This window comes from Salvia splendens, chromosome 17, assembly GCF_004379255.2.
Source record: "Salvia splendens isolate huo1 chromosome 17, SspV2, whole genome shotgun sequence".
In the NCBI taxonomy this organism is placed as follows: Eukaryota; Viridiplantae; Streptophyta; class Magnoliopsida; order Lamiales; family Lamiaceae; genus Salvia; species Salvia splendens.
Genome location: NC_056048.1, coordinates 25,715,148 through 25,786,881, shown reverse-complemented (window position 1 = coordinate 25,786,881; position 71,734 = coordinate 25,715,148). Strand labels below are relative to the sequence as shown.

Genomic DNA, 71,734 nt, shown 5'->3' with positions numbered 1-71,734 from the left:
TAGCCATATCAACAAGGTTTTCGAAAGTTTTTGCACAAAATCATCATTGGCAACTCCTCCATCATGTCTCACACTCGTTCAAATTTCAATTTTTCTCAACCCTACTATCATCCTAGCCAAGGGAGATAATTCAACACAAAAGGAAACAAGAAAAACAAACCTAAAAAGAAAAACAAAGACACAAACACAAGTGGGACAAGGAAACAAAACCACATAAGTTTACATGCCCACATATCATCATCAAATATCATCAAAAGAATAGGGGTACAGGCCGGGGTATCATCATCAAATAAAGAGGGAGAGAGGTAAAAGAGGGAATCCACTAGACACCCCCCCAAACTTATTCCAAGCAAAGCTAGGATAAGTTTGAAAGAGAGTGGATCTCCCATGGACCTTCACTGCGGAGGATGCTGCCACTGGCCACGGAATTCATCGAATCGGGCATTAATGTTGGCCCATTGTGCATTGTTGAAATCAGTGAATTGGGTCCAGTTGGTTTCGAACTGGTCCCATCGCGCTTCATTCTGGACCCAATATTCCTGCTGACGCAACTCCATCCGTGTCAACCTCTCATTGATCGAGCCGTAGTCCTCCTCTTGTCGCTCTTGTCGGCTTCGTGTCCTCTGAGTGCTTGTCCCGGCTTCATCTCCCCCTTGGTAGGTCGGTTGATCCTCACCTTCCTCCTCATTTTCTTCTTCATTCTGCTCGTCCCCCATCTCGATCTCGGGAAAGCCCATGTGGGGCGCTTCATCAACACTCGAGCTCGGGCTCACATCCCTAAATTGCAAGTTCCGCGGATTCACCGCCGAGACTTGTTCGTGGACCGCAGCCTTCATCTTCCAGTTTTCCTTGTGGAAAGGACCGTTCACATAGGTGTTGACGGTGTCCGGGAGGGGGTAATGATCTGCTGCCCTCTGTATCAAATATATCTGCCCTCGTTGGTCCACTCCGACCAGCCTTGTTCTTCTCAGAAAGCCGAAGTCCATCAAGTTGTCACCAATGTCGGCGACCAAGCCCCTCGTCGACACTCCCAGATGGAGTGCAATAGCTGACACAACCGCACCGACACAGAGTGTGCCGGTTTTCTTCTTCGAAGCCCTCTCAAGATGTTTGATCATGAAGTGGCCCAAATTCAACGGAGCCTCCTTGTGCAAAATAGTCCATAACAGGAAGAGCTCGTCTCTCTGCACACTCCCATGCTCATGACGAGCGAAGGGGTAACATACACACGCCTTCTGGAGTAAGCGCAAGGCTGGGTTCCTAATGAGAGAACCCTTTGCCCTGTTGGCGGCGAAGTTGTCATCAACGGTAGTGATGGCCTTCCAGAAGTCATTCGCATTGTGACTGAAGTTAAACGGCTCTCTATACACCTCCCCTGAAAATCCAAAGATCTCCTTGAATTGTGCCATCGTCACTGTGTACTCAGCATTCCTTATACGAAACTTGATGGCAACTATCTCCCTCCTGTTCATGATTACCTCAAGGGTAGACAAGAACTCCAGTGTAAGCCTCTGATAGGAGGGGTTCCTCTGTGCCATGAAGAGCCCATTTAGTTGCCCCTCTTCACATAGCTCATTGAAGCACTGCTCAATGCCCAACCGTCGGATTGTGATAGGGCATGGATATCTAGCTACCCGGTAGGGTAGTTGTGAGAGTTCGGCCCATTTCTTCTTCTCTTCGGCATTCAAATTAACTCCAGAGTGGTTGGGCGCCATCGTTCACTACCTAAAAATTGAGAGTATTAGATCAATTCGACAAGAAACCACAAAGATGCATTAATGCAGACACTCTCCCCCAAACATACTCTATACTAAAAGAACTTCTCATTCATACATTTATCAAGACTAGAATCAACCCCCCATTGTGTCACACAATGTCTCTTCCACAACAATAAACCTCAATCATGCTTAACTCAAACATTCCACCAACATGCATCACTTATCTAATATTGCATCTATGTAGACATCAACAAATCAAAGCATGCTAGTTCCCCACACTCAATAACCACAAACCCATGAAGGAAATTGCACAATTCATGCTCAAAGCAACCATTCAAACCAAATTCATCCTCTAACTAGCAATTAGTCAAGAAATCTCCAAACAAACGAAAGACATGCTAGTTTCCAACCCTCGATTCACCAATAATCATCTAAACACCGAGCATAAGTAAGAGAAGAATGAAAAAAAAATCATACCTTTCGGGCTTAGAGTGATAGAAAACGGATTTCTCTCCTTTTTGCTTGTTCTTGAGTAAATCAACCGATTAATCGGTTCAACCCTTGAATTAGATGGATTGGGAGGATGGTATGTGTGTGAAATCAGTGTAAGTGAAAGATTTGAAGGTGGAGGGGCGAGAGAGAGTAGAGAGGAACGAGAGAGAAATGGGGGTAGGGTTTTGAAAGTGTAAAAACTGACCTGGTTTGCGTCTTTAAATCGCGCGAAGAAATCGCCCGGTCGGGCGATTTGCATTTTGAAAATCGCCCGGTCGGGCGAACTTTCTGGACAATCCCGATTTCATCAAACGCCCGGTCGGGCGATTCGTATTTTGTACATCGCCCGGTCGGGCAAACTTTCTGGACAATCTTGATTTCTGTAAACGCCCGGTCGGGCGATTTGCACTTTGCAAAACGCCCGGTCGGGCGAACTTTCTGGATTCCGAGTCCATTTCGCCATTTCTCCAGTTTTTTGTCCGCTTTTCACCCATCAAAGCCTATCTCCTGTTCCACTTAAAACACACAAAACACACCAAAAACAAGAACAAAATAAAAACACACCAAAAACACAAAAGCTATAAATTTTACCTACTAGGGGTTGCCTCCCCCATAGCGCAATTGTTTAACGTCATTTGCCCGACGCTTTGCAAGCTCCACTACTCAATCAAGGCAACCACAAAGACCTCGTCTTGTTGCTCCTTGGTAAAGAACCTCTTGAGATTTTGACCATTTGCCTTGAACGTGCTTCCATCGGGTCCTTTGAGCTCCATTGTGCCATTGCTCATGACCTCCTTGATAGTGAAGGGTCCCGACCACTTAGATTTTAGCTTGCCCGGAAAGAGTCTCAACTTGTGGTTGAAAAGCAACACGGCATCCCCCTTGTGGAATTCACGCCTCTCAATCATCTTGTCGTGATACGTCTTCATCCTCTCCTTGTAGATTGAGGAATTAGCATAAGCTTCATTCCTAAATTCATCAAGTAAATTGAGGTGAAGCTTCCTTTCCTTGCCGGCCTTGGTGAAGTCCATGTTCATTTGCCTCACCGCCCAATATGATGAGTGCTTCAATTCAACCGGGAGATGGCATGATTTCCCAAAGACCAATTGATAAGGTGACATCCCGATTGGCGTCTTGTAAGCCGTCCTATACGCCCATAGAGCATCGTCAAGCTTGAGAGCCCAATCTCTACGGTTAGCATTGACACTCTTTTGCAATATTTGTTTGATCTCTCTATTGGCCAACTCGGTTTGACCATTAGCTTGTGGATGATAAGGAGTTGTCACCCGATGCTTCACTCCATGCCTTGCTAAGACCGCCTCTAGCCACCTATTGCGAAAATGAGACCCTCCATCACTTATGATAGCCCGAGGTGCGCCGAATCGCGTGAATATGTTCTTTTGAACGAATTTAATCACCACCTTTGAATCATTAGTTTGGGTAGGAATGGCTTCCACCCACCTTGATACATAGTCAACGGCTAGTAGAATGTATTGGAACCCACTAGATGGAGGAAAGGGCCCCATGAAGTCAATGCCCCACACATCAAACAACTCGACTTCAACAATTGTCGTCAATGGCATCTCCTTCTTCTTAGAAACACCCCCCATTCTCTGGCACTCGTTGCATCTTCTCACGTAGTCCTGGCAGTCTTTGGTGATGGTTGGCCAAAATAGACCACTTTGGAGCACTTTCATAGCAGTCCGGTTAGCTCCAAAATGCCCCCCACTAGGTGCGGTGTGGCAATGCATAATAACGGACTCCCACTCCTCTTGAGGGACACATCTTCTAATCACCATGTCGGCACATCTTCTAAAAAGACAAGGCTCGTCCCAAAAATAGAACTTCACGTCGTGGAAGAACTTCTTCTTTTGATAGTCCTCAAGTCCTTCGGGAATCACCTTAGCAACAAGATAGTTCACAATATTGGCATACCATGCCACTTGACCCTTGGCCACATAAAACAAATGCTCATCCGGGAATTCTTCATTGATGACCAACTTCAATTTTTCCTCTTCACTAGCATGCTCCAATCTTGAAAGATGATCCGCCACCACATTCTCACACCCTTTTCTATCTCGGATTTCCAAATCAAATTCTTGAAGGAGCAAGATCCACCTTATAAGCCTTGGTTTTGCATCTTGCTTAACAAATAGATGGCGGATGGCGGCATGGTCAGTAAAGACAATAGTTTTGGCCCCAATAAGGTAAGGGCGGAACTTGTCAAAAGAGTAGACCACCGCAAGCATTTCCTTCTCGGTAGTGGTGTAGTTAGCTTGAGCCGAATCCAATGTCCTACTAGCATAATATATCACCCGGAATATCTTGTCTCTCTTTTGTCCCAAAGCCGAGCCTACCGCCACATCACTTGCATCACACATGATCTCGAAAGGTTGAGACCAATCGGGGGAGATCAAGATTGGGGCACTCACCAACGCCGCCTTGAGCTTCTCAAATGCCTGCGCACATTCAAGAGTGAAATCAAATTTTACATCTTTAGCTAGCAAATGGCAAAGGGGTCTAGCAATATGTGAAAAATCTTTGATGAAACGCCTATAAAACCCCGCATGGCCTAGGAAGCTCCTCACGGCCTTCTCACTACAAGGATGCGGCAATTGCTCAATGGCAACTATCTTGGCTCTATCCACTTCAAGTCCCCCGGCTGAAATTTTGTGTCCCAACACGATCCCATCACGGACCATAAAATGACATTTCTCCCAATTGAGTACTAGATTGGTCTCCTCACATCTCTGCAAAACTTTGGTTAGATTATCCAAGCAACTATCAAATGTCATACCAAAAACAGAGAAGTCATCCATGAAAACCTCCATAATATTCTCAACCATATCATGAAAAATGGACATCATACATCTTTGAAAAGTAGCCGGGGCATTACAAAGCCCAAAAGACATTCTCCTAAATGCATAGACACCATAAGGACACACAAAAGCCGTCTTATGTTGATCCTCGGGAGCTATCAAAATTTGGTTATATCCCGAATAACCGTCGAGAAAACAATAATACTCATGTCCGGCTAACCTATCCAACATTTGATCAATAAATGGAAGGGGGAAGTGATCTTTCCTAGTGGCCAAATTTAAAGCGCGATAATCAATGCAAACTCTCCACCCGGACACCACTCTAGTAGCTATCAACTCATCATTTTTCCCTTTCACCACAGTGGTGCCCCCCTTTTTAGACACCACTTGAGTAGGACTCACCCACTCACTGTCGGATATAGCATATATCATACCGGCATCTAACCATTTCAACACTTCTTTTCTAACCACATCTTGCATAATAGGGTTTAGTCGCCTTTGGTTTTGTACCTTAGGCTTATACCCCTCGTCTAAATGAATTCTATGCATGCAAACGGTTGGGCTTATTCCCTTAATGTCCGATATGGACCACCCAATGGCTCTCTTATGCTTCCTAAGAACTCTCAACAATTTATCCAACTCGAAACTAGAGAGAGAAGATGATACAATTACCGGAAAAGTGTCATTCCCTCCAAGAAAGGCATATCGCAAGTGTAGTGGAAGTGGCTTCAACTCAAGCTTCTTGTTTTCCCCATCTTTATTGCTATCTTCACTTCCACTCCTAAGAGGTAGAAATTGTGGACGAAGTGATCTAGGGATTTCTTTAGCCGAGTCCAAAGCACCTACAAATTCCAACAACTCGGGGTTAGCATCCAAAATATCAAAAGAATGAGAAGAATACATGGAATGAGAAATGCATCTCTCTAATTGATCATCCAAGTAAGAGGCCGGTGCCACTCCTCCAACACACTCATCCATCACGGTCACAACATTGCAATGTTGTAGGCTTCCTCCCGGTTCCACATCATGCCTCTTTAAGGCCTCATATATCGAAAATGTCACGCTCTCATCATTGAGGCGAAGTGTAAGTTCCCCTTTTGAAACATCGATCATGGCCTTCCCGGTGGCAAGGAACGGTCTTCCCAAAATAAGAGGTACAATTCTATCCTCTTCCATGTCCAACACCACGAAGTCAACGGGGAATATGAACTCATTCACCCTCACCAATATATCTTCTGCTATGCCCGAGGGATATGCCACCGATCTATCCGCCATTTGCAAAGTAATGCTAGTCGATCTCAATTTACCAATATTCAACTTGTTGAAGAAGGACAATGGCATAAGATTAATGCTAGCCCCTAGATCGCACAAGGCATTCCCCACAAAGCAATTTCCAATAGTGCACTCAATAGTGAAGCTTCCCGGATCTTGCATTTTGGCCGGCAACTTCCTTTGAATAATTACACTGCAACTCTCCGTCAAGTTGACCGTCTCATAGTGCCCCCATTTCCTTTTTTGTGATACCACATCCTTGAGGAACTTTGCATAACTTGGCATTTGTTGAAGTGCTTCAACAAGAGGGATGTTAATTTGAACTTTCCTAAAGATATCCAAAAATCTTGAAAATTGTTCATCCTTCTTTTTCTTTTGCATCATTTGAGGGAAAGGAAGTTTAACTTCCGTGGGCTTAGGAGGAACTATTGTCTTGGCTTGATCTTTTGGTGGGCTCTTCGTTGATGCCTCCACTTCTATTGTCTCTTCTTCTTCGGGTTGCACAATAGCTTCCTTTTCGGGCATAGGGGGGCTCTTATAGCTTGTTCCACTCCTCAAATTGATAGCCTTGCAATCCTTTGGGTTAGGAATGGTGTTGCTTGGGAATTGCCCCGGTTGATGAAGTTGACCCACGGCTTGGGCAATTTGACTCATTTGATGCTCCAAAGCCCCCATTCTCGTGGTGACCTCCACTACCGCCGTCTCAACCTTATCAATTCTCTTAGTAGATTGTGTCATGATTCCATCGGTCTTCTCCATTAGAGCTTTTAGAAGCTCATGGGTGACATCATCACTTGAAGGTTTAGAATTGGTGGGCACATTAGCGGCCCCACTTGTCGACCCACTAGGTGTAGGGAAACGAGGTGGTGGAGGTGGTTGGATAGCATTGTTTGGATTGCCATAAGAAAGGTTTGGATGTGCATTGAAGGGTGAGCGATAGCCTTGGTAATTACCACCCCCATTGTTAGGGCGATAGTTGTAGAAGTTCCTTTGATTCCCTCCTTGATGCACATAATTGACATCTTCCACGGTATGTAAAGGCTCTCCCATAGGTGCCACTCCCAAACTAAGGCCATCCACCTTTTGATTCAACAACATCATTTGTTGGTTGAGAAGATTGAATGCATCCGAATCCACAACCGAAGCCACCGGCATTGAACTATCTCGGCCCGAGCTCCAACCCTTGCTAGTATAGGCAAGCCTTTGAAGCATCTTCTTGCACTCCTCGACCCCCTTGTCCAAGAATGAACCCCCCGAACCAAAGTCTAATTGACTCTTGATAAACTCCGAGCATCCATTGTAGAAGAGGCTCACTTGATGGCCCGGAGATAACCCATGGTTGGGGCATTTCTTTAGCAAGGCGTTGAATCTCTCCCAAGCCTCGAACATAGACTCTTGGCCCTTCATTTTAAAGTGGGAGATCTCTGCTTGGAGGTTGAGAGTGGAGCTTAGAGGGAAGAATCGATCCAAAAACTTTTGGGCTAAGTCGTCCCAACTTGTAACCGAGCCCGGCTCAAGGTTATCAAACCAATCTCTAGCATATCCCGACAATGAGAATGGAAATAGCCTAAGTTTGATTGTATCGTCGGGAACCCCATTAAGCTTAGTTGTATTGGCAATCTCTAAGAATTTAGATAAGTACCTATTAGGATCCTCCGTGGGCCTTCCCGAGAAAACACGTTGCTCCACAAATTGAATCAATCCTGTCTTCAACTCAAAATTGTTGGCATTCACCCTTGTATCATAGGGTGGATGTGGGATATTGACGTTCCCAAATGCGTCTCTAACCGGAGCCTCTCGCCTCCTTTCCTCCTCTCTTTCCCTTCTCATCTCCGCCATTTCTTGTTGTAGTTGGAGAATGATTTGGTCTTGATTTAATGGAGGTGGAGGTGGAGGGGGAATTCCCTCATTGTTCCCATGTGGATTTTCCATTGGCTCAACTTGATGTTGAGCTCTTGCTCTTCTCCTTCGTCCTCCTCTTCTTCTATTGGCGGCTTCTATCTCTAAATTAATCGGCTCAAGGGGTAAACGACTTGAGCGCGTGAGCATAAAAACCTACACAACACAAGAGAGAAAACAAAGTCAAAATAGAGCTAAACTAGAAAACTAAACTAAATAATTAAAGCAAGTAAAATGTCTAAACTAGTATTCTCTATCTTTTCACAATATCAAACACAAAAGCAAATTTAGTCCCCGGCAACGGCGCCAAAAACTTGACTCGTGCTAATTTAGTATTCAAAAGCGTCACCCGCAAGTGTACGAGTTAAGTAGCACGTGGTAAGCTAAATTATCGATCCACGGAGACTAAAAGCCGGTTTGAATACTATGATGTAACTTTGAACACTATCTAGACTAATAAAAGGGGTTTTTGGTTTTCTTAACTAAGATCAAAGAACAAATAAGCTAGTAAGACAATTAACTAAGAAAAACAAACAAACAAAGATAGGTTTTCACACAAATTGGGAAAGTATAGGGAAATGGATCCGTTAGAATGGATCAAGGATTTCATCTATGGGTCATGCTCATCTATTGGGCCTCAAATGCGGTTAGGAAAGTCGGGATAATCGGTTAGACCCCCTCTCGGGTGCATCTAACACGTGGGTCAATCTCTAGTGTAGGAGTCTCGTCCATACAATTCGAGATTGACTCCAAAGCACAACGGACCCAAGCCCTCTCTCTAGCTTATGCATCTCTCGATTACATATAATGCACGGAGTTGTTGATTACACATCTATCCTAATCTTGTATTTCTCAATAACATCAATTAGGTACAAGATTTATCTAATTGGTAGCTAAGCAATTAGATATTAAAAGACCAAGGTTCAACAAAACCAACAAAAGAGATAGATACGCATTCAACCATAGATTCAATCCATACAATCCATTCAAACTTCACCAAATCCCTACTAAAAGCTTAGCTACTCATAGTCAAAGCTAACATAAAAGCAAAAACAAGGAAAACAAAGCTACACATAATAGAAATGATACTAGAACTCTCTATGGTGGAATTGATGGTGGGAGGTCTCCTTCCTCCAATCTCTTGGAAATGGGAAGCTCCTTGACTTCAAATCCTCTCAAAACCATACTTTCTTGCTAAGATTCGTGGTGTGGGAGTTAGGGTTTGGAAATGAGTGAGAACCCTTTTATATCCGGAGTGAGAAAGAGGCAAAGTTGGCAACAGCGACAAATCGCCCGGTCGGGCGATCTGTAAGTCGGAATATGCCCGGTCGGGCGATCTGGGTAAATCGCGATGAGGCTTCAAACGCCCGGTCGGGCGTTTTGTTGGATGAAAAATGCCCGGTCGGGCGAACTTTCTGTTTTCTTCGGCTTGCGCCCGACCGGGCGTTTTTTATATGAAAATCGCCCGGTCGGGCGAACTTTCTGTGGTCAGCCCGTTCGCTCCGTTTTGCCCGTTTTAGACCTGTTCTTGCATCAAAACTCCGACAAACTCGTTAACTCTAAAAAATAGCTGAAAAGTGGGTGAAACATATACTTTATACCTCAAAAGATTCAACAACATGTGTTAATCACCCATCTAAACATCCTAAACTATGAGTTTGTCACACCGCTCGGTTTTGGCTCGATACCGAGGGTGGAGGGAAGCAACGACGGCGTTGGAGCAGATCCAGAAAATCTTCGCCGGAATTAGGGTTTGGTAATTCATTCATTGAGCAAAGATGGAGTACATCGGACTCAAGGTGGCGAAGAAGGATTTTGGAGGTCGCGCTGCTTACTCGGTACCGTTGTGGCCTTTTCCTCCACCACCGGTCTGTTCAGAGTCGTTTTCAATCGCGGCGACGAATCAAAGGGGATGCAGCTGGAGGAGCTCTATCCGCTCTTCCTCACGCCGCCGCCGCCGCTCGGTTTTGGCTAGATGCCGAGGGAGGAGGGAAGCAGCGGCGGCGTTGGAGCAGATCCAGAAAATCCTCACCGAAATTAGGGTTTGGGTTTAGGGTTTCCGTCAAATTTTTGACGAAACAATCCAAAATGGACCAAATGTGATCCGTTTTTATTTGTGAGGGACCAAATAATTTAAAAGATAATGTTTTGGACCAAAACTAAAAAATCGCAATATGTTAAGGACCAAAATGAGCCTTTAGTCTCATAATAGCTTACTCACTCTCATATCCTAAATCTTAAGGATATTTTAGTATTTTCTTTTCAAAACATATTTCCAAAATCTTGGCCCTTTCTCATTTTTTTATCTCTTTCTATATATTTTGTTTTTCTTTCTATTTCCATTTTCTAATCAAACTAATAAAAGCTTATAACTATATATATATATATATATATATATATATATATATATAGGGATGTATTCATTTCCTTTTCCTATATTTCCTCCTTTTTCCTTCTTAATATCAGCCATTAGATTAGAGAAATGGACGGTCAAGATCAACATTGGGTAATTAATCCCGTGTTGCATTATTTGTCCTATTTTGTGCATTATGAGGGTACAATAGTAATCTAATAATGGCTGGAAACCGCTACGAGTAATGCACCACATGGTCACGAGTAATGCATATAATTGCCTATATAATGCACAATATGTGAACTGCAATGCATACGAACAAGATGTGCTGTGTTATGATGTTTGACACACGTTTCTTGTTTCCCCTAAGGGTTTAATAATTTTAGGGGCTAGGGTATAGTATGTAGACACGTATGTAATCTTCACATGGTAACGAGTAATGGATATAATTGACTATATAATGCACAATTTGTGAACTGCAATGCATACGAACAAGATGTGTTGTGTTATGATGTTTGACACACGTTTCTTGTTTCCCCTAAGGGTTTAATAAGCTTAGAGGCTAGGGTATACGTACGCATTAATAACAAATTATAAAACGATACGAATAATTCACCAAATTGTCACGAGTAATGGATGTTATTAACTATATAATGCACAATATATGAACTGCAATGCATACGAATAAGAAATGTATTCTTTCCAATATAAAAAATTCATTTAGTCTTTGGAAATGTATATCAAGTTATGATATGGTCTGAAATTAAAAGAAAGAAATAAACAGTCAACTAAAATTTGATTATTGGATAATACAAATTTTCTAACTTGACTTCTCAAAGAAGTTTTAAATTTATATGATTTAAATTATTCATATATTTAATGTGGATATGCTTAATATTCCATATATTTTTCTCAAATTATTGTTTTATAAATTAAGCTATTAAATTTATATATTAATTTACCTTTTATTTGGATTAATGACTTGCATAGCACTTTCAATAAACATCTTTACTCACACATATTTTCTTTATTTGTATATCTTATTCTAATTAATTCATACTCTTTGATCATTACTCATACATCTTATTTTTGTCATTAATTTTATTGTTTTTACTTCACTTAGATTATAAATTAAAATTGCATAAATGTTTCATTCACTGGGGAGTAGTAAATTTTTCACCTTGAGTGAGACAAGATAAGTACATTTCTGTTTTTTTAAATCTCCATATTGCTTTCAATTCCTATTTTCTATATATTTATTATATTTTATATTCATTATTTGAAACTCTTATGTCTCGTGCATAGCTCGGGTGTTAATACTCCCTCCGTCCCCTAATAGGAGTCGTTGTTTGACCGGGCACGAGTTTTAAGAAATATAAAGAAAAGTTGGTTGAAAAAGTTAGTGGAATGTGGGACCCACTTTTTTATATTGATTTTATAATAAAATGTGAGTGGAGTGAGTTAGTGGAATGTGGGACCTACTACCATTTATGGTAAAAATGAAGAGTGACTCTTAATGGGGGACGGCCTAAAAAGGAAATTAGCGACTCTTATTCGGGGACGGAGGGAGTACTAGTTAGTACTAAAAAACAAGTTTTTAATGTAAAAAGAAATAAGTTAGTGAAATTTTCAACATACGTTAACCGGTTAGGCTGCGTTTGGTACACAGAATTGGAGGTGTGGAATTGGAATTGAAGCCTTCAATTCCAAATCCAGTGTTTGGTATTATAAAAATTCTTGGATTTGTAATTGAATTCCAATTCCAAATCCTTCAATTCCACAATTTGAACTCCATATCAAAAGTAGTGGAATTCCAAATATTCACACACACACTACACATATTTCACACATTTCACACATTTATACACTACACACACTTCACACACTACACACACTACACACACTACACACATTTAACATATTTCACACACTACACACACTACACACTAAACACACTACACAATTTCACAGATTTCACACACAACACACACTTCACACACTACACAATTTCACACACTACACACATTTCACACACTACATATATTTCACACACTAGACACATTTCACACGTTTCACACACTACGCACATTTCACACACTACACACATTTTACATACTACACACATTTCACATGTTTCACACACTACACACAATACACACATTTCACACACTACACAATTTCACACATTTCATACACTACACACATTTCACACACTTCACATAGTTCACACACCACACATTTGAACTGTGTGTAGTGTGTGAAATGTGTGTAGTGTATGAAATGTGCGTAGTGTGTGAAATGTGTGAAGTATGTGTAGTGTGTGGAATGTGTGAAATATGTGATGAAATGGGTGTAGTGTGTGTAGTGTGTGAAATGTGTGAAATATGTGATGAAATGTGTGTAGTGTGTAAAATGTGTGAAGTGTGTGTAGTGTGTTAAATGTGTGAAGTGTGTGTAGTGTGTTAGGCCATCTGCAACGCTGTCTCTTATCCGTCTCTTAACCGTCTCATCCCTTAACTATTCATGGGCCCCACTGTACTTTTCACTCCATCTCTTAACTAAGAGACAGAACTTGCAACCCTCCATCTCTTATCCGACTCTTAACCATCTCTTAACTTAATATTCATTCAATTTCATTTTTTTTATTTTTATTTCCAACAAATTCAATTAATAAAAACACATTTCATTAAATAAAATAAAATTACAACATAAAATAAAAATACAACTTAAAATTCAAAAAAAACAAAAAAAACACATAATTAAAATCCTAAAAAAATTAAAAATTACATAATTTAAAATACAATTTTATAGAAATTAAAAAAACTACTCTGTCGGCGAATCATCCCCCGAAGGCGGTGACGGTGCACTCAAGCTACCTGGAGGCGGAATACCAATTTATCTTGCCATATACTCAATTCCGGCAAGATGAGTTTGATATTGTGGAGGCGTCACGCGGGAAGTGTCTGTCATCATGGCCGTCAAGTACATGGACAATAGGGTGTTCGGGCCCGAGACCGAGACCGAGCTCGAGCCCGCCTGGCTTGATTCGCCTCGGCCCCTCCTCCCTCTAGCCGCCTTCGCCGCCTTGGTCCCTTGCGGCCGACGTCGCCCACGGGAGGACCCCCCGGCATCGTATGTCGTGCCCTCAACCTCCTGCGAGGCAACCTCTTGTGTGGCGCTGCCCGAACCGCCTGGCTTGATTCGCCTCGGCCACCCGCCGTGTGCTTCGTGCGCTTCGAGGTCGAGCTGGACCGGACACCGCCGACCCACCTTTCGTCGTCTTTGACGGCCTCCCAAACATTGACATGTATGAATTCTTTGCCGGTGTCTTCGAAATAGACTCACTAAGCCGATCTCAGAATGTCGGCTCCTGCGGCTCCGCTTTGGTAATGAGCCGCTTCGTTCTTGTAGATGTCGCAGAATTTTTTGACCTCTCTGTCGACTTGGTCAAAGTGAGCGCGGAGCATCTTCAATGTGCGGCGGCGGGACCCCTTCGGCTTAATCTCGTTGTAGGCCTCGGTGACCTTTTCCCAGAAGCACTTCCGGGTTTGTTGATTTCCGACGATGGGATCGTACGAGACATTGATCCAGGCGTTGTACACAACCATCATGTCCTTGAGGCTGTACGGATGTTGGCCTACATCCTCCTCCTCCTCGGCCGCCTCCGCCTCTTCCTCCTTCCAGAGTGGGTTCATCCGGATAATCCTCCCGAATTTGGGATAATCCCTGCGAACTCCTTGGGGCGGAGGGACGAGCGTATGCATCAACATAGACTTGCCCACGGTTCGAAAACCGGCGGTTCCGGTTCGGAACCGCCGGTTCCGGTTTTGGCGGAAGCGGAACCGGAACCGGACCGTGAGGCTATTTCACGGTTCCGGTTCCGGTTCGAAAACCGGGCGGTTCAGGTTCCGGTTCGGAACCGCCGGTTTTCCGGCGGTTTTGGCGTTTCCGGTTTTTGAACCGGCGGTTTCGCCGGTTCAATTATTATTATTATTTTTTTTAAAAATTTGAAATTTGGCTTTATACAACAAATCGGAACAAGACAATGCATAATTCAAGCACAAATAAGACGAATAAGGAGAAAATGAAATAAATTTTATTGATTTTGAGTTGTAACGGACAACGATACATTACAATTTACAATACATAAGTATACAATACAACAACATACAACAATGTAATATAATTTACAAGTGTCGTCGGCTCGTCGCCTCGTCGGACTCGGAAGGTAAATTAAAAAAAAATGAAATGGGGGGGAAAAAGGAAAAATTGAAAAGGGCTTGAGATCAACTTAAACTTTCAAAGTTAAACTTTTCAAATTTAAGTTGAGTTGCCTACGTATCCACAATTTTATTGTGGAATCAAAGCCTACGTAGTTCTCTTACCTTGGGATCAACCCTTTTTTCTTGCAAAATGTTGCCCATTTTCTAAGCAAACACATATCAGCACGCTGTAGAGGGGGGTATTTATAGAAAAAAATGAGGGGGAAAATGGAAGAATTCGAATTTGAAATTTAAAAAAAAAAAATTTGAAATTTCACAAAACCGGCGGTTTTGGCGGAAAACCGCCGGAACCGCCGGAACCGCCGGTTTCCGGGCCAAAACCGCCGGTTTCCGAAATAAAACCGCCGGTTCGGTCAACGAACCGTCTGCAAAAGCTGCTCCATTGTCGCCTCGTGCTCCGCGCCGCCTCGAAAGCCACTAAACCGGCGGTTAACCGCCGGTTTTCCGGTTAACGCCGGTTAACCGCCGAAAAACCGGCAGTTCCGACCGGTTTGGAAGATCAGCACCGGCCCCCATCCCTCTGCCTCGATTTAAGCGCCGGAACCGGCGGTTCCACGGTTAACCGCCGGTTCCGAACCGTCCCGAACCGCCGGTTCGGTGACGGTTCCGGTTCGAAATATCTTGAACCTGAACCGGACCGCGAACCGAATTGCGACGGTTCCGGTTCGGGAATATTGCGCCGGTTCCGGTTCCGGTTCGGCGGTTAACCGCCGGAACCGGAACCGGTGGGCATGTCTACATCAACATCAAAATGGGGTGGTTGGTACCTCGCCGGCGTCGACGAGCCCTGGGTGCCCGGCGTCGACGAACCGGAGCCGGAACCACCCAAGACAATGTACATGTCCCCCAGTCGCCAAACACGTTGATGTCAAACCCGCAGGAGCCGCCACCTCCATAGTTGCCGTCGCTGGACATTTTGTGATGACAATGAGAGAGGTTAGATGAAAATTGGAGAGGAAATTGAGATGATTTGGGAAGAATAGATGTGTATTTGTGTGTGAAATGATGATGAAATAAGAGTATTTATAGAGTAAAAAAGTAAAAAAAAATTAAAATAAAAAGGAAAACGGTCGAAAAACGAAGCCCACTCGCGGGCCGGCGAGTGGGCGTCACGCATGGCACCGTAGCGCGCCACGTCGCGCGAGCACGTGGCGAGACAGCCCGCGATCCGTCTCGGTGGAACGGGCGTCTCGGCGAGACGAGACACTGCAACGCATCTCGCCACCCTCTCGTCTCGGCGGGATGAGATACGAGCCACCCGCGGGACGCGTTGCAGGTGGCCTTAAATGTGTGAAGTGTGTGTACTATGTGTATATTTATCAAACATGTCAATTCAATTTCATATCAATTCTCATTTTACCAAACATAGGATTTGGAATTGAATTATAATTCAATTTCTTCCAATTCAATTTCAATTCCAATTCAATTCCAATTTAGTGTACCAAACGGAGCCTAGAATATAATTTAAAGTAGGCTTTGCTTAGTAATTAATTCTAAAACAACCCTAAATGAAATGATTAATCACTCTTTAAAGGTCATTAAATTTTTTAAAAGCAATATCCTCGGGATGTGAGAAATTACAAGCTATAAGAGCATCAGCAATGGCGCCCGTCCCGACGGAATTCCGATCGGCTTGCCAGAATTCCGCTGCGGAGGTCCGCCATTGTGCATGGTATGCACGGATATGGAATTATGCCGAGGACACCGCAGTTCCGCGGCGTTACGCGGAATTCCGTCGCGACGGGCTTGCGGACGTCCGCCATTGCGTTGACTCCCACGGACGTCCGCGCGGAATTCCCGTTTATTGCATTAATTTTTTTTAAAAATTTCTATATATACGGCTCGTTGAACTGCATTTCATTCGCACCACTTGTTTTAACAAGTTTCTCTCTCTACATTTCTTTTATATATCCGGAATGGCTGGTAGTGGTAGTGGTAGTGGTGGGCATTATGAACACATGATGCGTCTGATTCATGCACGTGTGCGGGAATCAGCGGAGAGGGAGGAACAAGCTGCCTTGGCGCCGGTGGTACCTCGACCCAACCATCGTCGAACTATAATACCCTGGGACCACCTCGCTGCCCATGCTCGGTTGTATGAGGATTACTTTGCGCCGGAGCCACGGTTTGGGGAGAACTTGTTCCGGCGACGGTTTAGGGTTCAGGATGCATTGTCGGCTCTATCTGCGTATCGTGGGCGCTTTGGAGCGTCGATACGGGTATTTCAGGGTGCGGGAGGATGTGGCTGGTAAACTCGGCCACACGCCGATTCAGAAGTGCACTGTCGCAATCAGGCAGCTGGCATACGGAGGCGCGACCGACATGTTCGACGAGTACCTCCACACCGGCGAGACGACTGCCCGCGATTGCCTGAAGTATTTTTGTCAGGGCGTTAGGGAGATATTCGGGGATAGGTATCTTCGGAGGCCTAACCCCTAAGATTGTTTGGCTCTGCTGGATATGCACGGGAATCAGCACGAGTTTCTGGGGATGTTAGGCAGCATAGATTGTATGCATTGGGAATGGAAGAACTGCCCCGCTGCCTGAAAAGGGATGTACACTACTGGTTTCATGGCCAAGAATCCCACGATGATCGTTGAAGCGGTAGCTGACTACCGGCTGTGGATTTGACATGCCTATTTTGGAGTAGCCGGGTCTAACAACGACATCAACGTCCTCCAGTCGTCGCCCCTTTTCAACGAGCAGTGCATGGGCGTTGGTCCGGCCGTCAACTTCGTAGCCAACGGCAACCAGCACAATATGTGCTATTATTTGGCGGATGAGATATACCCTATGTGGCCCGTCTTTGTGAAGACGATCAGATGCCCAACAGATGAAAAGAAGATATATTTTGCGGGTCGCCAGGAGGCAGCACGCAATGATGTGGAGCGGGCATTTGGTATGCTCCAGGCTCGATGGGCGGCAGTGAAGGGGTCCAACACGGCTGTGGTATGTTGACAGCATCGCCGACATCATGTGCGCATGTATTATCATGCACAACATGATTGTCGAAGATGAAGGTCCAACACTGACTGATTGGACCAATGATGATGCTAGTGCTGCGGGTCCAAGCCACGGCGTGGCCACTAGCAATGTACGCATGTGGATACCCCATGACAATGTCGATCGAGTCCGTGCATTTGCCGATATGCGCCAAAGACAAGCCCATGTTCGACTCCAGAACGATATTATTTAAGAAGTATGGCAGCGAAGGGGTCGTCGTTGATGTAGTTTTAAATTATTGAAATGTTTTTTTAATTTGGAGAAATGTATTTTTCTTTTTTTTTATTTAATGGATTTTTCCCCTATTTGTGTCGAAATTTTAATTCCGTAAATTGTTTAATTCCGGAAATTGTTTAATTTGTAAATTTGTGGTTTTTTTAATTGTGGGAAGTCCTTCGGGAAATCCTTGGGGATGTCCGCCACTGTGCAGTGGGAAGTCCTTATGACGTGGCAGTGCAGTGGGAAGTCCGTATGACGTGGCAGAAGGTGTTTTGGGGAATACCGCCGGGAATTCCGCGCCACTGCTAATGCTCTAAGTGAAACAAATCTCACACATTTTTTTATGTAAAAAAATATTATTATAATACTATTATTTAATCTTTTTTTGTCTTACTCTTCTTCTTCTCAAATACGTCTTCTTCTCTAAATAGAAGGGTAGCCATTGTTACTATTCTTTAAAATTTAAATAATCAAATTCTGCCCCTTTTAACATCCAACTTTTATTTATTTAGTCTGAAGTATCATTAGTTTGGGAAGGGCTAAGTACGCATTTCAAAAATTTTAAGAAAAGTTTCAATAGAAAATATATAAAAAAATATGAATTGGGAAGGGCTTAAGCCCTCCCCACCCCTTTCAGTGTCCGCCCCTGTTTGATACTAGTAATATTTTTCAGTGAAATATCGTGCATGGCTACTAGTAGCTGATATATTATTTAAGTTTATTAATAATGATTAATTTATCAATTAAGTCAGCTTTGATTTAAAATAGAACTATTTTATTCCTATTTATAATATTTAAAAGTAAAAAATTACTAAAACCAAACGAATTTACTCTCTACTAAAATGCAAGGAAGAAATTTATCTCGACAAATGTATTTAATCTGAAAATTATTAAAACAAAAAAAAGCAGCTTACAAAATCTGGAGAAAATCGCGTATATAGGCCACTTGGCCTTTAAAATAACGCAAATGTACCCATTTTGTTATCAATTCCATTTATGGGAAAAACGCCGATGAAGTTGGCGTGTTTATAAGTAAAAACGCCAGTGAGATTGGTGTGTCTATGCTGTAAAACGCCAACATAGTTGGCGTTTTACAATGGCACTGTATCTTGCTCGTATTTTTAACCAAAATACTTAAAATTTGAACACGTCAATCTTGATGGCGTCTTTACTAAATAAAACGCCAAGGTCATTGGCGTGTTTAACGTAAAAAACGCCAACCTGATCGGCGTCTTTCGGTTGAACCATATATCTCAGATCTCCCCCAAAATCGCAGACCCTAATCACATTTCCTCCCTCCCCAAAACGCGAAAAACCTTCCCAAAGCTGAAAAACGCGAAAACGCTTGCCTTGGTCGGGTTAACCCGGTGGTGGATTGAAGCGTGTAGATTTCTATTTTGGCTCATTTCTTCCAAATATTAGTACTCGCAATCGGTTAGTATAACTAAATTTTAACTCATTCTTCCAAACATTAGTCTACCAATATCAATATTTGATGGATTATTATGATAGTATATATTGTAGTGTAATTTATATAATTATTTGATGGATTGTTATAGTATTATAAATTGTATTGTAATTAATAGAAATATTTTGACCAATTGTTATGGTATTATATGTTGTAGTATATCTAATTTTTTACCCATATTTGATAGGTTGTTATGATAGTATATATTGTAGTGTACTGTAAAGAAATATTTTTGACCAATATTTGTGTTTGACATTAATGCAGATAGTATGACGTGGTGTGTCCATTTATATTGGGGTGGAAATATAATTCTCGGAACAGTTATTTCATATGATCCTCCTTTTGCAAAAGGATTGATTATGTTGGATGAAAGTATTTCCTACGATAAGCTTGTGGAAACAATTTGTGAAAAAATGGGGATAAACAGATTTGAAAACAAACTTCAAATAGTATGGAAACGTCATATATTCTATGGATCTTCAATCACGTATATAGGTATTTTACTAGAAGAAGTATACATGCCACTAATGTTTAGTGAGAGTATGACTACAGGAGGTCAAATTGAATTGTATGTTGAGTATTCGTCAATTACTCAACAACATAGTCATCATCTCATGAGTAATGATGTTGGTACGTCTACGAGAGGCCGAGAACCATATTTCGCTGCAACACAAGATTTTGATGTTGGTACGTCTACGAGAGGCCAAGAACCATGCTTCGATACAACACAAGATTTTGATATTGGAGGCGTGCATTTAGGGGACAGTGACAACCCAGTTGTGGTTGAGGACATAATTGGTCTTGATAAAGCCGACTTTCTTGATCCACAATCACCTTATGATTCTGAAGATGTTGATCCGGATAGTACAGATTCAGATGGTGCTTCGTCGGATGGACGGTGGTCCATTGTCTCAGCTTCCCCACATATCTGGAGGCCATCTTCAACCATTCTCGAAATGGTGAATAAATCCGGCCGTCCTGACATGTCTTGCTCCCTAAGAAAGTGGCGTATTTTGTGAAGGGTCTCCACCTACAATTTTCAGTGTTAATTACATTTCATCTTATGAATATAAACAAAGAAAAGTTGTTGAAATCTACCGCGTAGTGATGAGAGGCCGCCGTTTCATGGAAGCCCTCATGAGAATGCACCCCAGGTTTTGTTAGGTACACCACGGTTATCCGGCGAAACCAATCCATGTACTCATCAGTAGCAACAGGCACCAATGAGTACTCCAAATCAACATACACCGTGTCGTGCCTATTATGCCAATCTTGTATATGATTGGCGTGCCACTGAACCCAGTTCCGACCTGCTTTGCCACGTCGATCCTGTTTCGTAAAATCAGATCCGTGGAACCGGTCGACAATCGGGATATAAGGTTGGACAATCCCAAATTGTCGCAACACCCGCTGTGGCATGTGTGGCTCAACCATATTCCAGCAGATTAGTGTTGTCATCGACGTCCATATAGGACGACCGGCAACACAAACATCCGGCAGATTTCGCGATTCATACGGCCTCCAAATAAACTAAATATGAAACTTATTTAGTCAAAACAAGTTCAATCAAAACAACACACTAGCAACAATTTAGTTTACGTAAATTACCTGATTGGCATGCATTGTTGAGAACTGATCTCTGAAAGTTTCAATGCAATGCCCCGGTGCTTTTACATAAGAGGCTCGACCAGTCCATCTACAAAAATTAAATTATGAGCGAACAACACAAAAATCAATAAAAATTATGCTTAAAAGAGTAATTAGTGGACAACTTACGCGACTGCACATGGTAAGTAGTCTACGGGCGCGGGGTTCAGCATCTGCGGTCTAATAATTGGGATTCTTTCCCAAGCCTACAGCTGTAACAATGTAAGAGCTCCCCCGACATCGGTCCTCTTACCAAGTGCAGCTTCACATAGATTGTGGTACAAGCAGGCAAGAGTCGCACCTCCCCAGCTATAGCTAGCACATTGTTCTATATCCATGAAAAACTGAAGGTAGAAGAAGGGAATTTTATTACCGGTAGCGTTCGGGATCAGTAGACCACCCAGTAACAGCAGACAATACACACGAGCACGTTGATTGTACATGTATTGCTCGTGGTCATCACTCAACTCAATCCGCAGTTGATTTGATAAGCTTGTCTGCTTCCAGTTCAATTCTTTTAGATCAACTGCATCTGGAATAAAGCCAAGAAAATCCAAACAAACATCCTTCCAATAGTTGACATCCTTAGTGGGGATGTAACCCGTCAGAGGCTCACCGTCAGTTTTGAGGCCCCATAAGACCTCCACGTCCTCTAAGCTCACAGTTGCTTCACCGACTGGAAAGTGAAACGTGTGAGTCTCTGGCCTCCAACGTTCAATCAAAGCGGTGATAAGATGGTGGTCAATGTCTTTCGGTTGACCACACCTCAACATCCCGCCGAACCCCATCTCATCTATAACCGCCAAAACACGAGGATTTATGGGAACATCCCATATGATTCCTTCGTATCTTCTACACCGTACGTCTTCCGATGGCACTCCTGCCCATATGTTATTAGAGACGTGTTGTCTCTGCAGATATAATACGGAGGGGTCCTCAGGACCACATAAGAGCCGACGACGAGAAGTTGAAGAAGATGCCATAAATCACCTACACAACATTCATATTCCAAATTAAACAACAAACAAACCTAAACAAATTCAATAATTACAAACAATTTAATACAATATCACAAAATGGAACACCTATGTCAAACAATTCACAATACACAACTTCAACATCATAACACAATTCACCTACACAAAAGTAACAGTTCAAATAAACAATATACATCAATTTTCCACCAATTTAACTTACCCACTTTTAGTTTAACCAACCTAACAATTTCAATTTCAACCTAACAATGTACACAAAATTAACATTTCAAACTAAAAAAAGACATTAACCAAAACCCACATAAACTAAATCAATTTGCCCAATTTTTAAGCTATCAAACCCTACGATTTTGGTTTATAATCAAATTTATACACAAATTCACTTAACCCAAACAATCCAACATAATAATCAACACTAACGTCATACAAATAATCCATATGCACAATATTTAAACTCAAATCGCAACACATTACAAACCCTAGCTAAGTATCCAACAATTACTCTAATAATGTAAAAGATAAGCATACTAACCGAATAAATTGGACGAATTTGGGGAAAACTAGCACCGATTGATGAATGGAGGGCGAAATCACAAAGACACGGACGAATTTGCGAAGGATTTGGCCGCTGCTAGAGAAAATCGCGAAGTGGGTCTGTGGTGTTAATTTTTCGCGACTGTCTGCTGCTAGTATATGCTTCTGAACAAAGACGCCAATGGTGTTGGCGTCTTTTAGTAAAGACGCCGATCAGGTTGGCGTTTTTTACGTTAAACACGCCAATGACCTTGGCGTTTTATTTAGTAAAGACACCATCAAGATTGGCGTGTTCAAATTTAAGTATTTTGGTTAAAAATACGAGCAAGATACGGTGCCATTGTAAAACGCCAACTATGTTGGCGTTTTACAGCATAGACACGCCAATCTCACTGGCGTTTTTACTTATAAACACGCCAACTTCATCGGCGTTTTTCCCATAAATGGAATTGATAACAAAATGGGTACATTTGCGTTATTTTAAAGGCCAAGTGGCCTATACACGCGATTTTCTCCAAAATCTGCAGGCTCTCATCTCAGTTGAGGGGAAGCTGAAAATGGCGGCCTCCAATTTTTCTCTCTTATCTTCTTCTTGCTCAATGTGCAATAAACTCAATCCACTCCTCTTCTCCACGCAACCACGCCGACGTATCTCTCTTTCTCGTTCCTACTACATTCGTTTCAGAAACACGCGCTTCACCACTGGTACTATGCATTTGGAAATCTGTCGCCTTGGTTATGAATTATTGGAATTTTGGAATTTAATTGTTTTTCTTTTTCTACCAGAGATGAAACAAGTAGTGGTTAGCAATAAAAAACTTCTATTACAGATAGGATTCGATGCTTGTTTGAAGCTGGATTTAATGTGTGGCACTATTCGTTTTGAATTGATGTTAGGTTTAGTGTAGTTTCATTCACTAATTTTTTAAATATGAATATTTTCAGTTGCTGGAATAGCGGATAATGGTGTATTTACATCGCCGGAAGTGGCAAAAGCTTTTGATTTTACCGCGGAGGAGAGAATATATAAATGGTAATTCATGTGTTCGTTTATGCTTCTGGTAGTTTTTAGGTTAATTCCAAGTTATACTGCGGATGAAACGAAGATATAATAATTTGTTTTGCCATTCTGATGTGTAAGAACAATACTGGAAAGTAGAGGAAGGTTTTCTTGTTATTAGATGCTGCAGAGATAACATATAGTGTTTGAAGAACGAAATACCACGTGCTTGCTGCTTTGTTCTAGTAGTTGTGACATTGATTTGAAATAAAAAGGGATTGTGCAGGATAACTTTGATTGGTTGAAAATGGATCTCCACATTTACTTTAACCAGATCAGTTACAAGTTTAGTTGTCAAGGGCTTCTCAAGTTATTTTCTTATGAAATGATGTAGTTTCATCTCAGTTTGGCTTTAGTATTACGCAGAGCGGTTATCTTGTAAATCAACCACAGTTTTCGCGATGTTAATGTTAAGCTTTGACATCCCCATTATGGATATAGGTGGGAGTCTCAAGGATATTTCAAGCCAAATCTTGAGAGGGGAGGAGATCCTTTTGTAGTTTCAATGCCACCTCCTAATGTAACTGGCTCGTTGCACATGGGACATGCTATGTTTGTCACTCTTGAGGTTGAAAAATAAAGATGCTTTTGACATATGCGTGTTAGCACTGAAAAAGTGCACATCAACATTTTCCGGATTAACTCTGTTGCAAATGTAGGATATAATGGTAAGATACAACAGAATGAAAGGGAGGCCTACACTTTGGCTTCCTGGAACTGATCATGCCGGGATTGCAACCCAGGTTAATACTATATCTAAAACTTCAGTTTTTTTGCGTATAGCAGTCCAGTGCCGCTAATAGAATTTCTTCTTTAGCAAGAGGTATTATTTTTTTTCAAAAAAGAAAATTGATCCCAGCTTGCTATTTACATAATTCTGTTCAATGAATAATGATATGATTGCTGCATTTCTAGTGTGTATCATTATAGGGTGCTTAGGATCACACTGTTTAGTTATTTAAGACAATAATGGGACAGGTGTCAGTCCCCAACATTGACATTAGGTTGCACCTGTGGCTATACTTTGTGCAATATTTCCAGTTTCATCTTGTTAAGAATATTAGTATTTTGTCCCACATCGGTGATGTGATATAGCCTAGCTTAGTCTCTTGTACTATATATATGTGGGCGGTGTTGAGTAATAAGATACACCAAATACACTACTACTTTCTCTACTATGTCTATTTACTTTTCCGCTTATATCTATATTTTACTATTCTACATGGTATCAGAGCGGATTCGAATCCTTCTCTAGAAAATTAGGGTTTCCAAAACAAAAAAAGGAACTAAATTAGGGTTTCTGCCGCTGCCAGCTCTACTATCCCCACTCTGCTCTTCCGTCACTACTCTACTCTACCCGAAATTATGTTTTGTTCTGCTCTACTGCGCTATTATGCCCAAACTAGGGTTTACGGTGTTGCTGCTCTACTCTGCCCAAATTTGGGTTTCTACCACTACTATATTGCACAACTGCTCTTCTCTGCCCAAACTAGGGTTTCTGACATTGCTGCATTCTGCACTATTATGGTTCTGCTATACCACTCTTTCCGAAATTACAGTTCTGCTATGCTCCACTCCGCTACTCTGCCCAAACTAGGGTTTTTACGTTGCTGCATTCTGCGCTATTATCTACCTGCGCTCTCGTCTTATTATTCTACTCCAGCAGTTATTATTCTACTCCTACAGTTGTCCTCCTGCTACAGTTGCTACTACGTTACAACTGTCACTACTACGCTGCATCTACTACTTCTGCTCTACAGTTGCTACTCTGCTGCAACTGTCAATGCCTGCATCTGCTACTTCTGCTACAGTTGCAACAACTGCCCTGCAGCTGCTACTCTGCTACAGCTGATACTACTACATGCATCTGCTACAGTTGCAACTACTGTCCAGCTACTACTCTGCTACAGCTGACACTAACTACCATGCATCTTCTACTCTGCTACAGTTGCTACTACTGCTCTGCATCTGCTACTACTGCCCTATAGCTGCTACTCTGCTACAGCTACTACTACTCTGCCTTGCAGCTCTACTTATGCAACAGCTGCAACTACTACTACCCTATAGTTTCGGCTACTACTATTGCTGCCGATGTTTGAGGAAAAACATTTTTGAGAACTTTGTACCAAGCTGGCCAATATAGATGTTCCAGCTTGAGGGGGAGTGTTAAGAATATTAGTATTTTGTCCCACATCGGTGATGTGACATAGCCTAGCTTAGTCTCTTGTACTATATATATGTGGGTTGTGTTGAGTAATAAGATACACCAAATACACTATTACTTTCTCTACTATGTCTATTTACTTTTCCTCTTATATCTATATTTTACTGTTCTACACATCTGATGTGAGAAAAGTTGCTCATGTATTCTCGTCTGTTAAACAATTCTTTGTGAGCTTTGAGTTTCTGTTTCTTGTTGATCTGTATGTTTTGAAGAAAGTTTTTTTTTTTTGTAAACTCTTCTATGGACTAACTTATCTTTATTTTCAGTTGGTTGTGGAAAGAATGCTGGCTGAGGAAGGAATTAAGAGAGCTGACATGGGTAGAGAAGAATTCACAAAAAGAGTTTGGACATGGAAAGAAAAGTAATCTTTTTATCCTGCTTCCTGGAGTACTAGTTTTACCTTACTATTTTGCCTGTTGTGCCCTTAATTTTAAATTCGTGCAAATTTTCAAAACCGTTGCACATTTTTGAGTTAAATAATTATCCAAATGCTTTAGAATCTTAGATCTTGTGAGAATCATATGGATGTGCTTTAGGTGAGTGAGTTGATTCCTTGGATCTTGTTGAGAGACTCTACTTAATATTCTTATTAGTGATGATGCCTGAGTTATTTTTTAAGTTCACCCAGATCTTATGTCTAGCTTAGTGAGATATAGCAGTAGTCTGTCACTTCATATTTTTCAGTAATGGCCGATCATGCCCTTTTCTCAATAGTGGCCGACCATCCGTGCTGCAGTTTCTGATTTTATATTGCTAATTTTGATAATTCATTATTTTACTTATAGATATGGCGGGACAATAACAAATCAGATAAAGAGACTCGGTGCTTCTTGTGATTGGACCAGGGAATGCTTCACCCTTGATGCTCAGCTGAGTCGTAAGGCTGTTTTCATCCAGTAAATCCTCCATCAACCATGCATTATTGTTAGCAAATCTAGATTCAGACTCATACAACATAGTCAATGGTTTGGTTCAAAGCTATTCCGTATTATTTATTTGAATTGGTTATCTTTACTATCTTCTTGCAAAGTTCAGTACTGTCTCCTATCACCTGCATTTAATGTTTCTTAGAGATGCATTTTTGTACTGAATTTCACTCTTTCAACCGTTTCAGGAGCCGTTGTCGAGGCCTTTGTTAGGCTCCACGAGAAAGGTCTAATCTATCAAGGTAGGGACATATTTTGGACCCCTGTCATAGGGTTTGAATTAAAGCTTGTTTCTTAAATGTCCTTATAACTTTTTTCAGTAAACAACAGACTTAAAATAAAATATCATGGCCATTATTTTTCTTCTGGAATCATTAGTGATATTCTTTAGTAGTGGTTACTAGGAGAATAAAAACTATCACATACTGTTTAAACTGCATAAAAGGGGACAATCACTCCTGAGAAAATTAGTGTAACTGCAAAGCCCAAATCTTGTTTTGTTTATACTCTAGTCTAGCATATATTGTACTCTAGCAAATAACTTTCTGGATTGATGTTTTTCCTTCTCGCTTTTGTATTCGTTTCATGCTAATTGGCCCCCTAAATTACAGGATCTTACATGGTCAACTGGTCCCCTAAATTACAGACTGCAGTTTCTGACTTGGTATGCAGATCATGACACTTTTCCAGTTTACCTTCTATTGGCATCTTATTTTGATGTGATGAATATTCTCTTAGGAAGTAGAGTACTCAGAAGAAACAGGCGCTCTGTACCACATTAAGTACCGCGTTGCTGGTGGTACAAGGTATCTTAATGATCATAAATTATTGCAGATCAGTGAAATTTAGTCTTGCTTGCAGCCATAGGATTCATGAGGTTCCCCTGTTAAATGCCTGTCTTGGACTTCATTTTTAACATATGTGTATTTGACTATATGTTTGTGTGTAGTTGCTTTGGCTTCTCAAACTTCTGGCATTATTTATAATGATACTTTACCTGCAGTAATTTGTGTACTTGGATTGTGTTTTTGACTTTTGACCAACATCATTGATGATTGTATTCACAATATTGACCTTGTATTTGACTTGGCATGTAACGCTATAACTTTGTGTTGAAGCTCAACTAATTGGGTTCTTTTATTAATCTTAAGTGTCATTATTGAAAAATCATGTAAAAAGTATCGTAAATGCTTAGTGGATGACAACTAGAACGGTTTACTTTTTGTTGCATGAATACATGCAGGGTGCATATTCAGACTACAATGCCACAAATAATGTTGTAACTTCTCTACTGACAATCTTTTACTTATGTCAAATCTGCATCAAATATGTGTCTAGTATCATTCCATCCTCTTATTGTTGGTCAAAAAGATTTTAATAGTATACTCAATGTTGGAATTAATTCATTGAGGGGTTTGTAGAAAGAACTGAGCAAATGAAAATTCTCAGTAAGAAGCCTGAAAATAGATTTGGAAAAGTAGAATTCTGACATGAATCAAGTGTTTAAGAAGCTTACTATGTTCCCAGGACACTAGCAGGAAGCAGCAACCTATATATTCGTACTCTTAAAGCCATGATTTTTTTCATTGCATCACAGGGATGACTTTCTGACAATCGCAACCACAAGACCAGAGACTTTATTTGGAGATACAGCAATAGCAGTGAATCCAGAGGTAACTTTTTTTATGCTTTGACGAATCACATCAAAAACTTCCATGAGATTCGTTTTTTTGGAATACATTTATGGATATCGATTTTCGATTATGTGATTCCCACATACATTGTTCATGTAATATCTCAAGACAAAAGGCTTGTGGTTGGTGAATCTCAGTAATGGATCCTATTCCTGTAAACAAGTCAATATACTAAAAATATTCTAGTTCCTTTTTTCCTACTCGTGTGCTAGTTGGTACTTGGACAGAGCCTTCCTTCCTTCCATATTATTTATCCTGAAAAAAAATTCTATCCTTCATAACGATGCCTCTCCATAAATCAAGTAATGTGTGAAAATCAAGAGTCAAGACAAGCCAGTGGTAGAATTGTGGGACAATTAATATTTGAGTGGCTTGTTGCTTAACAACTTACAAAATTAATGCTGAGACTAAGACGGACTTTCCTCGTTGCTTTTAGCTTAACTCAAATGTTTTTCCTTATATTTAAAGTGGTATATAAGAGATACGTAAACGTGACATTTTAAAACCCATATAAGAAGACGTGATCTGAGTGTCTAGTGAAATTAGACAAATTTAGTATGGAATTAGATCAAATTTAGCGTTGCCCTTGGGGTCTGAATCCACAAATATTTTAAAATTGTGAACCTATCAGATTTAGCTGGACATTGGACTGTTAGATTGTAGATTTGCCTTTGTAATCTGTATGGGTAATCATTATCAAAATAAAATTTCTGTTTCTTATCCCCAAAAAGAAAATTGGTATCTATTTGAAGTCTAAAGGTGGTTGTTAAAAGCGTTTGGCCATTCCCTGTTGTTTACTCATGCTGGACTCGGATTTCTTTAACATTTGTGCCTCCTTGTCTGAAAAATAATGTGGTTGAAGCAGTTCTTTAATCTAAACAGAGTCTTTGTTTAGTTTATGGTCTCATCTCACAATATATTTCGTTTATGTTTATCAGGATGAACGATATTCCAAGTACATAGGAAAGATGGCTATTGTGCCAATGACTTATGGTCGGCATGTCCCCATAATTTCTGATAAGGTAAAAAACCTTCTGTGATGCTTGCACAAGCTGGTGATATTATGAACCTTAAGCAACCTCCTTCTGAAGATTAGGGGGAAAATGCTTTAATGGTCAAGTTTCAGGATCATGTGCAGATAGATGCTATTGTATCATGAATACCCTAATTGACTGTATTAGAATAAGTTAGAAAACACATTACCAATAAAATGAATTAAGTAAGAAAACCTGTACCCATGCCCAACTTATAGGCTGACTTATAGTATCTAATGTTTTATAGTTGTCTTTCATCTATTGAATTCTTGTATATATACTTCCTTCTTATGTAATTATAATATGTGCTGAAGATTAATTGTAACAGTATCTATCTGATTTTGAACTCCAAGCAAGTCAATCCCTGTGAAAATACATACATATTTCCTTTCCTTTCCTCCTGTAACCATTTATGGCGAGGCTTACAATTTCTGTTATCATGTTGTGATTGACTATAACCAGAGATAAACACCAATTGCGTGATTGGTATTATCTTCATCAAAGTGCAAATTATATACTGCTAAGTTGATTTTTGTTCTCTTCACGATACAATAATATCTTGTTCTCCTTTTTTGGCATCAAGCAAAGAGTAACAATAAAAGCAATGCTTTGTTTAATCTTGCTTGTTCTTTCGTTTATGAGTGGTGATGTCCCATTTCTGGATATAATTGTTTTTGGATGATGCAGTATGTTGATAAAGACTTTGGAACTGGTGTCTTGAAGATAAGCCCTGGACATGATCACAATGATTACCTGCTTGCTCGGAAGCTTGGGCTTCCCATTCTTAATGTCATGAATAAAGATGGAACACTGAATGAAGTTGCTGGTTTATACTGGTAATTGTTTAGATTATAGTGTCAAACTGCTTGAAGTGGCTTATAAAGTCCTATTTGTCCTAGTTAATCTTACTGAAATGACAGTGGTCTTGATCGGTTTGAGGCACGGAAGAAACTCTGGTCAGAACTCGAGGAGACAGGTCTAGCAGTGAAAAAGGAGGCCTATACTATGCGAGTTCCTAGATCACAACGTGGTGGAGAGGTGTGCAAAATATTAAATATGGGTTTGCATGAAGATGCACCTTTCTATCTTCCTTCTAATGCAAAGTTACTTTTATCAGATTATAGAGCCTCTAGTAAGCAAACAGTGGTTTGTGACAATGGATTCGTTGGCAGAAAAGGCTCTCCATGCCGTGGAAAAGGGAGAACTAACCATCGTGCCCGAAAGATTTGAGAAGGTATGTAACACCAGTTACATATTCCTGTGCTCATCATTTATTTATTTAGCCTTCACCATGTCTACTGTTAGCTTTGAAGCCATTGATTTTATTGATGCTGCCTAGTCTTGAGCTTTTGCTTTTTAGATTTCTGAGCAGATCATAGAGGCAACATAAAGCATCAATTTCTGACTACATTGCTCTCTTTAATTTCATTTAGTTGTTTTTTTAAAAAAGTAGTTATTTGTTTGAAGCTGGAGTAATATTCTCACTTGTGTAATGATAATAGATATATAATCACTGGCTGTCAAATATCAAGGACTGGTGTATAAGCAGGCAATTATGGTGGGGGCACCGCATTCCAGTTTGGTACATTGTTGGTAAAAAATGTGAAGACGAGTACATAGTTGCTAGGAATAATGAAGAAGCTCTTGAAAAAGCACGTGAAAAATATGGAAAGGACGTCGAAATATATCAAGACCCAGATGTTCTTGACACCTGGTTTTCAAGGTCCGTTGTCAAGCAAATCAACTGAATGCAATTCTTCATTTATACCTTCCTTTCTCTGTGTAATGATGTTTCTTCTTCTCAAGTTAAAGACTGTTTTGAATAAATGAGCTTATAATCACTCGTGATCTACCCTGCGTATGCTAACAAAGAATTATGTTAGAATGATACCTACCACATTTTGGCGCCACAGCAGCTGGCTATTCTTATAAGCAACTGTATTCAAAGTTTTATCATACTATTCCAGAGATTTTGAAGAAGAAAGTGCATAAATCGGCAGAACATTAATCGTCTCTTGACAATTTCTCTTTTATCATGTACTGCTGCACGTTTTCTGGTACAATGAATGTGTTGCTTGGGTGATGTTATTTTCTTAAATGCTTTGCCCAATTATTTACATGTTCTTAACTGTAATATGACAGCTTGCCAGATGAGTCAAACTAACCACATATGTTATTTCTTAGTGCACTGTGGCCTTTCAGCACTCTTGGTTGGCCAGATGTGTCAGCGGAGGATTTTAAGAACTTTTATCCTACATCAGTTCTTGAGACCGGGTACTTGCACCTCTGCTTGTGCTTTACTTTTACCTTTTTGCATACTTTTAATAGTGCAATATTTACAAGGAGAAGACCACTCTATGTACTTGAAATTATACTTTTGCATTTATATTAAATGGAACATCAGTTACGGTTACCTAAAGTTAGATACAGCAGCAATGCCACTCTCATGAAGTAGAGGTTTTTTTTTCGTTTATTAAGCTTCATAATTTTCTGTCAGATTCGTGCTCCTGCAGAGATAATGAGATATATGTTAACCCAATATACTGGTTTTACTCTGTCTTTAGAATCTATGTTATATCTACTCTGATTCCTTTTTCCCTCTAAAAGGGACTTCCCTTTTTGAACATAAAGAAAAAGCTGCTTCATTTGAACAGGCATGACATATTGTTCTTTTGGGTAGCAAGAATGGTGATGATGGGGATTGAATTCACGGGCACAGTTCCATTTTCACATGTTTACCTTCACGGACTTATACGAGATTCTCAAGTAAGCAACAGAATGTGAGGCACAGGATAGTGCCTCATTCAAAAGTCATCTTCTGAACCATTTCTAGATCAAAGAATATAATTCACTTCTGATAGAATATCCTTACTGCTGGTATTCATATTTTGTAGGGCCGCAAAATGTCTAAATCGCTTGGAAATGTTATAGATCCACTTGATACAATCAAAGATTATGGAACTGATGCTCTAAGGTTCACTCTCTCTCTAGGAACTGCTGGCCAGGTCGGTTTCCTCTAGAATACCTGCATGTTGCTCTGGAATATGCTTGAAGTCCCAAAAACTGTCTAAATGTCTGTCCTCTTATTAATTCATATCCTTTTCATGTTGTAGGATCTCAATTTATCAACTGAAAGGTTGACTTCTACTAAAGCTTTCACCAACAAACTGTGGAATGGTGGCAAGTTTGTGTTACAGAATTTGCCTCCTCAGAGTGATTTATCTGCTTGGACAGCTATTCAGGACTATAAGGTTCTTTGACACAACCATTGCACATTGATCCTGGCACATACTTCTACTTTGTGCTATAAATATATGGACGGTTCTGAGAAGTAAGGTTGTAATTTTGCAGTTTGATGAGGAAGAGTCACTGCTCAAGCTACCTCTACCAGAATGTTGGGTGGTGAGATACAATCATATGGTGGCATTGTAATGATGTATGAGCATTCTTTCACCTTTCTAATGAAATGTGATTTATGCAGGTGACAAAACTTCATATGCTGATTGATGCTGTCACCATGAGTTATGACAAGTTCTTCTTTGGAGATGTTGCCCGGGAAATCTATGATTTTTTCTGGGCTGATTTTGCTGATTGGTATGTCAAGTTGTGTTGGCTTGTCCTTGTTTTTGTTTTTAAATTCTCATTTCAAGCAAGTGGCACATCCAAAAATCATTCGAATCGACTGCATGAATCCTCTTCAAACAGCACCTTATAAGGGGATTCGTTGAATCTTGAGTTAGATCCTTAACTTCATGGGATGTAATTGTTGAGCTCCTATTGTTTTTGAAGATCATAGATTAGATAAAAAAAAAGTGTGATTGTTAGCCTTATTTATCTCTTGATGTGTTCCAAAATATGTAAATCGTTACATTAACAGAGTCTACTCTGGGAGTTGAAACTCAGAAATCTTGAGATGACATGTTTGTATCGCCAAATTGAGCTTGGCATTTGTTCTACAACAGTTCTGTAATTTTACTTGTGTAGTTATTGCTTATGTTCTTATCTCATGCTTGTACATCCCTTGATAATTGCTTTCTAGGCACTCAAAATTTGAATTACTTTTCCATTGTTACATTGCATGAGTAATGATTAGAATATTTGTCATCCTGCAAAATGCATTTTCCATAGTTTCTGGTTCTTCCTTTCACCTCACTGGTGCTTACCTTTTTTCTGGTTAGGTATATTGAAGCAAGTAAAGCCCGGCTCTATCAAGGAGATGACTCAGTTGCTTCTGTGGCACAAGCAGTTCTCTTGTATGTCTTTGGATCAATACTGAAATTACTTCACCCATTTATGCCATTTGTAACTGAAGAGCTTTGGCAGGTAAAGACGTCTCAGATTCTTATAGGCATGCCTTTAATTTGCTTTCAGAATAGTCATGATATTATATGGATCTATTATACAACAAGATGCACGACCTCACAATCGCAATAGCTTTTGTTCCTGGGCTAGCTCGTGATATATTTTGGCTGTCAGAATTTTACCCATGCATATGCTGTTCAGGCTGGACATCTAGATGTTCAAGCCTATCCATGTTGTTTCTCATGGATTTCTGATTTTTTGTTTTTTTGTTTTTCATCTATGGAATTGTAACTCTGATGTTGATATAATGGCCCCTCTTTACATTTGTATTATCATACAGTCATTACCCAACAGAAAAGAAGCTCTTATAGTATCAGCTTGGCCATCAACTTCTCTTCCAAGGCAAACCGAATCTGTGAAGAAATTTGAGAATTTACAGGCTTTGGTAAGTTCTAAACCTTTCATTATTTGCCTGGTCATGGAACAGTTGGATGATTGTTTGCATCTGCTGTATCTCAGACAAGAGCAATTCGAAATGCACGGGCAGAGTACTCTGTTGAACCAGCAAAGCGTATATCCGCATCAATTGTTGCAAATGCAGAGGTTATCCAGTATATTTCTGTAAGTTGGCCAAATTCTTCAGTCTATATAGCTTTGGATTAGTCAACTGGATATTTTTGTTTTTTGCTAAGCGATTTCACCTATATAATCTCACATTATGTGATTTCACTGTATGATTCACGATGCAGAAAGAAAAGGATGTTTTGGCTCTTCTCTCTAGACTGGATTTGGAGAACGTAAGCTTTTCCCAATCTCCCCCAGGTAATGCTCTTGCCATCAATATAGTAGCTAATGCATCTTGTCTAACCATACCTCGCTTTGTTTTTGTTTCAAGAAATTTCATATACGTAATGGTAATCCTCTTACGATGACTTTGGGCAATGTTTTATCACAAAATAAATTTCAGGAGATGCTAGTCAATCAGTCCATCTTGTTGCCAGTGAAGGTTTAGAAGCATACCTTCCTCTTGCTGACATGGTAGATATCTCGGCTGAGATGCAGCGCCTTTCCAAGCGCCTTGCTAAAATGCAAACTGAATATGATGGACTTATGGCTCGCTTAAGCTCTCCAAGTGTAAGTAGTTGAAGATGATTTTGTGTTTTTCTTTCCTGTTTTCTAGACTTAAACATGATTGTACTCACGTCGACCATGCTTATGCGCTAAATTTGATCATAACAAGTGAAAAATTGAAGAAAGTCTATTAATATGCACACACTTGTAAAGTTAGTTTTCTTCAGCATTAGCAGAAAATAGATTATCGTGTCTGTAAAAACCAACATAAATGTCATAAAAATAATCAAATATCTTCGTTTCTTGTGAATTTGTGTATATTTCATTTGAATTGCTTTGATCTGGAAGGGGCAATATCTGTCTATTGAGTACTGTGAGATATTTCAGTTACACTCCAGAAATCAAATCATTTCTGTTTATCTACAGTTTGTTGAGAAAGCTCCTGAGGATATTGTTCGTGGGGTTCGAGAAAAAGCAGCAGAAGCAGAAGAGAAAGTAACTTTAACAAGAAACCGGCTAGCTTTTCTCCAGTCCACAACGCTCATGTCAAATCAAGCTCAATGAAGTCCGATAATTCCAACCTGTACTCGTCTTATTCTAGCTTTTCCCGTTTCTAAAACAGAGAGGGCAGTGATGGTAATATCATCCAACTCCACCCACAATTTCTTGAACTTGTCATCACAGTTAGAGTAAAGTGTAGCATTCTTACGATGATTAATGCGATTAATCCCGTCCTCAATTAAAGGGATAGCATTAGTTTTAGTGAGTACTTCCTTTTGTGAGTCTGCATGCTATTCTCCATATTTAACGCTACGCTCCAAACACTGTAAAACGGTCCTCTTTGCTTCCATTTCTGTAAATAAAAAAATAAAAGGGAAAGTCTTTAATTGAGAAATAGAATCATTGGCCAACAATTATGCATAAAAGTCTTTAATTTCATCATGGAACAATTTAACATGTCTCGTTTCTATAATAAATAAAAGTAAATAGTCGTAAAAATCATATTCAATACACAAGAAATAAAGAAATTCCAAGATTCAAATAGTAAATAGAATTTCATGATACTACTACTAATTCTTAAATCATTTTTATTAGTACTCCAGTAGCGACTAACTTACCCAAGCTGACGAAGGCAAAAGATCTTGAGTGGAGACGAATCTTGACGGCGTCGGAAACGGAAGTAGAAGACAGAGACAATGGCGAAGACGGAGGCGGTCGACCTCTGTTTAAACAGTGATAGTGAGTGATAGTACACATGCACAAAACGAACCGGACCACCGGTTAACCGGCGGTTCGGAACTGCCGGTTCACAAACTGGAATCGGCAGACGGTTCGGCGGTTCATGCGGGCCGGTTCAGGTTCAAGAATTTCAGAAACCAGAACCGGCGGTTCAAAACCGCCAGTTCGCCAGTTCAATAACATTTAAAAAAATTTATTATTTATAAAATCAATTTTTATATATAAAAATCAATTTTCACAAATAAATAAATACAATAATTTCATAATAGCCCATATTTATTTGTTGGGCCTATGATTCTAAGAACCATTATTTGTGGTTTCTTTTTATACAGACATCCTTGAATATTTTGCGTTTCACTTTCAATGTGGGACAAAATATGTTGAAGTATTTTCTCTTATAACTACATGTTCAAATCATTCATTCATCTTTTTCCAATGTGAGATACAAAACTTTCTTTTGTTTTCTACTTTTCTTTATTTTTTACTACATTTTATTATTCACTAACTTTATCTTTATTTTTGTTATGATTCATTTTCTAAGACAAATTTATAGATTATAATAGAGTCAAATAGAATAGTTCAATTAAATTTGAATGTTGCATTTGCATGTTGCCCATAATTTGTATATTTATAGAATGTGGATGTGTTCAAATAATAATAATTGGATTTAAATGTGCTCACTTTTAAGAATTCTAAGAAACCATTCTTGATTGTTTCTCTTTTATAGAGACATCCTTGAATATTTTTTGTTTCACTTTCAATGTGGGACAAAATATGTTGAAGTATTTTCTTTTATAACTACATGTTTAGATCATTCATTCATCTTTTTACAATGCGGGATACAAAACTTTCTTTTGTTTTCTACTTATCTTTATTTTTTACTACGTTTTAATATTCACTAACTTTATCATTATTTTTGTTATAATTCTTTTTCTAAGACAAATCTATAGATAATAATAGCATCAACTAGAATAGTTTAATTAAATTTGAATGTTGCATGTTGCTAATAATTTGTATATTTATAGAATGTGGACGTGTTCAAATAATTGGATTTAAATGTAAGTATGTTGCTAATTTTTCTCAATATATTGATTAAAATGTGAAAAAACAACAATTAATATAATTGGTATAATAATGATAAAAATAGATAACTAAAGAATGATTTGTTTAGTGGTATAATATAGTTTATATATTTATATATTAGTAGTAGACTAATAGTATGATTTTGTATAATAGTTGTTATTCTAATAGATGTAGTATAATTTATATAAATAAAATTATTATTAGTGAATATATTCTTGATAGATAAGAATAAACACTTATTGAGTAATATGATTTGTATATAAATAAATAATTATTCATATTATAGTTATCGCTAGATTAATAAAATTTGTATAATAATTATTCTCTTAATGTGTATAATGGTATTTATTAGTTAACATACACATAAACTTATACACAAGTAAATCGATAATGATAAAGAATTAAAGAATAATACTTTATGTAATTATATTTGTGGTTAAGTTATAATAATAGAAGATAGTCAAGATATAAACTAATATAAACAAAGATGATGGAGATGTATCATGTAGTTATAAATAAGGAGTTTTATCCCACATTGAAAGAAAGAGCAACACATCCAAGAACATGTAGTTATAAAAGAGAATCATCTAATACACTCTCTTTCAACCCAAAGGCTCACGTCCAACATTAAGTGTAAATTGTAACTTAAAAGTTGTGACTTGTGACTTGTAGTCTCGTTGAAATAAACACTAAAACGAGAAGAAAAAAAAAACCGAACCGCTGGACCGGTGGTTTTGGCAAAAAACCGGCGATTTTGAACCGCCCCATGAACTGCTTGTTTTTTGAACCGGAACCGGAACCGCCAGGATCAAAGTTGCAACATACAGAAACAGAACCAAAGTTGCAAAATACAGTTCAGTGTTTCTTACCTGGTTTGTTTTTAACAAAATCTATGAGCTTCGATTGATGCAGCATTTGATATATGAACTGCATCGTCCGCTCTACGACTTGGCACTCTTCTTCACTTCATATAGATCTTTAAGCATGACTCGCACATATGAGTCGAGGAATTGGGTCAAGATCAATGCGCACATGACAGAGAAAGCATTCCTCAGCACTTCATTAAAAATTTTCATCTCTTTAGTAGCCTGAGAATCAGGCGCACATACAGCCACTAGATTTGGCAACAAAACGGTAAGACCAATCACGAAGATATAGATGAAAGCTCTAACAAAGTAACACTTTTTGATTTCAAACTGCACGTTTCCAAGTAAGGTAGAAGATCTTGCTCTTGGTAACTCAAAAGATGGAGTATTCATCCCCCAAAGCCTTCCCCTAGTTTTCATAACTTGATTTCCCGTTTCTAAAACAGAGAGGGCAGTGATGGTAATATCATCCAACTCCACCCACAATTTCTTGAACTTGCCATCACAGTTAGAGTAAAGTGTACCATTCTTACGATGATTAATGCGATTAATCTCATCCTCAATTAAAGGGATGGCATCAGTTTTAGTGAGTACTTCCTTTTGTGAGTTTGCATGCTGTTCCCAAATTTAACGCTATGCTCCAAACACTGTAAAACGGTCCTCTTTGCTTCCATTTCTGTAAATAAAAAATTAAAAGTGAAAGTCTTTAATTGAGAAATAGAATCATTGGCCAACAATTATGCATAAAAGTGTTTAATTTCATCAGGGAACAATTTAACATGTCTCGTTTCTATAATAAATAAAAGTAAATAGTCGTAAAAATCATATTCAATACACAAGAAATAAAGAAATTCCAAGATTCAAATAGTAAATAGAATTTCATGATACTACTACTAATTCTTAAATCATTTTTATTGGTACTCCAGTAGCGACTAACTTACCCAAGCCGACGAAAGCAAAAGATCTTGAGTGGAGACGAATCTTGACGGCGTCGGAAACGGAAGTAGAAGACAGAGACAACGGCGAAGACGGAGGCTGTCGACCTCTGTTTAAACAGTGATAGTGAGTGACAGTACGCATGCACAAACCGAACCGGACCACCGGTTCACAAACCGGAACCGACAGACGGTTCGGTGGTTCATGCGGGCCGGTTCAGGTTCAAGAATTTCAGAAACCAGAACCGGCGGTTCAATAACATTTAAAAAAAAATTATTATTTGTAAAATCAATTTTTATATATAAAAATCAATTTTCACAAATAAATAAATACAATAATCTCATAATAGCCCATATTTATTTGTTGGGCCTATGATTCTAAGAACCATTATTTGTTGTTTCTTTTTATAGAGACATCCTTAAATATTTTGTGTTTCACTTTTAATGTGGGACAAAATATGTTGAAGTATTTTCTCTTATAACTAAATGTTTAGATCATTCATTCATCTGTTTCCAATGTGAGACACAAAACTTTCTTGTGTTTTCTACTTTTCTTTATTTTTTACTACATTTTATTATTCACTAACTTTAACTTTATTTTTATTATGATTCATTTTCTAAGACAAATTTATAGATAATAATAGAGTCAAATAGAATAGTTCAATTAAATTTGAATGTTGCATTTGCATGTTGCTCATAATTTGTATATTTATAGAATGTGGATGTGTTCAAATAATAATAATTGGATTTAAATGTGCTCACTTTTAAGAATTCTAAGAAACCATTCTTGGTTGTTTTTCTTTTATAGAGACATCCTTGAATATTTTTTGTTTCACTTTCAATGTGGGACAAAATATGTTGAAGTATTTTCTTTTATAACTACATGTTTAGATCATTCATTCATATTTTTCTAATGTGGGATACAAAACTTTCTTTTGTTTTCTACTTTTCTTTATTTTTTACTACATTTAATTATTCACTAACTTTATCTTTATTTTTGTTATGATTCTTTTTCTAAGACAAATGTATAGATAATAATAGCATCAACTAGAATAGTTTAATTAAATTTGAATGTTGCATGTTGCTAATAATTTATTTATTTATAGAATGTGGACGTGTTCAAATAATTGGATTTAAATGTAAGTATGTTGCTATTTTTTTTAATATATTGATTAAAATGTGAAAAACAACAATTAATATAATTGGTATAATAATGATAAAAATAGATAACTAATGAATGATTTGTTTAGTGGTATAATATAGTTTATATATTTATATATTAGTAGTAGACTAATAGTATGTTATTCTAATAGATGTAGTATAATTTATATAAATAAAATTATTATTTGTGAATATATTCTTGATAGATAAGAATAAACACTTATTGAGTAATATGATTTGTATATAAATAAATAATTATTCATATTATAGTTATCGCTAGATTAATACAATTTGTATAATAATTATTCTCTTAATGTGTATAATGGTATTTATTAAATATACACATAAACTTATATACAAATAAATCGATAATGATAAAGAATTAAAGAATAATACTCTATGTAATTATATTTGTGGTTAAGTTATAATAATAGAAGATAGTCAAGATATAAACTAATATAAACAAAGATGATGGAGATGTATCATGTAGTTATAAATAAGGAGTTTTATCACACATTGAAAGAAAGAGCAACACATCCAAGAACATGTAGTTATAAAAGAGACTTATCTAATACACTCTCTTTCAACCCAAAGGCTCACGTCCAACATTAAGTGTAAATTGTAACTTAAAAGTTGTGACTTGTGACTTGTAGTCTCGTTGAAATAAACACTAAAACGAGAAGAAAAAAAACGAACCGCCGGACCGGTGGTTTTGGCCAAAAACCGGCGATTTTGAACCGCCCCATGAACTGCTTGTTTTTTGAACCGGAACCGGAACCGCCAGAATCAAAGTTGCAACATACAGAAACAGAACCAAAGTTGCAACATATAGTTCAGTGCTTCTTACATTGAAAGAAAGAGCAACACATCTAAGAACATGTAGCTATAAAAGAGAATAATCCAATACATTATCTTTCAACCCAAAGGCTCAAGTCCAACATTAAGTGTAAATTGTAACTTATAAGTTGTGACTTGTAGTCTCGTTGAAATAAACACTAAAACGAGAAGAAAAAAAACTGAACCACCGAAGCGGCCCGAAACCGGTGGTTTTGGCCAAAAACCGGTGATTTTGAACCGCCCCATGAATCGCCGGTTTTTTGAACCGGAACTGGAACCGCCGGAACCCTTGGCGGGCCGGTTCAGGTTCATGAAAATGTTGAACCATGAACCGCTGGTTCCGAACCGAAACCAGCGGTTTTTGAACCGTGTGCATGCCTAAGTGGCAGTTATAAATAAAGTAATAAACGATTCTGTAGAGACGTTGTAAAATAAATATCTTACTCTTCGCTGGTGTCGATGGATGGTGGTTCACCGCAGCGGTCAGCGGAGGCGATGGAGAGAAGCGAGATGAAGTAAGAGTTCTAAATTCAAAACGATGTGAACTTCCTCCATTTGAAAGAAGAGAAATGGAGTTGTCATGTGTAACTGAACGTGGGACCATTCGCAGCCTCTTTTAATAAATTATTTAATTTAATTGTTTTATTAATCCAATATTTTGATATACTTAGAGTATCCACAATAGGGAGGACACTTTCCTGGACAAGCCACTTTTTTTCGTCCTCAGCCACTTCTGATTTGTCCACAGCCACAAAAAAGGTTTCCACAACAATAGTGGACACCTTTTTTGCCACATTTCACTTTATTTTATTTTTTGTATATTTTAATTCAACGAATATTAAAATTATCGGACTATACATAATTAGTAAAAAAACGGCTAATCAAATAAATTAAAATTGAAGAATCATCCTCGTCGGCTCCCCCTGCACCTCTTGAATCAGAGAATTTCACGCGTCATTCACAAATTATTTATTTTTTAATAGCAATGAAATCCAAAAATTTTAGAGAGACAAAGTATGAATAAAGAGTTGGAATGATGTGAAAATAATGAGGGGAATGAGGTGTATTTATAGGCAATTAAAATAAATTTTTAAAAACGAAAAAAAGAGATTTGTCCACCGCCGCGGCTCACCCGCCGCATAGTAGACCGCCGCGTGCATCGTCGGGCCGCTCCCCACCCCGCCGCGTCCTCGCCGTCCACTCGGCGATGGCCTTTCCGCCTCCTCCCATCCGTCCACGCCGGGGCGGACGTTTCCTCCACTATGGATCATAGCGGCTGCGGCGACTCCGGGGCGGCCGGCGCGCTGCCCCTATTGTGGATACCCTCGGCGGCCGTCCCAGCAGACGTCCGACCGGGGTGCCGGAAGTCCGCCCGGGACGTCCACCATTAGGCAGCAGGGAGGCGGACGCGGACGTGCGTTGCGGACACTGGAGTTCCGCGGCATTCCGGGGACGTCCGTCGTGACGTCCGCCATTGCAGTGCCACGACGAACGTCCCGATTTTTAATTTTTTTTATTTAAAAAAACTCTATATATACTGCTCGCTGAACTTCATTTCATTCACACCACTTGTTTTTACGAGTTTTTTTTTTCTCTCTCTCTCTACATTTCTTTTATATATCCAAAATGGCTAGTGGTAGTGGTAGTGGTACGGGTGGTATTGGTGCGGGTGTTGATGACGTACGCCGGCGAATTAAAGAACAGTTGCGGGTTGTTACGTCCAGGGAGATAAATCGCGCGATACAAGCGGCCTTGCAGCAGCAGCAGCCGGAGGTACCTCGACCCACCCATCGTCGAACTATAGTACCCCGGGACCACATCGCTGCACACCGTCGATTGTATAAGGACTACTTCGCTCCGGAGCCGCGGTTTGGGGAGAACATGTTCCGGCAACGTTTTAGGATGCATCATTCGCTATTTCTGCGTATCGTGGGCGCTTTAGAGCGTCGATACGAGTATTTCAGAATGGGGAGGATGTGGTTGGTAAACCCGGCCACACGCTCATACAGAAGTGCACTGCCGCAATCAGGCAGCTGGCATACGGAGGTGCGACAGACATGTTCGATGAGTACCTCCACATCGGCGAGACGACTGCCCGCGAATGTCTTAAGTATTTTTGTGATTGCGTTAGGGAGATATTCGGGGATAGGTATCTTCGGAAGCCTACCCCCGAAGATTGTCAGGCTCTGATGGATATTCGGGGTTTCCGAGAATGTTGGGCAGCATAGATTGTATGCATTGGGAGTGGAAGAACTGCCCCTCTGCCTGGAAAGGGGTGTTCACTACCGGTTTCAAGGGCAAGAATCCCACGATGATCCTTGAAGCGGTAGCTGACTACCGGCTGTGGATTTGGCATGCATATTTTGGAGTAGCCGGGTCGAACAACGACATCAACGTCCTCCAGTCGTCACCCCTTTTCAACAACCAGTGCATGGGCGTTGGTCCGGCCGTCAGTTTCGTCGCCAACGGCAATCAACACAATATGGGCTATTATTTGGCGGATGGGATATACCCTATGTGGCCCGTCTTTGTGAAGACGATCAGATGCGCAACAGACGAAAAGAAGATCTATTTTGCGGGTCGTCAGGAGGCAGCGCACAATGATGTGGAGCGGGCATTTGGTGTACTCCAGGATCGATGGGCGGCAGTGAAGGGTCCATCACGGCTGTGGTATATTGACATCATCGCTGATATCATGTACGCATGTATTATCATGCACAACATGATTGTCGAAGATGAAGGTCCGGCACTGACTAATTGGGCCAATGATGATGTTGATGCTGTCGGTCCAAGCCATGGTGCCGATCGAGTCCGTGCGTTTGCCGACATGCGCCAACGACAAGCCCATATTCGACTCCATAACGATATAATTGAAGAGCTATGGACGGGGAGGGGTCGTCGTTGATATTTATAATGTCATTTGTTTGGATATTTTTTTTGTTGAAATGTACTTTTTTTTATTTTTTTACTTAATGAAATTATCATTGCACTTTCTCCGTCCGTATTCGTGTCAAAATTTTAATTCCGTAAATTGTTTAATTTGGTGAATTTGTGAATTTTTATTATTGTGGATGTCCGTCGGGATGTCCTTGGGGATATCCGTCATTGTGCAGTGGGATGTCCTTATGACATGACAGGAGGTGTTTTTGGAAAGTCCGTCGGGATATCCACCGGGGCATCCGTCCCACTGTAGATGCTCTTACCTGTTGTAACGATAGAGCCAGACCCAAAATTATAATAGCACCATTAGATGTATATATAAATCAATTAAAAACGAATTTCGAAAATTTTGGATATTAAATTATTATAGGTTTTGATTTTGCAGTAATTCTCTTAAAATAATTCTAGATAAAAAAATGATACCTAAATGGCTAAATATAATACTCCATCCATCCACTAATAAGTGTTTCATTTTATTTTTTTCGTCCGACAACCAATAAATATCTTATTTGTTTTTTTACTACTTTTGGTAATGGATCTCACATTCTATGCATTTTATTTCACTACATTTTAATATAAAACTAATACTCACTCTGTCTCACAAAAATATACACTTTTCTAATTTTTGAAACTCATTTATTTCTATTGAGGTAGAACTCATTCTTCACTAACAATATTTTAATTACTTTTTCTTTCTACAGTTCTCCTACTTTACCAATTATGCATTAAAATTTTGAGGCCAACCAAAAATGCATATTTTTGTAGGATTGAGAGATTATAAAAGTAGGACTCACCTTCTCTTAACATTCTACTCACTTTCTACTATATTTCTTAAATAAATTCAAAATAGATTCCAAATCATTTTCAATAAAGAAATAAAAAAAATTCCAAATCATTTTCAATAAAGAAATTCAGTTAACCGTGAGAGAATAATATATTAAAAATCCGCGATATACATTGAGTGATAAAAAATGATTTTTTCCGCCGATATTATATGCTGTGATAAAAAAAAATGATTTTTTCTAGTTTGATTAACCTAGTGTGCATGTGTATATGCATATTAGCATATAGATAATATTGCTGTCACTTAATGTTCAATTAAATTAAAGATGATTTATTGAATTTTCGATTTGATTTATAACCTATCAAATATACTATTGTTTAAAGTTAATATTATTTTTCACTAATATTAATTTAACCATTTATCTATCTATCTATCTATCTATCTATCTATATCTCTTATTTTATGTTAAAAATCACTATAATTTATTACTAAGATTTTTTTTTGATGGAGCTAATATAATTAAAATCCATGCATTTTTTTCATATGAAAACATACACACATTTCATACGATGCAGTTATAGTGTTATGTATATAGGAGTAATAGTATAATATACTATATGTTTCATAATTTGGTGAGTGCTTGATTTATGGTTAGTGTTTGATTTATAGGAGTAAAAAATATTTCAACAACTTACATATTTGGATAGCAGTCCTAGGTTTTTAATGGCGGGGCCCACTTGATACGTGTTTCATTTTATTGCTCCCTCTGGACTGGAGCAAACACACAAAATATGTACAGTACTTGGATATTGCACTCGACCACCGTGTACATAAAAATATTTTTATAAGAGTGAACCTCATTTTGATCCCTTAATTAAGGATTGATATCAATTCAGCAGTCCTAAAATGTTAAAAATATTAATAGAAGTCATTTAAATTAATATGGTTTAAACTCTTTTTTCATTTTTTATAAATTTTTTTGCCCAAAAATACACTCAAGTCCAAAAAAATTATTTTAGTTAATCTATCTCTGCAAGTTAATTGTTGAATAGTATATCTTTCACTGGCTTGAGGGTATTTGTGGTATTTGAGGGTATTTGTGGTAGCCGTTTTTCAAGTGGCCCTCACTATAGTGAGGCGCGGCGCCGCCGAGCCGCGGCGGGGTCGACGACCGCAGTGTCCTCCCTATTGTGGTTACTCTTAATTAAGGATTGATATTAATCTAGTAGTACTAAAATGTTAAAAATATTAACAGAGGTCATTTAACTTTAAATTAATATGGTTTGAACTCTTTTTATATTTTTTATAATTTTTTTCTCAAAAATGAACTCAAGCCCATAATGATTATTTGAATCAATCTATATCTCTAAGTTAACTGCCTTTATAATTTTTTTCTCAAAAATGAACTCAGGCCCATAATGATTATTTGAATCAATCTATATCTCTAAGTTAACTGCCTAAGATATTGTTCACTTGCTTAGGGTATTTTTAGAAAAAAATGAAAAAATAATTCAAATGATATTAAATTAAAGTTAAAATGGCATCTAATAATATTTTTAAAGTTTCAGTACCTAGTATATTGATATCAATCCATAATTGAATAACAAAAAAATGTCCACATAAATCAATGATTATATGATTAAAAGGAAGGGAAAGATCATACGCTTCAATCTGTAATACCATATGAGAACAATAAAGGATATTAAGAATTATTTTTGGTAGAGTGTTGGTCATGTTTTGATTAATGGTCTTGCGAAAATTAGGTGATTGAAGAAGTAGATGGTAGAATAACTTAGAACCTTCCTTAAGGGGCAATTTGATTGAAAATATAAAGAAAATAAAATATAATAAAAATAAATATTTTTTAGGTTGAAAAATTATGTATCCATCAAATTGTCTCTGATATGATAGTAGAGTAGTTATCATATTAGGAAAATCGGCAACAATTTATAATCTTATGAGTGTGATCCTTCCTCTAGGTGATAATACAAGGTCATATGACTTCAAATTGAAAAAACAAAAAATGTACTACTATGTAAGAGCATCTCCAATGGCGGACGTCCGGTCGGACATCCGCGACGGGCGACCGGGACGTCCGCCATTGTGGTGTTTCAACTCGGATACGGACGTCCCGTAAGGACGTCGGATGTCCTCGGACGTGCGGGCGACGGGCGGACGTCCGGGTCGGACGTCCGGTATATTAAATATTTTTTAAACTCTATATATACTGCTCGTTGAACTTCATTTTATTCGCACCACTTGTGTTAACAAGTTTCTCTCTCTACATCTCTATTTTCAAATATATCTACAATGGCTAGTGACAGTGATAGCGAGAATGAATTGGAGGTCGCTGTGGAAGGTGCGATAGATAGGCTGCTACACCAGAGGGAGCAGCGGCGACAGCAGGCGGTGGTACATCGGCCGATCCGTCGTCGAACTATAATACCCCGTGACCACATTGTTGCACATATTCGGTTGTATCAGGACTACTTCGCTCCGCAGCCGTGTTTTGGGGATGCCTTATTCCGGCGACGTTTTAGGATGTATCGTCCGCTGTTTATGCATATCGTGGGTGCTTTAGAGAGAAGATACATGTATTTTAGGATCAGGGAGGATGCAGCTGGCAAACCCGGACTCACGCCCTTACAGAAGTGCACTATCGCAATCAGACAACTGGCGTACGGAGGCGCGGCCGACATGTTCGACGAGTACCTCCACATTGGCGAGTCGACAGTCGTCGAGTGTCTGCAGAATTTTTGCGCGGGCGTGAGAGCGATATTCGGTGAGCGGTATCTTCGGAGTCCGAGCCCCGAAGACTGCCAGAGTCTGATAGATATGCATGGGTCGGTGCACGGGTTCCCTGGGATGTTGGGCTGCATAGATTGTATGCATTGGGAGTGGAAGAACTGCCCCGCTGCCTAGAAGGGGATGTACACTACTGGCTTCAAAGCCAAGCATCCCATGATGATCCTTTAAGCTGTAGCTGACTACCGGCTGTGGATATGGCATGCTTATTTTGGAGTCGCCGGGTCGAACAACGACATCAACGTTCTCCAGTCGTCGCCCCTGTTCAATGCTCAGTGCAATGGCGTTGGTCCCGCCATCAATTTCGTCGCCAACGGCAACCAGCACAATATGGGATACTATTTGGCGGATGGGATATACCCAAACTGGCCCGTCTTTGTGAAGACAATCAAGCATCCGCTCGGACAAAAGAAGTCATACTTTGCGAGCCGTCAGGAAGCAGCGCGCAAGGATGTGGAGCGGGCATTTGGTGTGCTCCAGAGTCGATGGGCGGTAGCCAAGGGTCCTGCACGACAGTGGTATATTCCCAACATCGGCGATGTCATGTATGCATGTATCATAATGCACAACATGTTGTCGAAAATGAAGCTGCGGAACTGACTCAGTGGACCAATGAAGATGATACGAGTGCATGTCCAAGTCACGGCGTGGCCACCGCGAATGTGAATATGGGGGTACCTCATGGAGAGGTCGAGCGGATGCGTGCATTTGCCGACATGCGGCAAACAGATGCCCATGTTCGACTTAAGAACGATATTATCGAAGAGGTTTGGACGCGGAAGGGTTGACGTTGATGTTAGTACTTTTTTTTGTTTTATTACTATGTAATTTTTTTTTTCAAATCATGTATGTTTTTTTTAAATGAAGTTGTTAATTTTTCCCGTTCGTATTCGTGTTGAAATTTTATTTCCGTAAACGTAAATTGCTTTATTTGTGAATTTGTGATTTTTTTTATTGCGGGAAGTTCTAGTGGGAAGGGCGGATTGTGAAGGGGGTGTCCTAGTGACGTGGCAATGGGATGAGAAGTCCTAGTGATGTGGCAGGAGGTGTTTTGGGGAAGTTCTAGTGGATGTGCGAGTGGGACATCCGCCCACTGGAGATGCTCTAAATGAAAATGAGAGATGGATTGATCCATATATAAAGAAAAGAAGTGGAAAGAAATACGGTAAGTAGTATATACTGTATATACAGTAGTATTGATATGTTCAAATATTTTTCTATTGCTGTTGCTACTGATAGGTGTCAAATAGGTGACAGCCATCCACTAGGAGGCATGTGTTAATTGAATTTCTAATTTGAAAAATATATTTTGTTACAAAATGTACCGTAATTTAGATATTAAAATTTTAAATGGAAAATTATAATGAAACGGATATATATAGGCAACAAATTCGTTTAATGTTTCAGATGGATATCAAACAAGCCAAGCCACCTTCGTTTTGAGATTGGGCAATGCCAGTTTTCCATTTCTAAAAAATCCATGAAATGAATTCAGTCAAGAAATGGTGTACATATACTAATCTCAAACAATTGAAATCTACGTGTGAACACAAAGGTGATTTGGGGAATTGATTCGAAGACACAATGAGTAGATCAGGGCCATCCCGACAAAATCAGAGGTCCTGTGCAAAAATCTAAAATGAGGCCTACCACTATAGAAAAAAAGACAATGCATTTTAAAGCTATATGATAATTAAAGAAATATACTATTTCGAACCTCGATTGCATAGTCTTTACTTGAACAACATCATTCTTTTGGTGTTCTTTGAAATGAAATCTTCGACGATGTTCTCATATGCAATCTTCTCCAGCATCTCACTCTCGAGTGCGATTATGGCCAAATCATTCAGTCTATCTTGTGTCATTGTAGAACGCAAATATGACTTCAAAAAATAGTCACAGTGCTAGAAAAAAGCATGGGCGTTGCTATACAAGAGAAATAGCTTTGTTGGGCTGAAAAAATAGGAATACATGTATATGAGCTGAAATATTTCAGAGGCCCCTGAAAATTGGGGGCCCTGTGCGGTCGCACAGGCCGCACGGGCCAAGGGACGGGCCTGGAGTAGATTTAGCCCAATTCTTAGCATTTCTTGAAAGGTGAACACAAAGAATTTCACTAGTATTTCAAATGGATACATAACATACAAGCCATAACTATTTATGCAAAAAGTGAACCAAATGAATACTCCTAATAATATCCAAATATTAGATACTTCATCGGTTTTTAAAAAGTATGGAGTACTAATTATTTATGAGTCCATTTTCTGAAAAGTATGAATTTTTTTAATTTTGGAGTAGTTAAATAATACATTAGCCATACACATCATTTTATTTACAACTTATAACGTTACATTAAACTATTAATGTGGAGCCCACTTTCTGCTAACACTACTTGTTTATCTCTCTTTTACTCTATCAATTATACATAAAACTAATGCCAAATCAAATGTACCATTAAAAAGGAATCTAAAATAAATTATCAAGATTCAAAATCCAAATAAAATTATATACTAGTACTACTAGTAATTTAAGTAATGGGCTCTCTACTTGTGAAATAAATACTAATATTTTGAGCCCAATTACATTAAATACAATATTTCGAAGCCCAAAAGATTTCTTCTTCTCTACAATTTCTAGCGCCAGTTTTACCTCCCAGATTCTCCCAATTTCTTAATTTTTATGACTTGATAGTTCCTGCAAATTTCTCCCTCAATTTGATTCCAATTTATCGGAAACAACAGTTCTGCAAATCAATCCAAATATTGGGCACAAAGTTTTGGTCAGCAGCAGAGACCAAGCCATTCCAATTCCTATCAAGTTTCAAGAGGTATAATCCCCATCCCAAGTTCATTGCATCAATTCACAATCAGTTGCTGGTCGAATTAATCGAACAATTCGAATAAAAGAACTGAAATTCTTTAAGAAAACGAAAATTCGAGGTGAAGGTGGTCGGAGAGAGAGAGAGAGAGATTTGAGGGAGGTTATGGAGACGTCACCCCCTTTTGATTCATCAATGTATCTCAATTTGAATATGAATTGGAAGCAGAGCGTTTGAATCCGGTGCTTATTGTGCTTTAGAAATCCCTAATTCTAGAAGAAATGCTTCGAGCCCTAAGAAATTACAGCACGAATTCGCGCCGAGCCATGGATCTACGGAAACTCAGGCCTTTGATCCTGAAGCGAATCGAGCACCGCGCCCGCGACTATCCCGTCAAACCTATACTTCCGGTGGCGCGTGAAGTCCTCCGCGCCAGAACCGCCCTCTACAGTGGAGTCTCAACGCTCATCCGCCACATACCGGTTTGGGCTTGCAAGTAATTGCACCAATCTCCCCCATTTTTTTTATATTTATTCAATTTTAATTTCATAATCGAGATTGGCATTGTATGTGAAATTGAATTGAATTGGTTGTTTAAGATACAAATTATCATGTGTGTCCATTCTAAAAAAAATTCAGGATTTGTTCATATGCAAAACCTTTTTTTGTTCTATCTTGTGGTGAATTGGGATAAATGTGGTGTATATGTCTTCCTAATAGAATTTCCCCTCATTGTTGTTGATTCACTTTGTGTGATGAGCATGGATTTATCGAAATAACATCGGCTTATTCACGACATACTTTAATTAATGGATCGAACAACCTTGGACTTATAATTACATGTTGCCATCAAGTTTCTTGAAACTTCACTTGCAGATGTAGTGATGCCTAGTTTGTGTTATTTGCATGAAGCTATGTCTAGTTTTGAATAAATTTGAATAAACTTCATTTTTATGTTAAAATTTTTTCTTGTGACAGATACTGCCCAGAAGTTTATATAGGTGAAGGAGGTCATTTGATTCAAACTTGCCACGGCTACAGGCGCCATGGTAAGAAAAAGGTCCATGAATGGGTAAATGGGAGCATAGATGACGTTATAGTCCCAGTGGAATGTTTTCACTTGCAGAAAATGTTTCAGAACATAATCAAACATCAAGAAAGATTTGATCATCAACGCGTTCCTGCAGTCGTGGAGCTCTGCCTGCAGGCAGGGGTCGATTCCAATGATCCAAGCATTGTGATTGCTCCATTCGACAATGCAGATGACCATAGGTCGTTATCGGAGGATAATTTGAGATTGATAGGTCGACAAACTCTGGACGCGTGGGAGAAGCTTCGATCTGGAGTTCACAAGTTGTTGTTTGTCTACCCAGCAAGAGTCTGCAAACACTGTTGTGAAGTCCATGTAGGGCCATCGGGGCACAAGGCTCGGACATGTGGAGTGTTCAAGTACGAGAGCTGGCACGGGACTCATTTCTGGAAGAAGGCGGGGGTGGACGACATGGTTCCTCCTAAAAGAGTCTGGCACAGGCGCCGCCAGGATCCACCTATACTCGTTGACAAAGGACGCAATTATTATGGCCACGCGCCTGCTGTTGTGGATCTGTGCAGTAAGGCCGGTGCACTGGTCCCATCTACATACTTTACCATGATGAAAATAGATGGCTTGACTGCTCCTGTTTGAATTGAATCGTCTTGGCTTGTGAAGATGCAAGCAAGAATGACTTCTTCTCGTCTCCCAAATAGTCCCCTTTTCTCGATCTCGTTGGACCTGTAATGTGTTGCCGGATGCGCCACGCCATTCCCTCAGCGTAGGGCGACGGATCGGAGCCTCTCTGAGAGAGGACGGTGTTGAGGAATCGTTGGGTGAATTGAGACATTTTGTTAGGGATTGAGAGGTGGGAATTTGGAAGAGAAGACTGCCGCTTTTCTATTTTTGAAACATAAGATTTCATTTTCGCTGAAATAATATGGTCGGAAATAGTAGTACTGATTTTGAAATCCAATTAATTAATTGATTTAAAATTTTAAATCGATAAACATATGAGTAATAGTTAATGTCATGATTTTGATTGAAAAATAACTGTGATTCATAACTTTAAAAATTTGTTTACCAAGTTACTAACTGATATTGATATTACAATACAGTAGGCCAAACATAATGATATTAATCATATTAGACATATTACTCTTATCACAAAGCATAAATTTGCCAGATAGATAAGTTCATATTGCATTCACATGTAGTGTCATTTTTTCCACATTTAAACTCATTTCATTTATATTCGATGTAACACATTTGAGGTTAACGAATTTCTTCAAAACATAAATTAGTCATATTGAATAGATTTTGTATATTTTTAGTATAATCCATCATTTTTCTTTAGATAAACACGAGAATTCTTTTAGCTTATGATAACACCAACAAATAAATAAATAGGAGTACTAATGATATAGCCATTGGAAAATTCAGTTTTAGCTTATTCCAAAACTAATTTCTTCCTCTATCCCTATTTTAAAATTTTCAAAATCCGAAAAACTAATGAACTTTCCACAAATCGTCACAAAATTAAATAAAAATTTTATACACACAATACCCAAAAAGGAAAGTGAGTCATCTTCAGTGGGACGGAGGGAATATTTTTTACTGCATCTGTTATTATAACTATTTATCTTGCCAAGCAATCTTAATTTAATTAAGAGGTTGTTTTGTATATCAAAGAAACTTATAATTGAATCAATATATGTTCTTTTCTTAGTTATTATACATTTTCATCCTAACAATGTGAGTTAGCTTTTTAGTTTCAGTAGTATTTAATCAACGTTTCAGTGTTCTTATTCTTCATAGTTACATTTGTCGCCAAATAAAGTTTACTTCATATTTAGTTACATTTTAAATTTGTAATATTATTTCTTATTTAAACTGTTTTATTTTTACTTTTATATCAAATCTAGAGTGCTCCTAATCCTAATTACATTTCTAACATATTTATGTCATTTTTAGATTATTTTTTTTTATTCTAATTATTTATGAACTTTTTTACATCTGTTAGTTTTTGTGTTATAGCCGTATGATTTGATTTAGGTTAGATTTTGGTATTATCTTTATTCGCACATGATGTTCCAATCATGGTTTAAGGAACAATCCAAGTTTTTAAGGAATTGTCATAATCCAATAATCCAATAAAACCATAAAAGTAAAGCTTAAAAAATTAGCATTCTGTATTCCATTTAGAAGAAACCATAATCCAACAAAGTTTTTCCCTAAAACCATTGTAATCCAATGAGAAAAGATAGCAAGAATAGATAAGAAATATATAGTCAAACAAGAAGCGATAAGCTAATGCAGGTGCAGCAGTAGTACAAGCAAATACTCTTCTCTTCTCATTAAACATAACTTTTTTCCCTTTTTATTATTCTACTTTAATAATCATTCTATTGCTATTTTTTGATGTTTTGCAAACATATATCTTCAACATAATCAAATGAAGAAACTAAAGAGATCCTTTTCTATAAAGAGTTTTAATATTTATTAAATCCCAAATAATGAATTGGGTTTGTCGTGCCGTGCATATCTTAAAATATCCAGTTATACAATTGATGTATAACGTGAATATAATCTTCATGTTTCCTTTGGTGATGTGGTGCTCTCTTTTATTTACATGTGAAATAGAACAATGTTACAACTCTATCCACAAATATCTCAAATCCATTAAAAACCATAAGAAATGGAGTACTCACTTATATATCACATTGTCATATTTGGTCCTTTGCTTTCGGTCAATTTTGGAATTGAATCTGCAAACCAGTTTACATTTTCAAGTTATATGTATGCATATTTGCACAATTCTAATCGAAAATTTAGACATGCAAATCATAATAATTTTAATGAATGTTGTTTCTACTGAAGTAGTTGAAATAAGAAACATTAGACAATTTAGTAATTGTAATCGATGAATTTTAAATTTGATGTTTACCTTGGACTGAAAATCGTTCGATTTTTCCCCATCTTATGTTCGTCTTTTATCATCGGTCACCAGATTTAGCGCGGGTAGTTGGAATGTTGGATTTTGAGGTTGTGTTTGTTGATCGGGAAATTTTGAATACCGATCTGTGATTTTTGATGGCGATCTTGTGGGTCGGAGCAGAAGTCGGGCTTTATACAAAAAGGACATACTACTATTCATTATATTCGACCCCACGATATCCTGGTCCGTCATTGTTTCCAAGAATGAGGAAGTGGTATTTTTCTCCCTATTCAAAACCACAAATTTTGAGATTAAAGTATCAAGAAACAGGAATATTTATAAGGTTTGTCCTAATTCTCTTTTCAGCTTCTCATCTTATTTATATAGCTATTAGTATATTTTTTGAAAAACTTATAATTTTTTAAATAATTAATTTTATTTTGTAGAACACTTTTTATTCATTCATTAAATTATACTGGAATGTCATTAATTCAAAGAATGATTTTCAATTGAATCAAAGTTTTATCCTTATTCAATATGGACATTTTAAAAATATTTATTTTTATTTTATGTATGAGTGTCAAATGCGAAAGGAAAAATTAATTTATTAAAAGATTGCTAGTGGAAATTGGGATCTAACTTATTAAAAATATAAATTTATCATAAATAGATATAGACAAGTTTTGATTAACAATTAAAGGGCGTGTATACTTTCCATGTTCCCATTTTCAATCCATTTTCAATTAGACAGAAATACAAAGAAAATAGATATGTCCCTTGTTTATGTTGTGTGAAGTTAAAAAAAAAGGTCGTATCTCGTGTCTTCGATTTTCCTGCCTATTTAATTGCTGCCAACATACCTACCGAGAAATTTCGGAATAAGGGTTTAAATTCACTGACCTTTCATAATTAGGGATTCAATTCACTAACCTTTCGTAATTTGGGATCGAGGCATGCGTATTCTTCGTAATAAGGGATTTATGATATTTTAGCTTATTTATGTGCTTTTTTAATATTATTTCCCTCTAACCATTTATCAATTGTCTAAATTACCCCTTCAATTTTTTACCAAAATTCTATAAAAATAGAATCTGCAAGTGAATATAGCGATGGGTTGAAAGAAATGCAGACTGCCGGGAAGGTGTTGCTGGTGTAGGAAATCAATAGGCATGTCTTCCCGACGGCGCCGTCACCGACGGTGACGCACTTTATGAATTCAGAAGCGGCGCTCATTATTCTTCGAGCAAACGGAGAAATTGATCAGTGATGGTGAATGTGAATGGGAATGGGAATGGGAATGGAAATGTGAATGGGAATGGTGAAGGTTCCTATAACCATCCCTTGCCATGATGATTGTTATTTCATATTCTCAGAAGTAGCTGCTACCGATTTGAATTTGGAGGAGTCATTCTCAGTTCATGCTGGAATAGCACACACTCGCTGGGCTACACATGGAGAACCAGCTCCAAGGAATAGCCACCCTCAGACATCTGATCCAAGAAACGAGTTCTTAGTTGTTCACAATGGAGTTATAACGAACTATGAGGTTCATTTGCCGTTTTTAATCTCTCATTTTTCTTTCTCAGTTAATGGCATGCTCTCATTATGCCATCAGATAGATGTTCTTTCAATTCATTTATAGCATGGATGTAGAATGTAGTTGTTGCTGCAGCTTTTGATATCTTTACAAATCGTTTGGTATAAATTCTTACAAAGCCTAATGCAGCAACATTTTCTATCTGCCAATTTTTACTTCTGTAAGCAATTTTCCTGAGAGAAATAGATATTTTTACAAATCATTGTTTGGTATAAATTCTTACAAAGTCTAATGCAGCAATATTTTCTTTCTTCCAATGTTTACTTCTGTAAGCAATTTTCTTGAGAGAAATATAGATATCTTTAAAAATCATTTTTGGTGTAAATTCTTACAAAGTATAATGCAGCAACATTTTCTTTCTTCCAATTTTTACTTCTGAAAGCAATTTTCACGAGAGCACTGTATTTTACATTTTTAAGAGAAAAGGATAAATAAATGGTTCGCACAGGGGCTGTCCTTCATTTAAAGGTGTCCTTAATTTTGGTAAAAATTTGAAAGGGTAATTTAGACGATTGATAAATGGTTAGAGGGAAATAATATTAAAAAAACACATAAATAAGCTAAAATATCATAAATCCCTTATTACGAAGAATACGCATGTCTCAATCCCAAATTATAAAAGGTCAGCGAATTGAATCCTTAATTACGAAAGGTCAGTGAATTTAAACCCTTATTCCGAAATTTCTCAGACCGAGCATGTCAATAATGTGCTAAAATTAGAAAAACGGCAACGAAAAACAGAAAATAAGAGAAAATAGAAAATGGATCAAATTAGCATCAATATAACCAAATAAAAAAGATAGAGCAACATCAAAAGTGTGACATTACCTCCGATGTCATAACATAAGATGTTGTATGATTATATACAAATCAAGCTCCACTTTTTTTTTCAAATAAGAAATTAATGCACATCTTCGCATACACAAGTTGCAACATTTATTCATCAAACTGAATCACCACAATTCTTGAAATGTAAAAGGCAAAAGTGTGACATGACACAGCTCGACACTTGTTCCTCTGAAGAACTCATTTTCAAAATCACATTTGAGAGCTCTCATAGTCTCATATACATTCTTCCGTTACAGTAATTTCACAAGATTATTCAATCAATTCAGAGAAGCCATCCTTGAGCACAACCTCAAACAACTGCTTCTACATCAAGAATCACCAATCTTCCCTAACTCTTCTCATTCACTTCAAACTCAAAGCACTACCTCATCTACCTGTGGAGTTAAAACCCGATGACAACGAACCACTCCTCCGACTAATCCTACGTGTAGACGTGGAAAATCCACTTCTCCCAAAACATGAAGCCTGTTAACAACCTCCTCAATGCTCCCCTATTCGTTGAAACGCCTCATCTGCAGCTCTTGCTCGTCGTATATGTGGAGAGCTAAAAACAGATGACAACGACCCACTCCACCGACTAATCCTAGGTGTAGAAGTGGAAGATCCACTTCTCCCAAAACAAGACATGAAGCCAGTTAACAGCCTCCTCAATCCTCCCCTGTTCCTCGAAACGCTACCTCTAGAACTCCAAGAAACCCTCCTCGGCACCCCATTGTTATTGAACCTGCCATCCATCTCCGTGTAAACAACGGGAAGCTCGCCTCTCCCCCCTCCGGAAAACCTCCCCACTGCAAAACCACCCCCAGGCAATCTCCATATCGTCATCCCCACCGTCTCATCCTCACCTCCCACCTCGTTCCCTCCTCCTCTATTCGCGTCCGCACCACCATTCCCGTTCTCATTATCCTCAGCTGTCAGCTCGTGCCTACACACGGGGCACGAATTCCTCAACGACAGCCACGGTAGAATGCAGTCCTGATGGTACAGATGACTGCAGGGCATCTCGCGGGCGTTGCTCCCCAGCTCAAACGCCTCCTTGCAGACCGCGCAGTGCGATTCAATCGCAATGTGGCGATCGATTATACACACGGTCGGCATAGACTCGATGGCGGCCTTCGATGCGGGAGGATTGCTGTCGATTCTCCCCATCCCGTTCGCCTCAATTTGCGATAGCTGATCCAGGAGCCTGTCGAAACCCGAACCTAGCAAAAACTCCGACATAGTCGCCGGTAGCGGCCGCAACCCCGACCCCGCTCTGTCGTCGTAATACAACTCAAACCCTCCCCCACCGCCTCCAGCTCCAGCTCCGCCACCACCTCCGCCATCGTTGGCGCCACCACGGAGAAGGATGACAGGATTAAACGGCGATCGATCGCCTCCATTTCTGCGGCTCCTTCGCAGCCTAGGGCTCGATACGGACGCCGGCCCTGGAAGAGGGCATGGCTCAGGCGCCTGCATCATGTACATAGCCGCGGCGGGGAAGCGGCGTTGCCTGGAGTCGGAAATTGAAGACGGCGGCGGCGGAGCTTCGACCTCTTCGACGAATCCGGAGCTGCAATCGGGGCAATCGATGGATTCCGGATTCCAAGTCCTAAGGAAGCGGTTGCATCTGTGACACCAGTACGTAGAAGACATGGAAATTAATTCGATCTTCTTATTGAATTACAGAGAAAACAAGAAATGTATGAATCCGATTTTGGATCAGAGCAGATTTTGAATAATTGGGGAAAATTGATGAGTGCGTGTGTGTGAATTGGGGATCAAGAAAATTAGGGATCAAATCCTTATTTTGTTCTAACTACTTAACTCTCCTTTTTTATCTCATCTCTTATTTCTAATCCTTTGTGCCTTTATTCTTTTCTTACAGCTAACATTGAATCATAGTATAGTAATTTTTGCTTGTTTAACTAATACTACAACTAAATACAATGAATTCTTTTAGTACGTACATTTTATCACAAAAGTCATTTAATTTCACGTAAAATTTGCATTAGTACCTAAATAAGTAGAAATAATTATGTTTGTTTACAATTTTGTTATAATTCACATCGCCCGTATGTGGGTCATATCCTATGTCTGCTTTACCATCTTTAGGCAACATGTATACTATACTCTTTGATTAGTCTCCTCCAACTCTCTATCACTTCACAGTCTTATCTTTGCAGTGGTAGGTGGGAATCATTCATGGCAATAGTTTCAACTAACCATTGTCAAATATTTTAATTACAATTTACATCTACAAACAAATAGCTTGGTGTAGCTACTAAAATTGGGAGTATTCATCTGTAAGAGAAAGGAAGAAAGGATATTCAGAGGAGCTAAGGTATGTATGTCTACAATCGATTGAATATTCCGATTTTTTTTTCTCCCTTTGGTGATTTGTGAATTTTGTTTAAAAGATTCAGTAGAAAAAATGGAAGAATCTGCTGCCCTCCTTCAAGGTCTTGTCCAAAACCTGATCGAGCATTCCAAAAATGAGATCTCACGTGTCGGACGTCCTGGAAAAGCAGCAAAGATAGGTGAGAGTCTGGAGATGATCCAGGAATATTTGAACGAAGCAGAGAAGAGGGATGGTAGGGACGTGAATATCTGGTTGACAAAGCTTGAAGATGTGGCGTTTGATGCTTACAACCTTTTGGATGAACTCAGCTATCATTCTCTCTCCAAACAAGTCAAGTCCCTCAAACAAAGCGCCGGCTTCTCATTCTTCAATAATATTATTGTACGTTCCCTGGATATTGCTACTAGAATCCAAAAGTTCAATAAGGATTTGGAGTCCATTAAAAAAGAGGCAGGAAGGCTTCGCCTTGGGGAGAGGCTCCATCCCGATGTGCCCGCTTTGGTTAATGCTACTACTTACGAAACTGATTCGTTCAGTCTTGATCCGATTTTTGTTGGAAGAGATGAGGTGGTGCGGGATGTAATTGAGATACTCACCACTGTTATCACAACCGATGCACGAATTTCCATCGTTGCCATTGTGGGAATGGGAGGCGTGGGGAAGACAGTCTTGACTAGAAAAGTCTTTGATTTTTTAAAGAAAAAGACCCACTTTGAATCACATATTTGGGTGCATGTTTCTCAATTTTTTGATCCAAAGAGTCTTTTCAAGAAAATTCTCAAAGAGCTGACTTCTTCTGATCAAGTTCAGGTAGAGAGTATGGAAGATATCCTGGAAATGCTTGAAGAAGCTTTGAGAGATAAAACTTATCTTTTTGTTCTTGATGATGTCTGGAACGAAGATCCTGTCATATGGGAGTATTTTATAAATCATTTGTTGGAGGTTACTTGTAATAAGGGTAATGCAATTGTTGTTACCACAAGAATTATGTCTGTCGCTGTGACTGTGAATGCAATTCATACACTTCCGCTGACAGGGGTTTCCGATGAAGATTGTTGGTCAATTATCAAAGCAAAAAGCTTAGGAAATAAAGATTTTCCGTTGGCGTTTGAGGCTATTGGTAGAAGGATTGCAGCAAGATGTCAAGGTTTGCCGTTAGCTGCCAACGTCGTTGGTGGAGTACTGCGCACTAAATCTGAAGAAGTATGGCTCTCAGTTCAAGAGAAATGGCTTCCGGGCGATGAACAGAATCATATCACAGGCATATTGAGGTCGAGCTTTGATAATTTGTATCCATCATCACTTAAGAAGTGCTTTGCGTATTGTTCGATTTTTCCTAAAGGTGGAAAAATCGAAAGTCTTAAACTGATTGAGTATTGGATGGCTGAAGGATTTCTTGAAGTTGGTGGAAGCAATGACACCAACAATTGCATGGAACATACAGGGGAAAAATTTATCAATATTCTTTTACAGAATTCATTACTTCAAGTTGCAGAAAGGGATGATGATGGAAATGTGACAAGTTGTGTGATGCATGACTATACGCATGACCTCGCGAATTCAATTTTATCTTCTCATAACATATATGGCATGAGCCGAGTGAGGTACATGATTTACGAAGAAGGATCGGACGGATCAGATCCTATTTCAAAAGATGTGGCAAAATATTTGCGCACATTATTCGTTCAGGGTAAAGCTTTTGATGCCATGTTCTCGGACTTCAAATGTTTGCATAATCTGATTCTTTCTGGTGATAATTTTGAGGAGTTGCCGAGTGCGGTTAGGAAGTTGATACATTTGAGAAACCTTGATATTTCAAATACCAAAATTGGAAACTTGCCGGAGTGGATTGGTGAACTCCACCACTTGCAAACACTAAGAGCATGTAAGTCACATTTGGAGAAACCGAAACTGCCAAGTACATTGAAGAACTTGTTTAACTTAAGGCATCTTTATATCAAGCGGAACACAGAGTTGCCTCCAGAGATTGGGAGGTTAACTTGTCTCCAAACACTACCAGTCTTTAGAGTGGGCAAAGACAACGGCTATCAAATTGAAGAACTCGGAAGTTTGAAAATTCTCAAAGGAAAACTAGAGATTGGTAATCTGGAGAAGGTGTATGATAGGAAAGAGGCTCTGAAAGCAAATATATTTGAGAAGCTAAACTTGTCTGAATTGGTGTTAAGATGGGAGGCAAGCAGAGAAGGTGAAAGAAAAAATGAAACTGTTTTGGATGAAAAAAGTAATGAGGCTGTGTTGGAAGGCCTCCAGCCTAACCACAATCTAAAGAGGTTAAAGATTGCAGGATTTAAAGGGAAAAAATTTCATCATGGATAGTTGAAAGTGGGCGGCTTGACAATTTAATTGAGATCAAACTCAGCAGCTGCCAAAAATGTGAAGAAATCCCAACACTGGGGCACTTGCCAAATCTCAAATCTCTTACTTTGAAAAGATTGAGTAATGTGAGGTTGATGAAGTCTTCTTTTCACATGACTGGCAACAGCGATGGAGTATTCTTTCCAGCACTGGAAAGTATCATACTGTTAAATATGGCCGAGCTGAGCGAGTGGACAATAGAATCTGAGTGTGAAGTGAAGGTGTTTCCTGGCCTTAAATCCTTGAAGATGTACCACTGCTACAAATTGGAATGCCTCCCGAGCTGCTTATTCCGGGGCACTCAAAGTTTATTGGAGTTGGATATAAGGCATTGCCCCAAGTTGAAAGCATTACCAGATGGTTTGCACGCCCTCAATTATCTGGAGCATATGCACATTAGAGGGTGTCGCAATCTGAAGTTCATAGCGAATCCAAGTGGCGGGGGGAGCTTAAGTTCCCTCCGTAGTTTGGAGATTCGTGACTGCCAAGAGCTGACAACAATGTTGGAGCCATCAGCGCATTTGCTAGAGAAAGTGTCTATGGTGGAACTAAAGAGCCTTCAGAATCTACCCAAGTTTCTTGATTGCTTGGCAAAATCACCTCTGCTGGTAGAACTGACTGTTGTTGCTGTCCCGGAAATCACTTCTAGTGTCAAAATCTGGCCTTTTCAAAGCTTGAAAAAATTGGAGATTGATGTTAGCAGGCAGTGGTCAAAAGAGAATAGTGAGGCCATCAAAGCAAGAGTTGATGGCATATTGAAAAACTGCCACTCTTCACTGGGTGAGCTAGCTTTGACAGGGCTAGAAATATGGGAATGTTTGCCTGACTCACTTCAACTTAGCACTGCTCTTTATAGTTTAGAGTTGGCGAATGTTGGAGTAGAAGCATTGCCTGAATGCTTTGGAAAGCTCTCATCTCTAACAAGATTGAGCCTGACTAATTGTACAAAACTGAGGGGGCTTCCCCCAATGCAGAGCCTCACCAAATTACAGGAGTTGCGCATTCGCGATTGCCCCAAATTACGAATCAATGCTGAGAGGCACAAGTTCTCGAGTCGCACCCTCATCTTCATTAATGGTCACCAATTTGGCTAGTATTTTTGTATGGTGCCAAGTTTGACCATATCTACTATTACTATCATCAACTTATTAGTATGTCTTAACAGGCATGTATATGTTGCATTAAAACTCCCATAATGTTATTCTGCAAGGATTGAATCTTTGACTACCAGGACTTACATTCCTATAACATTGTGTAGGGTGAAGAAGAGCAAGGTAAGTTTGAAAGAATACCTAAACTGTATCATCTTCTATGTTTTTCTGCAGATATCCATTTTATTTAGTAGTTTGTTCTTGGTAGAATCATTTACTTGGTGATGTATTTGAATTGCTTTTGAGTATTTGGTTTGAATTATTGATTTAAATTGTTTTTGGATGGTCTTAACCTTAAAACTTTCAATCCCCAGCTCCTTTTGATTTATTGGGATGGTGGCTTGAGATGGTCTTGATTGTGGATATATGTATGAATTTTGTTATGATTCAGTGCATTAGCAGCTTAAAACATTTAAAGCAGGTTGTTGTTTGGTCGTGTCTATGCAAATGCATATCGAATTCTTTTGAACAAACTAGTTTATTATTGAATTTAGTGACTGATTGTTTAACTAGGATAGACTAGTTCTATTGTTCTAATGTTACAAACTTACAGCAACTTAGTTAACTTGAAGATTAATCATTAGTTGCTCATAATTTTTCATGGCTGAAAGAAAATTAGAGCCTGAAATACTTTTATCATTATTAAAACATAGTGTGATGTAGTTCAGATACAAAAGAAAGCAGGACACTTTGTTACAACATGTTTATTGATTAAATCAAGAAAACAGTTTCATTTCTTTTTCTTTATGGTGGATGAATATGATATGATGTGTCACAAACATAAGTGGGGTCTGTTTTAATTAGCCCAAGATATGGATGAGGATGAATTATTGAGGATGAATTACCCGACCTTTGAATTTCTCCTATTTAATTAATGTAAACACAATTTTGTAACCCTGTATTCATAAGTCATTAGTATTGGTGCTTAAAAGTTGAGAAGGATTATCAAATTATTCGTCACTATTGCAAAAATTCAATTTAAAATTGTATTCAAATTTTTATGCACATCTTAAATTCACGAAGTTTCCGCTTGAATATTAAGTATCAAAAGAGTCAGTAAATTTTAATTAATCAGAATTGTCAGGGTTAGTGCATCCTAAGTTAAGCTAATCACATAGCAAATAAAGTTTGGTTTTTTTTTCTCTCGTCTCTTTCCCTTTTCAAAAAGTACTAGTAGTAATTATTTTTTAAATTCTAGTACACTACAACTATTCCTTAGATATTGATATAGGGAAATGATCAAAACAAGTACTTCTATGTGAATAAATCCAAGAAAGAGTAGATAAATAATTAATTATATTTAGATTTTATCCTCATTTATGGATTTAGATATATTTAATTATATCTAGAGAAATCCTAGATGAATGTGAATGATAGTAATTAAATTTATTTACGTCATATGGATTTATATAGATTTTATTCTATCTTGTTGAATCCTTGATTGACTAAGATAAATATTAATTAAGTTTATTCATATCTTATAGATATTGATAGATCTATATCTATCTAGAATATATCTTAGTAGATTTGGATAATTAAAATCTATGTTTATCTTTATCTTGTGGATATTTATAGAATTAATTCTATTTAAATGTTAGATCTAGGGTTTTTTTTGAAGAGGCGTGGAGAGAGAATGAGGGATTGAGTCTGGAAGAGAGAGAAGACATAAAAATGAAATGATGTTGGTAAGTTGGGTACCGATTTCCATTCAATTAACATTGGATTAATTAACATTATTTTAATCCTAATTGTAATAAGGGTGTTACTTAAATTCTTTAATTTTTACCATAAATAGAAAGTGGTCAAGTATGTTGGGACACCCCAAAATGGTATACGAGTCTAATACCCTGGGACGGAGGGAGTATCACATTAAATCAAGAAATGAAGGCCGAATTTAGATCATAGGATTAGGTATTTTAATCTTGAGATGGAAAGATCTAATGGCTCAATTATTTTCGCAAGTCATATTTATTTATTCCCTTATAATATCAAAAGGTTAATATTGTCATTCAAGTTCATTAGATTGTTATTCCAATCCCTATAATCATGCACGTCTATCTTTCCATTCTCATTTTCCTTGCGTGATTGATTGGGGAATTAATTCTCATTTTCTTCAACTCTTACGGTTTTTACATCTTCTTCAACAGATCTCGTGTGTATTGATAATATTATTCTACAATCTGTCGCCACTTTATTTCATTGGTAATTTATGTTCATATCAGTTTTTCATCTTCTAATTAATTTCATCAATCGGTATTCATTGTTTTATGTGTAATTAAGTTTCGTAATTTTTTTTATTTTGTTTCACGATTTCGTTATCAATATGTGGTGGGTTTTTTTTGTTTTAGGTCTATCGCAACGTTTCTCCATAAATGGAAACCGTAGCAGATCCTTCTTCGCTTGGAGACAATCAATCAATCTCCGATGACGTGCTTGAAAACACAGGTTCTGTTGTGAAATTTAAAGAGAAAGAAAAGCAGAGATCTAGAGGACATTCTGAAGTTTGATACTATATATTCTCATTTTGAACTCAATTCAGTTTAATTTTCATTGTGGAGGCCATTTACTTGCATTGTCCATTTGCTTGATATGAACATTTATTGTTTGCTTTTTTAGCTATGACCAGTTGATCAGAGTTGTATGACATACATTACCCCTGATTGTACTCATTCTGATCAGATTTGTATGACGCATTCTGATACTCCGTAGTACTCCCTCCGTCCAGCAATAGAAGTCCCGTTTTTCCATTTTTGTCCGTCCGGCAATAGGAGTCTCGGTTCTACTTACCATATTTGGACAATTTAATTACCCTCACCCTTCTCAATAAATTACACTATATGCCATTAAAAAACACCCCCCACCCAAAATCTAATTTTTTTCTCACTCTCTTTCAATCTCACTCTCACTCAATTTCAACCTCATTTTCTCTCTCTCTCTCTCTCTCGCTCGGTCTCTCACCCTAATTCGCTCTATTCCAAAACCCTAGTTCTAGCCGCCTCCTCTTCCTCCTCACCATCGCCGCCTCCTCCTCTTCTTCACGCTGGCCTAAATGGAGTATGTACTCTCTGAAACCCAATCCCCCATCAATGGGTTCGATTCGTTCGATTCGATGTCCAATGTAGTTGATGAAACTCCGATGGTGGAATCGAAGCTCGATTCGACCGATTCTAAGCCATCTATGTCCGTTGAAACCCCAGATCTGGAATGTAAGCTCGATTCGGAGCTTATCATCCCTGATACGCCGGAGACCATGCTCGATTCGGAGCTATACGTCCCTGATACGCCGGATGCTTGGCTCGATTCGGAGCTTATCGTCCCTGATACACCGGGTTATGATGTTGATGACTCCACCATGGTACCTGAAACTCCGCGGGTGAAGAGGCGAAGGCGTCCTGTTGAGGAAGAGGAGTGGTTCAAGGAGATCCTCTTGATTCTCTTGCCTGGCATGAAAGACCTCCTCTAATGTTGTGAGTTGTGTAAGAATCACCCCCTATCTAGGGTTTGGAGATTCTCGTTTGGTCTGATTTTGGGGGTTTCCATAGGGTTATTTTGTGTTGTTGCTTTAGCCACCCCCATTTTGGGTTAGGAGGTTTAATCTTGCCCCATATGCTGAAATTAGGTTTGTTTGACTGATTATGTGTATGGAATTTTCTGTTGGTTGGTGGAATTTGTGCATTGGGTTGTTCTATGGTTATTGTATTTTGTTTAAGCCACCACCAATTTGGGTTAGGAGGTTGAATCTACTGATATGTGATGGAATTTCGGAAATTAGTCCCTGGTGCTTTTATGATGATGTATGTGCTGGTTATTTTGAGTGATAAGCCACCCCTTGATTAGGTTTGGAGGCTTTACTTGCTGAACTATGATGAGATTATTCTGAGTTGCTTCTATGATGGTGAATTGTGGCTATACTTGGTGGAATATGCTGTTTGTAGTTTATGTGATAATGGGGTTTGTATGTGCTAGTTCTTTTGAGTAAAAAGCCACCCCTTGAATAGGTTTGGAGGCTTTACTTGCTGCAATATGATGAAATTATTCTGAGTTGCTAATATGATGGTGAATTGTGGCTATACTTGGTGGAATATGCTGTTTGTAGTTTCTGTGATGATGGGGTTTGTATGTGCTGAATATGGTTAAGTATAAAGCCACCCTTTAAATGGTTTGGAGGCTTGTGTCCATACCCTATGATGAAATTTTTCTGAGGGTCTTATATCATCATCCTGAGTATGTGCATTACATTAGGTTTGCACTATGTCTATACACCAAAAATACAAAAATAGCAGACCCTAACCCAAAAATAATAGGAGCTGACCAACACACCAAAAAAATCAGACTACCCCATTCCAAAAACATCACTTTGGCTTACTTAGAGGCCAAATGTATTTGACAGAGGGCCTATTTCATACATTGACTCATAATTGTTCTCTGGCATTTGTAAGTAATGTAGCACCTCTCTCACAACATCCTCCTCCACCTCAAGCTGATTGGTCAGTCCCACTGTTCTTTGTAGCCTATCCTTGTTGATGTGTGGAACTTTGTAGCCATTTCCACCCCTGCACTGTAGGATTTCAGTGAGGCAAGCCTGCAAGCTTAGGAAAACTCTGTTGACAGTTTGAAAGCTCTGCAAAAGAGCTACACACATTCCCCACAAGTTCATCCACAGTCTTGCATGGTTTCTCATACTGCAGTGCCTGAATTGCTCTAAAAAAGCCCAGGTCTAAGATGTTAGTATCAGGGGAATTAGTTGGTTGACAAATCAGTTGGATTCTAAATCCATCTGAATTGGCAATAGCTTGAAAATCTGGATCCACGGCTGTTATGTGTGGGGTTGCATTATCTTGCTGAATGTAAATGTCTTTACTTGCCCAAACAGGCCACCTGGCCTTTATTGCAGGTATAATCTGGCATGGAGAACAATAACATAGCTAAATGATGATCTTTAATGAGTTTTTAAGATCTGATAGAATGAAAAAGTTGGATATACCTTGTTGATAAGGCAGTCCCTCATCACTTCCTATGTGACTAAATGGATTGCCTTGGTTTCCATGGTCCCTCTGGGCCTGTTCTTTGATTTCCTCTGTACTGGCATTACTTCAGTGAAGGGAAATATTCCCACCTTACCATCATATGTTGACTGCCCATCCATACCATTTTTCATCTATATGCACTACATTGTGCATGCTTTGATATGGAACCCTACCTTGAGTAATTTGTGGCTGAAGTTGACTAAGACTCCATCTAACCCTTGCTAGCTTATTGATATTGGTGAGGGCAGGTTTGATTGCATTTGTATGTGGCCTTAGTTTACCATGCTTTACCCACTGTCCTAATGTGCTCTTGCTAACATTTAATTTGACAGCCATTTTTCTCAGTGAAGCTCTGTCAAGAGTAGATAAGTTTCTAACCTTTTCTTCATCAAGTTCTAATTAGTCAGCATGATGGTATCCTTTAATCTTTCCTTGCATCATTGCAGGTTCTCCCCTTTGCATCTGCTCCTTGGCTGCCTCCATAACAGCCCCTCTTGCGAGCACTCCATCATGGCTGTGCTTGAGTAGAAACTGCACCATATTGTTCTTGATGCTGCTATTTAAGTGTTTGGTTTGCCTCTGCCTAATATCCATCCATATAATGAATTTTTTCTGAGGGATTTAAATCAACATAAATGTTGGGAGTATTTTTTGGGAGTTTTTCAGATTGATGTTGGTAAGAAGTGGAGTAAATGAGTGTAGGTGAGGTATTAATACCAGATTTGAAGTTGTACTTTTTGGAGTTCAAATTTCCCTCAATATTTTTGTAGAGGGAAATTTTATTTTTTCATTACCCTCTTTGTACTTTGAATTAATAGCAGATGTTGATTTTGCATGTTGAACATATTTCAAGCTAATTTGATGAATTATGATTTGAAGGGTTTTTTATTATGTTGAGTGTAAATTTTAAATTCAGTTTTAAATTGTGACTTTGGCATATCCTTGAAGTTCCAGTTGTGAATTGAATTGTTGGATGCATATTTTTAGGAGCAAATTTCGAATTTTGGAAGCATATTTAATGCAATTGAATTGAATTTTGGAAGCATATTTAATGCATATTTTTTGGCAGCAATTTTCGAATTTTTGGAAGCATATTTAATGTAATTGAATTGAATTTTGGAAGCATATTTAATGCATATTTTTTGGCAGCAATTTTTGAATTTTTGGAAGCAAAAAATTTAACACACTTGAGGTGGGTCCCAAATTCCACTATCACACACCATTTATTACACACTCCAACAACTTTCTTAAAACCCGTGCCATGGAGAAATGGGACTTCTATTGCTGGACGGAGGGAGTATTATATAATGACTTGAATAGTGGATTATTATGACACAAATTACCCATAAGATGAAATGGTATAGTAATTTTGTTGCTATTGTTAAAATGACTTAATGTTCAATTTAGTATGACGTAATCGAAACCTGGATGTATTCTGTTGTACGAAATTCAATTAAAGTCCGTATGCAGATAACAATATTTTGAAATGATCCAAATATACACTTAGTATGACACAAAGTGTAAACATTATGTCTTTTCATGTTTAACTCACCTCAGGGCACTGTCATGACTCGAAAATTTAATTAGTATGACACAAACTGGAAACAGTATGACATTGTGGAGTAATTCTCACAATGACTCTAAGTTGCATTTTCTATGACATAAATTTATCCTGGGTGTACTCATACTGACTTATTGAATATTCATTAGTCGCAAAACACACACAAATATAGCATGTTTGATTATTTTTACGTTTCTCTTTTTTTGCTAACATGACCATAACACGCATAGAGTATGACATAAAAAGAGCTTGTTTGACACTAAAAAAATGAGTCATATTCATATATAAATTGAAGAAACAATAACATCCGATGCCATTTCTAGAACACCATCCAAATATGTAAAGTTGAACTGTTTAAACGTCCTTAATTTAAAACAATGGTAAACTATAAAAAATGAAACAAAGTTTCAGTCTTTTGATTCATGACATAACAATTGCTTAAGATCTGTAGTTTGCTATCATCTTTTCAACGTCAATCTTCGTGTTCTTGTAATTCAGCTGCATCAACATTCTCTACCACAGTACCTGTACAGATAAATGAAGTCATTCTTAGTCTTTTTAGGACATAATAGAAAGCATGACCTAAAATGATCTAAAAATGACATCCGTATTTTGAAATCCAGACTTTTAAATTACATAAGGCCTGTTTAGACAACACAGAGGTCATTCTTAATACTATGTTTTTTATGTTGTGATATTAAGCATGCCCTAAAATAATGTAAACAGAAACTAACAATGACTTTAAAAAACTAAAAATGTTGTGGAATAACCTCAAACAATCCATAATACTAGACTCTATTCATTCCAATTTTTAAAAAACAAAATTGCAATAATCAATGTTTCTGAACTATGACACAAAACAGTCAAAGCTATTACCTCATTCATTATTTGTGTAGCTTAGCACATTAACCTTTAACAACCTTTGAAATATCCACTACGGCAGTCCGAGTATGTGATCCTAAGTTTAACTCAATTTGTAAACAAAATTCATTGTTTCAGTGTAGAAAACCGTAATAACCTACTCCCTCCGTCCCAAGATAAGCGACTCGCATTCTTTTTTGGGACGTCCCAAGATAAGTGAGCCATTTCCCTTTTTTGTCATTCTCTCTCTTACTTTTTCTCTCTACTTTATTCACTTTCCACTTTACTAACAAAACCTCATTTTCTTAAATCCCGTGCCAAAAGGTTTTGGCTCACTTATCTTGGGACGGAGGGAGTACTCCATAATAATAACCTAAAAAATAGTAACACATTAACCTTGTTTTGGGTCATCGCTTCCAGCAGCCTTTTCATTTGACGCGTGTGGAATAGTTGCAGTCGTTGTTTAGGAAGACAAACACCAACATGAAAGATTTGTCAAATGAAAATTCAATCCGAACATAAATGACCCAAATATTTTAGACAACATACAAATTTTCGCTGTTGTTTTTTTGGCGGTACCAACACAAAAGAACACTGCGTCAGATCGGATTGCACATTCTCGAAAACTAGGGATTTAGAAACCCTTTCTAACCTTTTCTGTCATCCTTCGCTGCTCCGGCCGAGCGTGTATCCACCATTGCTGAAGAATCGTGGGCGAGGAGAGTTTTGGTTGATTGGAGAAGCGAGAGATAGAGTGGATTAGGTTTTGGGTCTCTGATTTTGGGATTCAAGCCGTTTGATTTGGGGGATTTCAATAAGAGCATCTCCAATAAGAATAGCTCAGTCATAGCTCAGCCACAAACTCCTCCTGCCACATCATCAGCACTAAAACTCCTCCTGCCACATCATCAGGACAAGCAACTGGACAAGCAATAGCTCAGTCATAGCCCAGCCACAATAAACAAAATACGGAATTAAATTTACGACACATATACGGGAAAATTCAATAATTTCATTTAAATTAAAAAAAGTTCATTAAAAAAAATACATAATTAAAAAAACCCCCCTCTTCCACACACGAATTACGGAATTACAAAATTTAAAATTACAATCACGCAAATACGGAATTAAATTTACGACACAGATACGGGAAAATGCAATAATTTTATTTAAATTAAAAAAAAAAGTAAATTATAAAAAAATTGCATAATTAAAAAAAACCCCTCTTCCACACATGAATTACGGAATTACAAAATTAAAAATTACAATCACGCAAATACGGAATTAAATTTACGACACAGATACGGGAAAATGCAATAATTTCATTTAAATTAAAAAAAAATAAATTATAAAAAAATTATATAATTAAAAAAATCGGCTAACCGATTACGGGCCTACAATGGCGGCTAGCGGATCGGCTAACCGTTTTACCGCTCGCCGCCTACAATGGTTCGGCTAGCGACCGGCCAGCGCCGGGAATCGGCTAGCCGGTCCGCTAGCCGATCATTGGAGATGATCTAAA

The 71,734-nt window shown here is 38.5% G+C and overlaps 6 protein-coding genes and 1 non-coding gene across 11 annotated transcripts; 4 read left to right on the top strand and 3 right to left on the bottom strand.

The window, feature by feature from the left end:
* Nucleotides 1-395: 395 nt before the first annotated feature.
* On the bottom strand, nt 396-2,480 carry LOC121774534. Its single transcript, XM_042171393.1, has 2 exons — nt 2,196-2,480; nt 396-1,725 (listed from the first exon to the last, which is right to left on the bottom strand). Exon 2 carries the CDS (start codon nt 1,713-1,715, stop codon nt 396-398), a length of 1,320 nt encoding a protein of 439 aa, XP_042027327.1. The 5' UTR covers nt 1,716-1,725; nt 2,196-2,480.
* A 5,151-nt stretch (nt 2,481-7,631) lies between these two features.
* On the top strand, nt 7,632-7,738 carry LOC121775632. Its single transcript, XR_006045178.1, has one exon. It is a non-coding gene; the product is annotated as a small nucleolar RNA R71 (small nucleolar RNA).
* A 13,626-nt stretch (nt 7,739-21,364) lies between these two features.
* LOC121773766 (protein MAIN-LIKE 1-like) lies at nt 21,365-22,928 on the bottom strand. The gene is made up of 2 exons (XM_042170683.1): nt 22,701-22,928; nt 21,365-22,163 (listed from the first exon to the last, which is right to left on the bottom strand). The coding sequence occupies exon 2, from the start codon at nt 22,154-22,156 to the stop codon at nt 21,380-21,382; it is 777 nt and encodes a 258-aa protein (XP_042026617.1). The 5' UTR covers nt 22,157-22,163; nt 22,701-22,928; the 3' UTR covers nt 21,365-21,379.
* Nucleotides 22,929-23,042: 114 nt separating this feature from the next.
* LOC121775017 (valine--tRNA ligase, chloroplastic/mitochondrial 2-like) lies at nt 23,043-35,802 on the top strand. 2 transcript variants are annotated; one of them, XM_042171946.1, is made up of 27 exons: nt 23,043-23,407; nt 23,648-23,735; nt 24,204-24,330; nt 24,422-24,505; nt 26,253-26,347; nt 26,772-26,863; nt 27,101-27,154; nt 27,524-27,576; nt 27,651-27,718; nt 28,510-28,585; nt 29,545-29,628; nt 30,328-30,476; nt 30,561-30,678; nt 30,758-30,874; nt 31,143-31,363; nt 31,825-31,914; nt 32,295-32,406; nt 32,535-32,645; nt 32,754-32,891; nt 32,992-33,042; nt 33,122-33,234; nt 33,819-33,963; nt 34,283-34,387; nt 34,462-34,563; nt 34,692-34,764; nt 34,910-35,076; nt 35,440-35,802. In XM_042171946.1, the coding sequence occupies exons 1-27, from the start codon at nt 23,146-23,148 to the stop codon at nt 35,575-35,577; spliced, it is 3,033 nt and encodes a 1,010-aa protein (XP_042027880.1). In that variant the 5' UTR covers nt 23,043-23,145; the 3' UTR covers nt 35,578-35,802. The 2 variants fall into 2 exon arrangements, with proteins under 2 accessions (XP_042027880.1, XP_042027881.1); XM_042171947.1 differs by lacking the exons at nt 23,043-23,407; nt 23,648-23,735; nt 24,204-24,330; ... (1 more) ...; nt 26,253-26,347; nt 26,772-26,863 and adding an exon at nt 26,883-26,951.
* Nucleotides 35,803-50,307: 14,505 nt separating this feature from the next.
* On the top strand, nt 50,308-52,474 carry LOC121773308 (APO protein 4, mitochondrial-like). Of its 2 annotated transcripts, XM_042170138.1 has the most exons (3): nt 50,308-50,490; nt 50,742-50,977; nt 51,460-52,474. In XM_042170138.1, the coding sequence occupies exons 2-3, from the start codon at nt 50,763-50,765 to the stop codon at nt 52,163-52,165; spliced, it is 921 nt and encodes a 306-aa protein (XP_042026072.1). In that variant the 5' UTR covers nt 50,308-50,490; nt 50,742-50,762; the 3' UTR covers nt 52,166-52,474. The 2 variants fall into 2 exon arrangements, with proteins under 2 accessions (XP_042026072.1, XP_042026071.1); XM_042170137.1 differs by having other exon boundaries at nt 50,308-50,977.
* Nucleotides 52,475-56,817: 4,343 nt separating this feature from the next.
* LOC121775583 (probable E3 ubiquitin-protein ligase RHC2A) lies at nt 56,818-58,748 on the bottom strand. The gene has a single exon (XM_042172682.1). The coding sequence runs from the start codon at nt 58,528-58,530 to the stop codon at nt 57,376-57,378; it is 1,155 nt and encodes a 384-aa protein (XP_042028616.1). The 5' UTR covers nt 58,531-58,748; the 3' UTR covers nt 56,818-57,375.
* Nucleotides 58,749-59,016: 268 nt separating this feature from the next.
* LOC121775078 (putative disease resistance protein RGA3) lies at nt 59,017-63,042 on the top strand. 3 transcript variants are annotated; one of them, XM_042172048.1, is made up of 2 exons: nt 59,017-59,218; nt 59,304-63,042. In XM_042172048.1, exon 2 carries the CDS (start codon nt 59,309-59,311, stop codon nt 61,571-61,573), a length of 2,265 nt encoding a protein of 754 aa, XP_042027982.1. In that variant the 5' UTR covers nt 59,017-59,218; nt 59,304-59,308; the 3' UTR covers nt 61,574-63,042. The 3 variants fall into 3 exon arrangements, with proteins under 3 accessions (XP_042027982.1, XP_042027981.1, XP_042027980.1); XM_042172047.1 differs by having other exon boundaries at nt 59,301-63,042; XM_042172046.1 differs by having other exon boundaries at nt 59,295-63,042.
* The last annotated feature ends 8,692 nt before the right edge of the window (nt 63,043-71,734 follow it).

Coding starts and splice junctions, on each gene's coding strand:
- LOC121775017 (XM_042171946.1), top strand. CDS start 23,146: ATGGAATTGATAACAAAATGGGTACATTTGCGTTATTTTAAAGGCCAA. Junction 26,864..27,100: donor CCTTGATGCTCAGCTGAGTC/GTAAGGCTGTTT, acceptor CAACCGTTTCAG/GAGCCGTTGTCGAGGCCTTT. Junction 34,388..34,461: donor TTGAGAATTTACAGGCTTTG/GTAAGTTCTAAA, acceptor GCTGTATCTCAG/ACAAGAGCAATTCGAAATGC.
- LOC121773766 (XM_042170683.1), bottom strand. CDS start 22,156: ATGGCATCTTCTTCAACTTCTCGTCGTCGGCTCTTATGTGGTCCTGAG.
- LOC121773308 (XM_042170138.1), top strand. CDS start 50,763: ATGCTTCGAGCCCTAAGAAATTACAGCACGAATTCGCGCCGAGCCATG. Junction 50,978..51,459: donor ATACCGGTTTGGGCTTGCAA/GTAATTGCACCA, acceptor TTCTTGTGACAG/ATACTGCCCAGAAGTTTATA.
- LOC121775078 (XM_042172048.1), top strand. CDS start 59,309: ATGGAAGAATCTGCTGCCCTCCTTCAAGGTCTTGTCCAAAACCTGATC.
- LOC121775583 (XM_042172682.1), bottom strand. CDS start 58,530: ATGTCTTCTACGTACTGGTGTCACAGATGCAACCGCTTCCTTAGGACT.
- LOC121774534 (XM_042171393.1), bottom strand. CDS start 1,715: ATGGCGCCCAACCACTCTGGAGTTAATTTGAATGCCGAAGAGAAGAAG.